This window comes from Eulemur rufifrons, chromosome 19, assembly GCF_041146395.1.
Source record: "Eulemur rufifrons isolate Redbay chromosome 19, OSU_ERuf_1, whole genome shotgun sequence".
Lineage (NCBI taxonomy): Eukaryota > Metazoa > Chordata > Mammalia > Primates > Lemuridae > Eulemur > Eulemur rufifrons.
The window spans coordinates 60,822,120-60,893,005 of record NC_091001.1 but is presented as its reverse complement, the minus strand read 5'-3'; the positions used below and the strand labels follow the sequence as shown (position 1 = coordinate 60,893,005).

Here is a 70,886-nt window from a genome sequence, read left to right as displayed (position 1 = left end):
CTCACCTGTGCATGCCTTTAGGCCAATGGGTCAGAATCTGTTTTTTGCCCTAGCGTGGATATCTAATAAGTATGCTACATAAACAGGCTACACTTTATTATTATGGAGGAGGGAGGGAGTTGGGGATCTTTGATGTGTCATGACATCAGCTGGTAATGTTGGTTTAAGAGTCATTTTCTGAACACTTGGTGAGTGCAGTGGCCTAGGATGTGGGAGTACATAGGTGAGTCTTAGATATATCCTAGGTTGAAAAAGCTTGCAGTCTCACAGGGGAAATTATATCATGATACACATCATGTTACTAGGATAGAAAATGGAGGGTACTGTGCACTTCTTGGCAGCTGAAGTGTTTGCATTGGGCCTTGAACGATGGATAAGAACCAGACAGTTAAAGATTGGATGGAGGCAGGGAAGGCAATTCAGGCATGAGGAGTAGCCCAGGGGCAAGTGGCGATGGTGAGTTGATTTGGCTGGATCAGAAGACCCATATAGGAATTAGTGAAAAAGAGGGTAGGTGCCACGTTCAGAAAGGCCAAAATGGAAGTAACACATAACAACCTAACATTAGTGTCTACTGTTCTCTGTTCTGATTCTTGATTTAAAGATCAGAGTAGCAAGGCTTGTGTAAGAAATGGGATTTAGGTGAATGGCTACTGTTCCAGCTGTGATTAGAGAATATCATGAGCTAAGGTTGTAAGTTAAATTTTGTGTGACTGTGAAATTTTCTGGAGATAGTATCCACAACTTTTATCTGGTGTCAAAGGATTCTTTGACCAAAAAATGTTAGGATCTGCTTCCTACTTCCTGGCATACCTTGTAGATAACATGTTAACATATACCATGAATATTTGTTGGTTTGACTATTGTGTTTTTTTGGGGTTTTTTTTTTTGTTGTTGTTGAGACAGACTCTCACTCTGTCACCCAGGCTAGAGTGCCATGGCGTCAGCCTAGCTCACAGCAACCTCAAACTCCTGGGCTCAAGTGACCCTTCTGCCTCAGCCTCCTGAGTAGCTGGGACTACAGGAATGTGCCACCATGCCCGGCTAATTTTTTCTATATATATTTTTAGCTGTCCATATAATTTCTTTCTATTTTTAGTAGAGACGGGGTCTCGCTCTTGCTCAGGCTGGTCTTGAACTCCTGAGCTCAAACAATCCGCCCGCCTCGGCCTCCCAAAGTGCTAGGATTACAGGCGTGAGCCACCGCGCCCGGCCGACTACTGTATTAATTGCTGATGTATGACTATAAAACTGTGAGCAGAGAGTTCTAATACTTGGGAGTTCGTGGATATCATCAGGATCTGAAAATTCCCCCTCCCTCATTGAGCTGTCTTTTTCTTAAATGGATCTTGCCATTTAAATGTGTCTGTGGGGTCCAACTCTGATCCAGGCATTTAATGTATCCTTTCTATTTTTTGTTTGTTGTTTTTCTTCAGGGAAAGAAGGTGGATGGCTCTGTAAATGCCTATGCCATAAATGTATCTCAGAAGAGAAAGTACAGGTATGTATAGCCCCCATTATTGTGTTTGAGCTAATGAAATCAGTGTCCTGCTAAGAAAAGAATTTTATTTTGGGATAATCATGTTTGTAGGAAATACAGCAGTTTTCCATACTGTTCCTTGTTTTAATGAAATATTATCTTCACTGCTTATATCCTGGTGTGTTAAAATCACTTTCCCATTTACATTTGAGCTAATAGCTATTAGAGGATAGTTGGCTTAAATGTTTTAGGGCTGTAGATAGTAATTTCCTCAAAACAGCATCATCTCTAGTGTGTGGACTTTGATTTTATTGTACTTATACATTTAAATAGATCCCTTCTGGACCATTTACCTAGATTGTGTAAAGATTTTAACTGTAAATGTATTTTTTTGTCACATAAAGTCATATTTTATTTGTACCTCAGATTTGGAACAAACCATTCCATGCTTGAAACTCATTGAATTCTTAATGAATGAAAAAGACAAGATGTTTTCAAACATTGCCTTTCTCTCTACCTTTATCACTGATAAAAGACTAAATTCCAATTAATTTAGATTGTGGATAATGTGATTTGAGACTGCTGTAAGCTAAGGTACTAGAATCTTCTTGAACAGTCTTTTGTAAAATTACCTTCAAATAGGGGCTTATGAGGACAATTATTATAATGTGCAACTGAATTTGCTCCATAGGTGCCTATTTTGTAACTCCTCTATTTCCAAACTACATGTTTAGTGTTGCCTAGAATAAATATGGGTTTTTCAATTGATTTTTTTTTTTTTAAGTCTGTAGCATTTTCTCAAATAATTTTGAAGGTATACTTCTATGCTGCTATTTGGAATTTAAAGAAATCTGAGAGGTTTTGGTTCATTTTGAAAGTGAAATAATTTCTTAATGTGTATTAAATAACCTTGAATAGTTTCTACCCTAGACTTTGCCATTTTAAAGATGGCTTATAGGTTTAATCTCTGAAGCATGTTATTTTTTTTATAAAAGGAGTCCAGGATTTTTTTTAATAAACAATGAATTTTCTCTTCTCATCATAGGCAGTACATGAATCGAAAAGGTGGTTTCAACAGACCTTTGGATTTCATTGCATGAGACTTGAAATGTTGAAGAATGATTTTTTTCCCCTCAGCTTGGTCAGAGAATGAATTTTATATTTTGTTAATTTGTATGCATCACAACCAGGATCCCAGTTCTTCTCCTTATAAAGTAAGAAAATCTTATTTATGATGTGTGCAGTTCACTTACCTTGCCTCAAAAGAAGAAAGGTTAAATATACATTTTTGTCTTTTAGGAAATATCATTTGTGGCAGTCATCAACCCCATTTTGTTTGTCCTTATTCCTGTGGAAGTTGTATATGTTTTCTTCTTGGATGCTCATTAGGACTTTTTGAAAAATATGAAAGTAATTTGGATGTAAGTTCTCCAATAAAGCAATATTTCTAACCTTTTATATTTGATAAATATTTTTGTTACTAGGTAAAAGAATTTCCCTAGACATTTTCTTTTTTTTAAACATAGACTTAGGTGTCTTGATTCTTAGTAGTTTAAAAATTTGAAGAATGAAAAAGTATAACTTCGGATTTTTGTATCTTCTGTGTTTTCCCCCAATACCATTTATTATTTTTGCCTCAATTATAAAAGCAACACATGCTTATTATAAAAAAAAAAAAAAACTTGGGAGAAACCAAAAAGTAAAAGAGAAGCCAAAAATCTACTGTAGTCTACTCCCAGAAATAATGAGTATTAATGTTTTGGTATATGTCTTTTCAGGCTCCTGTGGGTATATATTGCTCACCCCTAACCATAAGATCAGAATATATGTAATTGTATACATACACACAGTTCTTTCTCTGACCCTTTTTCTGCCATGTATTGTGAACATTTTTTTATACTTTTAAATATACTTTGTAAACTTAGCTTTTAGTAGCTCCTTGGTTATATCATAATTTTTCAACTGATTCCTTATTGGTAAACATTGGCTTGTCTCCCATGACTTGCCATTATAATTAAACTGTGACCACTGTCTATCCCCATTATGTATATATTTTTATACTTGTTCCATTATTTCCTCAGGCTCAGTTCTTAGATGTAGCATTGCAGGTGAGATAAAGAGAGGTGTGCATGTTTTAAGGCTTTTGATATATATGACTAGAACGTAACAACCACGTCTAGTGAAGTGTAAGCATTCGCATTTCATATACATGTGCAAGTATTAGGTGTAATAATTTTTTAAAGATTTCTTATACAGTGGGTAAAATACTGGTACTGTTTGGTTTTATTTCTGTTCAGTTTCTAGGGAGGATGAATTTTTTTTAAATGTATTAACCACAGGTATTTCTTTTGTGATGTGCCAGTTCCAAATCTTGGATCCATTTGTCTTTTGGCAAGCTTTTCTTTTTCTCATTTGAAGAAAAAGGTCCTTTTATATTAAAGATAGTAACCATCAACCCATTCTGTTTCATACCTTGTTGGTGTTTGAAGCTCTGTGTCTAGATTTTAAATTTTATTGTTCTGAGTAAGTACTATAAACACATGGAATGGGCCAGGTGAAGTGGCTCACGCCTGTAATCCTAGCACTCTGGGAGGCCAAGGCGGGAGGATCGCTTGAACTCAGGAGTTGGAGACAGCCTGAGCAAGAGTGAGACCCCGTCTCTGCTAAAAGTAGAAAAATTAGCCAGTGTCGTGGCACACGCCTGTAGTCCCAGCTACTAAGAAGGCTGAGGCAGGAGGATCACTTGAGCCCAGGAGTTTGAGGTTGCTGTGAGCTAGGCTGATGCCATGGTACTCTGCTCTGGGCAACACAGTGAGACTCTGTCAAAAAAGAAAACACACATGGAACAGGATTCAGGTAATACAAAGGGTAATGAGTTAATTATGTATCCTTTCAGAGACATTGCATACATACACAGTTATATTAACATATATTTACATATCTTATTCATATACAAGAAAACTCTACACTCTGTTCTGCACCTAGTCTTTGTTTACTTAGGAGTACATTTTAAGATTGTTTCTTATCAGAACTTGTAAAACTGTTTTTTTTTTTTTAAAGGGCTACTTTATAGTCCATTGTTCAACAGACTATGTATAATCCCCTGCTGATGGACATTTAAGTTATTTCTAATCTTTTGCTACTTTGAACAATTCTGTAGTGATTATATGTACATGATTTTACTAGTCTTTAGCTAGATTTTTAAATCCTTCTTGCATCTGAAATTTGACCATCTATTGTAGTTCTTTTTTTTTTTTTTTGAGACAGGGTCTCCCTCTATTGCCCAGGGTAGAGTGCAGTAGTGTCATCATAGCTCACTGTAACTTCAAACTCCTGGGCTCAAGTGATCCTGCTGCCTCAGCCTCCTGACTAGCTAGGGCTATCGACGCACACCACTCCCAGCTACTTTTTCTATTTTTTGTAGAGACAGAGTCTCGATATATTGCTCAGGCTGGTCTTGAACTCCTGGCTTCCCAAAGTGCTAGCATTACAGACGTGAGCCACCTTGCCCGGCGTTATTATAGTTCTTTAGCAGCTTTCCTGGGAAGTTAGTTCCCTGTAAAGAAAATAATAATATTATTGCATTGTACTGTGTACAGAGCACCCTGATTCACTTAATCCTTATGAGATAGATATAGTACGTACTGTTTTCTTTGTCTTTCTTTTTTTTTTTTCTACTGCTTCCTTGTCCCCAGATAGAGCAGGTACAATTATTTTCCATTTCCCAGATGAGAAAGTTGAAAGTTGGTGCTATTCAGACCATAAAGCCAGAAACTATTGACATTTATACTACCTACTCCCTTCAGTGCTTACATATTTGAATGTGTTACATCAGTTACACAATTCGAAGGCTCCTTTGCACAGTTGCCACCAGCCCAGGCAGTTGGGTTATTTTGCTAGGACTTTTTCTCAATGGAGCTAAATAGTCCCTCATGCCTCTACTCACCAAAATACTGTGTCTCTAAATTATCCAAGACAAAGACTGTTTCTGACCATTTTTGTGCATTCCTAAGGAAAGCAGGGCTAATTCTTGTTATTTTAATGGGGAAGCCAAATCTTCTAGGATTAAAATACTATATCCCAACCAGGGGTGGGGAGCCTGTGGGCATGGGGCCACATGTGGCCTTCTGGATCCTTGAGTGGGGCCTTTTGACTGAATCCAAATTTTATAGAAGAAAACCTTACAATAATAATAAGGGAGGAAGGGAGGGAGGGAAAAGAAAGAGAAAGAAAGAAAGAGAGAGAAAGAAAAGAAAGAAAGAAGAAGGAAGGAAAGAAAGAAAGAGACTATGAAGTTTGGATTCAGTTGAGGAGCTGCACTTGGGATCTGGAGGGCCACATGTGGCCTTCAGGCCGAAGGTTCCCCAGCCCTGCCGTAGCCCAAACCAAATTATGTGTTCTTAGATTGTTATTTTTGGTTTTTTTTATTGGGGGGCAGATCTTCTGGTAAAAATCAGAAAACCTGCTAGACAAATTCTAAAAGAGCTATAATGTGGATTGTCATTTTGTTGATATGGTATAGATCGAGATTTGATTTGAAATCCTTAAGACAGCATACTTGGTAAATAAATAATCTGGAGAAACTGGTAGGTCAATAAGTTTGTCCATGAGCTAACACCAAAGAAATGGAAAAAGAGGAAACCTTTGAAAATCCAGGGAGAACACACCTCTGATCCTAGGAGAAGTCTTGGTTTGAAGGAACTTTTATGCATTAGATCATCTAATTCTGGAAGAATAACAAAGGTGGAGCATCCTTGTCTTCTTTCTCTAACAGGCTGCTGCCTCACAGAGGACATAAGCTGTGCTGTATCTTCTCTTTGCAAGTACCTAATGTTAGAGTGCTCCAGGGTCAGTCCTTGGACCTTGAGAAGTCATCCATTCGCATGGCTTAAAACACCTTCTGTGGTGGCCAAGCAGCATGGGAAAGTGGTGATGGGAAAAAAAAAAAAAAACACCTTCTGCCCTGGCTCTCAAATTTATACTTCCAGCCTGACCATTTTACTGAATTATAGTCTGGTATATACAACTAGATTGTTACGCTTCTCAAATTTAAGATTAACTGAACTGAACTCTCATTTCCCTGCCCAGTCTTCTCTGAGGTTTCCCCATCTCAGTAAATGGCCCTTTCAATTCATTCCATTGTTCAGACCAAAATCTTTGGGGTCCTCCTTGACTCTTATCTTTCTTCCACACCTCACATCTGATTCATTAGCAAATCCTTTTGGCTGTAACCTCAGAGTGCTTTTTGAATCTTACCACTTTTTTTTTCTTTTTTCATTTCTTAAATTCAGTCTAATGAATCTGACCACTTTTTACCACCTATGCTAGTTTAAGCTCTCTTACTTGGCCTACTACAATAGCCTCCTAATAGGTCTCCCTCCTTCCATCCTCACTGCCTATTTATTCTCCACCCAGCAGCAGAGATGAACCTTTAAAATGTGCATCAGGTAACATTGCTCCTGGCTCCAGTGATTTTCTGTCATTTAGAATAAAGTCCAGTCCTTAGTGTGGTCTACGGGCTTCTCATGGCCTCACCTGCTTGCTTACTGCACTCTGCTGCACTAGCTGGCCTCTTGGCTATTCTTTGAGAACAGGCATGTGTCTACCCCCAGAGTCTTCTCATTTGCTCTTTCTTCTTTCTGGAATGTTCCCACTCCTACCCCACCTCCCAGATTTGCACGGTTCAGGTCTCTGATCAAACTACGGTCATTCCTGACTACCCTATCCAAAATAGCAAACTTTCTTCCCTCTCTATCCCTGTGCCTGCTTTACTCTTTTTTTTTTTTTAACATTTAAAAAGGTAACATTTACATACCGTAAAATGTACCCTTCTAAAGTTTACAGTTCCGTGGTTATTAGTATATTCACAGTTACGCATCCATCATCACTATCTAATTCCAGAATGTTTTCATCACTCCAAAAAGAAACCCCACACCCATTAATAATCACACCTCATCCCCCCAACCCCTGGAAACCACTTTGTATCTCTACATGTGTACCTGTTCTGGATATTTCATATAAATGGAATCATACAATATGTGCCCTTTCGTGTCTGGCTTCTTTTACTTAGCATAGTATTTTCAAGGTTCATTTGTTTTTGTAGCATGTGTTAGTACACCGTTCCTTTTTGTGGCCAAATAATGTTCTATAGATATACCATATTTCTGTTGATACAGATGTACCACATTCATCAGTTGATGAGCATTTAGGTTGTTTATACTTTTTGACTATTATGAATAATATTTCATGAACACTAGTGTAGAAGTTTTGCTATAAACATGTTTTCAGTTCTTGTGGTAATATATTTAGGAGTGGAATTACCGGGTCATATTGGTAACTCTATGTTTAACTTTTTGAGGTGCTGTCAAACTGTTTTACAAAGCAGCTGCACTATTTTATTATACATTCTAACAAGCAATACATGAGAATTCCAATTTCTCCACATGCTTTCCAAACCCTGCTTTACTTTGTCTCACAGCACTTGTCCCTCCCTGACATAGTGTATGTTAACTTACTATTGTCTGGCTCTTCCATTAGACAGCAAGCTCTGAGAAATGAAGCTTCTTCTGTCTTGTTTGCTGCTGTAGCCCCAGCACCACATAGTGCCTGGCACATAGTAAAACACTCAATAAATATCTGTTAAATTCATGAATTCTGTAATCTTTGTTCACTCACCCATTTCCTCTGATTTTCTTTTTGGCCTTTAGTCACCCAGCTAATAATTTTACTTGTAAAAATTTTAAAATACGACAAAGCTAAATTCCCTTTGAGCAGTACCCACAATCCTATTGTGCTTTCTTCACTGCTAATCCTTTGCAATGTATCCTTTGTCCATGCATGTATGTATGTAACAGAGTTGAAAGTGAGGAAAAGACATAGTTTGGGCCTTTTAAAAAAAATTATGATGTAGGGATCATTTTACAGCTTAATTATTTACTCAACACTGTTCCATGGAGATCTTTGCATGCCAGAATATGTAAATCTACGTTTTAAAAAACCTGCTACATAGTGTTTTGTGTAATGTATATACAACAGTTTGTTTAATGATAGCCTTATTTTTTAAAATCACAAAATATTTTGGAGTGACTAATTTTTGCAAAGCAGCATTCTTTAAATTTTTTTTAATGTTAAAAAAAATCATGATGTTGGATATCATGATATTGGAGTGTCCAAAAGAGCCACAAAGAAAGGGATTGGTACTCTTGACGCAGAAACTTTCAGTCCTGATTTTTGTACTTCAGGGAACAAAATCAGTTCTCAAAACTTTTTAAAACAAAATACATTTTAATGTCATAGTGGTTAGAAGGTGTCAAACTCAGTTATAAATAGGGGGTTTTAATTCCTGCAGTTTAGAACTTTTTAGACACGTAAGGATTATAATATGACAACCATTGTCCTTCCTACTATGAGATACTCACTGAACCATCATCTTTTCATCCGAACTCCCAGAGCATGTAATGAACTTGCTGCTCAGTTTTGGCATTTACCTTTTAACATAATATCCTATGCCCATCTGGAATATAAGCCTCTCAGAGGAGGAGACTGGGTCTTAACTTTCTAAGAAACAATAAATACAATCTGATAAGTCTTTGTACATCCCCATTTTCAAGTATGCCTCTCAATTCTATTTATCTTGATGTATGCTCAAAGATACAAACTGTTGTCATCCCACATTTATACTATTACACATAGCATTTTATTTAAAATTCTGGTCATAAAATTTAGGTTCAAACATTCTAGAATGCCCAACTTTTATTTTGGGGACTGTGCCTGTCAATTAATGCTTATGTAATGCCTTTGAGGCACTGGGTATTGGAGGTCACAACTTCTATATTGTCCTAGGATTTTCAGTTCTTTCTTCAAAAGTTGTACTTTCAGGTTTTCTTAATGAACTGGTCATCATATACATTTGTGTAAAATAATTCCTAGGGGAAAAACTCCCAAATCCCCAAACCTTTGTTTTATGCTTACTGCTTCATTTCCAGTAGGTGGCACCAAATATCCTTTCAAGTTCTTCATTATACTAATTCCTAGTTGGTGTTGCTGGCTAATTGATAATCTCTTCCACCGCCAGGGAACAAAAACGGTTCATTCTTTAGTCTAATTCTCTGAGTTTTATATAACTTAGTTTTTTTGTTTGTAGTGTAAGCTAGAATTGTTGATTTTGAAATTATTAATTTGCCATCTCTGACTCAGATTTCAACCTTTTTTTTTTTGTTTTTTAAAAATAGTGATTTTTAATCAGGGTGATTGCAGGGGTATCACAATGATACTGCAATAGGACTAGGTTAAAATAAAGAGTTTAGAGTAAGAGAGAAAGAGATATGCCAAATGTTAATAATAAAATCGAATAGAAAATATACAAAATTTAAAAGGTTAAGATAATGAAATCAAAGTATTTTTGTATCAGTTTTGGTACTTTAGTAGAATTGTATTCATTTCATGATTTTCAAGTTTTAACAAATAACATGCAGTTAAGAAATACTTTCTAAAACTATCATATCCCCATTCTCATTTCCAGTTATCTTTTTTTGTTGTTGAAAACCTTTACTTGCAGTGTGTGTATTTAATTAGTGTTTTCATACTCAGTTTTTAGATCCAATTAACCATTAAAACCAGAAAATGTGTTTCCTATATATATCAGGCATGGTTTACTACATGTTTATTCTACTTAATCTGTTGAGTTTATTTAATTTTAATTGGTTTGTGAATCATAAAAAATACACATTTAAAATTTCCCATTGTAATTACATTTATACATTTGTCTTTCTTTTTCCCCACTGTTTGAATGTGTTTTGTGACTCAGTCTGGAAATCTGTTTAAATGCCTTGCCTTTAGTACAGCTACCCTCAGGAGAATTGGTAGTTTGGGCTCCGCTGGGTGAGACATATCTAGGTTCAGTTCCATCTCTGCAGCTGAATGAATGACAAGGAAAGTCCTTTAGCCCCTCTGGGTCTGTTTCTTCATGTGCAAAATGTAGATAGCGAATACAACAGACATAATGTAGGTGTAAGTTACCCGACACATAGTAAGCTATTATTGTATATTAGCAACAATAATAAACTTAAAAAAAAAAGAAATATGTTCATGCTTTACTCATATTTTGGGGACTCTCAACTTATCAAGAGCTTTATTTGTTTTTAAAAATTGAAGATGTTAGTATATTAACAATGTAGCTTGGGTCTCAAGATAGCTTTCATTTCAAAAATCTTGATAGGTTTAGGGAACAATCGTTAAATAAACTTTAGTTCTGTATGCATAATATTCTATTAAGCATTCCTATTGGTGCCACCCCCACCATCCCCGCGCAAACACACCATCTTAAAAAGGGAGTATTCTTTTGAATATTTTTATCTAGAATTTAAAGGAAGGGAAAGACCCTAAAAGAGATTTAGGTCACAGAATCTTGGGATTCAACATCATTCCGTAGGCTCAGGAAGTTTCTAAGCTTTTAAAACCCACTCGCGTGAGAGTAATTAATTATGCCATCACTTCCCAAGGGGGCGGAAAAAAGTGTCTTTGGAGAGGAGTTCAGTGCTGTGTACTGGGCTTACAGAAGAGGGAAAAAACGCCGGGCGGCGAGCATTTGACACGGGCGGGGCTTTTCCTCTCAAGTCCCAGCCACGTGGCGCCCGCCGAGCTCTGGGCCCACCCCGCCACTCGCCGGGCTGCGGCGAGGCTCTCCCTTCAGGAGGATTCGCGGCGGGGCCCTGGGCCGCAGGAGTTCCGGGAAGTCCGGAACCTTGGAGCCCACGGCCGCCAGACCAAAGGCTACAGCCCCGAACCCGAGCGGGGCACAGCGCCCGGGCGACGCGAAGTGCCAGCCTTCCATTCGAGGGACGCTTGGCGAGTCCCCAGAAGTTTTCCCCGGGGACAGGTCTTGGCAACAGGTCCGAGGCGGGGCCGGGTGGAGCCGAGTTTGGCAGCGGCTGGTGAATCAGCACCGCCCAGCGCCCGCCGGCCCTCCCAACCAATGCCAGACCTGGGGAGGAGTAGCCAGGCCGCTGACCATTAGCCACTTAGGGCTCGCCGGGCCTGGAGAAAGGTGACATCATCGTAGCTGGGAGGCTTCCGAAGGATTCACCAATAGGAGACAGGAGAAGTGGCTTGCTTCTATAGCTCTTGGCCAATACTAACAAAGCAAAAGGGGGCCTGGTTGTCGGTATAGAACCAATGGAAAACAGGGAAGGAGCACGAGGCGGAGTTGCGAATCCTGTCACCAATTGGAAAGAGGGGGTGGAGCCCGGGCCTTGTCAAGCGTGACCAACCAGCGAGAGGAGCGGACTTTGGGGGGCGGAGCCGTAATTCCCTTCCCCAATGGCACAAGGTCAGGGGCGGGGCATTCTTTGGGGTGCCCAATGAGGAACGCAGCCGAAGCGAGCCTGTCAAAAGAAGGGGCTGGGGCGGGGGGATGGTGAGTCGGGGATAAACACTCCGCAGCGGTGGCGGCTGCTGCTCTGCTCCAGGTTCTGTCACGGTGTCAGCGGTGCCCAGCTCACTGGCCCCCTCCCCCTCCCAGCGAGCGTGGTCGCCAGAGAGGCTCCCTCAGCCCTGCTCTGCGAGGTCCACAGCGGGAAGCGGGTGTCCAGCGGCGGCAGCGAGCCCGTGGGCAGTGGGGGTTGGTCCCGTGGCTCCGGCCCCCGGTGCGGAATGGCGGCGGCGGTTCGGATGAACATCCAGATGCTGCTGGAGGCGGCCGACTATCTAGAGCGGCGGGAGAGAGGTGCACGGGGACGGGGAGGGGTCTGGCCCGCGTCGGGACCGGGGACCCTGCGGGGCCTGGCCTCAGGTCGGGGCGCCCAGCCGCTCCGGGGGTGGTTGGAGGCGCGGAGAGCGCGACCGCGAGCGTTCCTAACCCCTCCGGCTCTCCCCACACGCGGTCCGAAGGGAGGCCGCCGCTGCCCCAGAAAGCAATGAATGAGGGTGAAGAAGGGGCTGCAGTCCCCGAAGGTCCCGAGCGCCGGCCCTCCCCAACCCCTCGTGAGTGGGGTGCCCGGGGCCCCCTCAGCCAGTCTTCTCTGGTTTACCTCATCCGAGCTGGTCCCGGCTGGCCCTCAACTGGGCTCGGAGCCCCCGACCCTCTGGCGGAGGATCAGCGCCTCCCCTGCCCCCCAGCTCGCGTTGTTTGTCCCGCACCTTCGCCTGAGGCTGGTCCCACTTAACCCACACCAACCTGCTGGACGTTGCCAATGGGAAACCCTGGCTCCGTGAGCTTACCCACTACTGTGTCTTTCTCAACAATGAGCAGCTGGAATCCTCCTTACACTTGCTCCAAACTGAGGGTATTCACGCAATTTTTTAAAAAAAAATCATTGTTTTCAGAATGCCACCTTGCTCCATTTAATTATTTCCACAATATTCTTTTCAATATAAATAAATAAATGAAAAAGGAAACACTGTGGAGGGGAGAGAGTATTAAATATTCTGGGCTCATTCATTAACTGGATCCTCCCGTTTTCTAGAAGCTGAACATGGTTATGCCTCCATGTTACCATACAATAACAAGGACAGAGATGCCTTAAAACGGAGGAACAAATCCAAGAAGAATAACAGCAGTAGCAGGTAATTTGGTAAATATTTCTCTTTCTCTTTTAGGTCATATTGTAGGTGACACAAACTGCAGAATGTAAGTTGCCGGTTGTGATTATAACCCTGTAAATACATTAAGTGATGATCATGATTTAGTAATGCACACATGGTCTTAAGCCATTAGAGGAAGCAACCCTTCTGTTTGGGTTGAGGGGAATGAAAAGAAAAGAAAAATAGAAATGTTTTACATTTCTTTATGAACTCTTTAAAATTTAATTTTGCTTTCCTTCCCTTTTGGAGCAGAAATCTGTGGAAGCTTCAAGTGAGATTAGCAATAGTGACAGTATTTTGCCTTCAGAAGTTGCAGATTCAGGACAAGTTTTCTATAATTTGAAATGCTGGGCATTATCAATTACTTTTCATGGTGAAGATATTATAAACATATTAAGATATCTGACTTTGGCACATAGGTAGTAGAATTTTGTATTTGACATGTAAATTAAATACAGTGGTTTGTCTGATAATCTAATTTGTCATATTTATTTGTAATGGCAAAGAGTGATTGAAGTTAAAACCCTACCTCTTTGATATTAGAGGAACAGTTAATATGAAAATATTAATATGCTACAACCTTTTCATGTTAGCCTTACAGATTGCCTTATACTGTAGTTCTTAAAAAGCTGGAGATTTGGTTAATGGTCAGTGAAATCACATAATAAAGTCCTATGAATACTTCCTGGTACATGTAAATACTCCATCAATGTTACTACCTTTTCCCCCCTCTTTGCTCTTCAAATATTAGTAGACTAGGAAGTCTGTTTTATTAGATGCATTCAGTTATACCTTTCATGACAGTAGATTAAAATCATTGACATTTTCATCACTGATTTAGAATCCTTATCCCTCCCTCACCCTAATGAATACCCTGTGAGTAACTATTTGGGTAGCCTCTCTGGCTTAATACCAAAAAGCCAGGACGTTCCCACTTAAACCTAAAACTCACTTGTTCTTGCTGCCTCTTCTGTGCTTAGTTCACCCCATTGTCCTTAGTATAGTTGGTGGAACCACAGGATGTGAGCAGGACACTTGTGCCACGCTCTTATGCCACACTCTTTTTTTTTTTTTTTTTTTTGAGACAGAGTCTCACTCTGTTGCCCAGGCTAGAGTGAGTGCCGTGGCGTCAGCCTAGCTCACAGCAACCTCAAACTCCTGAACTCAAGCGATCCTCCTGTCTCAGCCTCCCGAGTAGCTGGGACTACAGGCATGCGCCACCATGCCCGGCTAATTTTTTCTATATATATTTTTAGCTGTCCATATAATTTCTTTCTATTTTTAGTAGAGATGGGGTCTCGCTCTTGCTCAGGCTGGTCTCAAACTCCTGAGCTCAAACGATCCGCCCACCTCGGCCTCCCAGAGTGCTAGGATTACAGGCGTGAGCCACCGCGCCCGGCCTATGCCACACTCTTGAATAAGAAGGCGCATAAAGATGAACCTGGTAATTACCTGGTGTATTTCCTTGTTCTCCCATCTTAGCATTACCTCAAAGTGGTGGCCAGTAGTGTTGTGCATGGGTACTAAGGCCCTTTAGGAAAGATGTTAATACTGACTTGCCTTATGCAATGGTATAAAACCAATTAAGCTGTATTGTATATTATTATAGTATTAATTTTTAAAATTTTGTCTGGAAGAACTTTGAGGCCTTTCAGTTTATTTTTCTAGAAAAGTGTAGTCCATTTTTGCTTTTATTATCATCCACTCATGATTTGAAACCAATTGTCCACATTACTAGTCAAGGCTTAATACCTTAACACTTAATATTTTCCTAAGTTTCACAGGAAGGTTGTGGGGGATGTTTAGTGGTGGGGACAAGAAAATGAGATGAGCGGCTTGGTCCCAAAAGATGATTAGGAAAGAAAAATAATGATAGTTGAGAATTTAAAGCCAAGACATAGATTCTTTCTCTTTAGTAACCAGCAGTATTCCTGAAAAATGGCTGCAAATCCTGATTTTTTTGGGGGGGTGGGGGGGGGAGGCTCTATTCTGTTAATGGGTTTGTTTTCCTTGGTTAGAGGGAGGAGTGTGGTATCACAGTTGTTTGTATTGTTGACTAATAATGAATTAGTTGGATAAATTCAGTGGTGGAAGGATTTCTGAGAGACCATGATTAAACCTGGAGATGGCACCAAACAAACATATGAAGCAAGAGCAAGTAGTTTCATTTAAGTGTGATCACTTCCTTCATGACCTGTTTGGAATGCCCCTTACCTGAGGAGTAAGTAGTCTTAACAGAGAAAGTAGCTTGACCCCTTGGTTTGAATCAGCCTGTATATCCACAGTCATGTATGGTCAGAAATTTGAACTGAGGTAAGGGGTAGGGAGAGATTACTTCTGGTTTACATAACCCCTTGGTAACAGTTTATTCTTGTTCATACAGGTTGAAATGCTGTGCTTTTTGCTTGTAGAGTCTGGGGGAGTACTTTTCCTTGGACAATACAAAATAAGATTTAGCCACATATCAAAGGTCTTGGGAACTGAAAATGCAGATCTTATTCAAGTTTCTCTAGTTGTTTGTTTAAAACAACCACAATAAAAACAAATGAAATTGTGAATATTGATTGCTTTGGAATCATCCAGAGAACTACTGGAATACAGGAAGATGAAATTTTTTTCATTCCTACTGATTTTTTGAAATTGGTTACCAGTTACTTAAAATTGAAATCTAGAGCTTTTAAAAGTGTTTTGTTAAGTTCGTAAAGCAGGCTTTGGCACTCATGTGAAAGAGGAAGTTCAGGACTTGCCACCCAGTTCTTTTATAGGACAGTAGCTATATAGCTAACCCATTTCTCAGGTACACTGTAGTTTGGCTTTAGTTATCTTTTTATTAGAGTATATTTTTAAATGGTGAAATATGATCTTTATCAGTGATTCCAGAGTTATCAAATCTTTTCGGTAATCACATGGAAAATAGTTTTGATGCAGGGTATCTGTGTTCTTATAATGCTTTAATTAAAAATATAAATGTTTACCCATCACTGGAGGTGGCAGGCAGTCTCTGAACTGATCATTTTTGAAAGGCCTGCTTTTTATTAATGACTAACTCAGTTTCAGTAAACGAAATATATTTCAGTAATGCCCCAGCCATTAAGTATAAGACCCCTTCAAAAAGCACCATGTGTTCAACAGCCTTAAGTAATCAAATAAAATCTGTAGTTTCTAAAATTCCATTCAAAGTTTGGAAGGAGTTGTGCTTCCTATGGAATTTGTTAAAAAGCTTGTTGTGGGGATTCAGAGCTTTATATAAAATATATAAATCTATCAGTTTCTCTTCAAAGAATCCAGAAATTGTTTAAGAGTACACCATATGCTGTTATTTTCTGCTGTCTTTTCAACCTGTTCACTTTCCTCTCTTCCACCTTCTGGGGATAGCTCTTGTCTACAGTTAAACAGGGAAATCTTGACCAGCTGTTGTCATATATTTTCATCCACTTAAAAAATCTGTCAGACTTTGAACTTATTGTTCCCAGTTGAAACTAAAATGCCACGTGCTTTAAAGCCAAAGGTTTACCGTACAGGCAAGATTCTTGTTAACTATAGTATCCTTCTGGCCACTGAAGGAAGTAAACCTTCAGAAGAATGCTGAGGAATAACCAAGTGAATCAATTTAAAGCTTTTAAGTTAACCAATTTTGAGGTCCTAGAAAACAAATATTCTTTAAAATGTAAAATGCTGTCATTTTCTCATTTTTCCCCCTCTCACAAATAAAAACTGATCTCCCGAGGGCCTTGTGGAAGAGAAGTTTTAGTGCTGGGTTGGAAATTTCTCATTTCAAGACAACCCCCTCCCAGCACTCAATACACTTACTTCCCCCCACCCCCCACCTCTGCTGTGACTGATCCTGGTGGTGGTGCCGCCGTCCCCGCCATGTAAATCAGTGGCTACACATTCTCTAGGTGGTGTTCCTCCATAATTGCTGTGAGAATTTATCTCCTAGGCCCAGTAAGGTGTTGATTATGGCCCCTCAGAATTCATGACCTAAGCCAGGGATTAAACTACTGAGCTGGTTAGATTCTAGTCTGGAGAATTTCATAAGAAAGGTCAAGATTCAGCTCCTTTATAATGCTGGGAGGTTCCTTTATAACTGTTAAGGAGGCTTTATGTGTGGAGGACACTTAAGGGACCACATTGACTGACTTTTGTAACTTTGTGGAAATCTGTCCATAAAGTCTTAGACCACACCTTGTCTTCAAGGTGAGCTATAAACATTCTAATAATATGATTTCACATCTACCACACCTGTCATCCAAGGCGCTCTAATCAGTTTTACAGTTGCTGCCTCACTGATCCACACTTGTCCTGTAGATAATTGGCAATTATTTTAATTCCCATTTTACAGAGGGGTTAACCAATGACAGGATGGCAAACAATTTTATTTCTTCCACAGTACTAGTCAGTGGCAAAGCTGGACTTCAGATGTCACCCTGACTTCTGCTTTGGCCACCCTATCATCTTTATGTTGAGCTGAGTTTTGCAAACCCCTTCCTGAAATCACTGGTAGCTATTCAACAGTAGCACTTTTCAGGAGGTTGTACATGATAAAATAATTACTTCAGGGAGTTGAAAGATTGGGGAGGGGTGTTATTTTGCCATTTAAAACGGTATCCTAGAGTCAAACAACTTAGCATAAAATCTTGGTGTATGCTACCCCTAGAAAAAATTGCAGGGGTGGGGAAGGGGTGCCACCTCCACTGTTCTACCCTTAGCCTAAAGAAAGCTTTGTAGTATTATATAACCCAGATGCACCATTGCACTGTGCAGCTGTTTTTCTCTTTGTATAAATAGATCCCTTTTGTATCCTTTCTTAAAATGGATTATTTTTCCACTAGGGAATGCATGCCTCTTGGTATGTCACTTTCTCTTGAACTCTATTTTAGATATTTACATTTATCTAACTCCCTAGATGGACTAATTTCTTTAGTAGAGCCTACTGAATTTTTCTCCCTTTCTCCATTTTCTCTCCTACTAACTTTGGAGAGAAAGAAGTTAAAATAATTGTGTTGGTGTTGAAGTTGTCCTTTAAAACAAGAATAATCTTGTTCTTTTCTTATTGTTTCCTCTTTCAGATCAACTCACAATGAAATGGAGAAGAATAGGTAAGTTGGGGATTTTGGAGGTAGAAGGTGGGGAGTTTTGATGTGATCTCTATTCATTATGTTGAGACTTGGTTGCTCTTTTTTTACTCCCCCAAGAGTGGTCTCGCTATGTTGCCCAAGCTGGTCTTGAACTCCTGGGCTCAAGTGATCCCCTGCCTCAGCCTCCCAAAGTGCTGGGATCATGCCCAGTTTGGTTGCTCTTTTTGACTCTTCCTGCTGGTAGCACCTGATTTAAGAGTTCGCCCAGGGCCCGCTAAGTAGCGTTGCCTGTAACTCATTGAGGTAGATGAAGAACTTTCCAGTTAAAGACTATACCATCATTTCTTACCCACTAGCCTACTCCTGAGGAAGGCCTTTGTGTAACTGTTCCACAGACCAAAGCATTTTAGCTCATAGGCAATGTTTCCACAACTAGTGTTCTTAAAAACTTACCTGCTACTGAATATAATTGGTAGTATTGTCTTAAATCATGTATATATACATACACACACACACATGTACGTATTTGTAGTTTACTTGTGAATGAGAATTCTCAAAATTGAGGCAAATGTATGCAAGGCAGACATTGGAGAGGGTGACCAGCTAGAGGAGGCCTGCCACCCTCACTGGGCTCCATCTTGCCACAAGCCTGAGTTGAATCTCTCTCACCTGGATTGCCTCTTGCTGCTTATTTAAATCTTTGTTTTTTTAAATCAAGTTGCCCCTCCTCCAGTAAGGTAGCCTAGTGGTTCTCAACTCTGGTTGCACATTAGAATCACTTGCAAAGCTTTTATTTTAATGTATTTTTAAAATATTTTTTATATTAACTATATTATACACATACATTTGTATTTTCTTTTTGGTGGGGAAAAGAACAAATGTTTATTTCTGCTGATTCTATGAAATAACTTTTTATTATAGAAAATTTCACATGTACAAAAGTAAATAATGTCATCAATTCCTGTGTATCCATCACCCAGCTTCAATAATTATCAACATTTTGCTAATCTTCTATAATCAAAACCACTCCTCTCCATGGAGTATTTTAAAGCAAATTTTCTTCTATCTCTAGCGGAGACTTAAAAAACAAAAACAAAACCACTTGCTTTTACTGTGCTGAAAAAAATTAAAGATAGTTCTTTGTAGAGCTTTAAACCACTCCCTCCCCCCCCCAAAAAAAAACCAAGAACAACAATGCTGAGCCCTCACCCTTAGCAAGTGTGATTTAATTGGTTTGGGTTGAGACGCTGCAGTAGTGTGTTTCAAAAGCTCCCCAGGTGATTCTCATGTGCCGCCAGGGCCTAGAACCATTGAACAAGTCTCCTTCTGGTCTCTGAGCACCCATCAGTTTGAAATGCGGGCTACCCATCCAAATTGAGTGCTTTCTCAGTGCCTTGCATGAACAAGAAAATGATGTGTAATGATGGCTCTGTAAATGCATGTGATTATTCCTGCAAACTCTCTTTGAAAAACGAGCCTGACTCTGAAAGTCAAGATCTAAACGATAATTTGTTTTGTCAGTGAAAGGGCAGACCAGACCCTTACCAGGCACGTAGAATCTTGGAAGAGGGTGAACATTTACCTTTACTCCACTATGGAATTGTGTGTGTGTGTGTGTGTGTGTGTGTGAGAGAGTGAGCGCTCGCATGTGTGCACGCCTCACTGCACATGTGCTTCTCATCCCTTTTTTTTTTTTTTTTTATTTTCAGAGAACAGATTCTTTTTTTTTTTTTTTTTGAGACAGAGTCTCACTCTGTTGCCCAGGCTAGAGTGAGTGCCGTGGCGTCAGCCTAACTCACAGCAACCTCAAACTCCTGGGCTCAAGGGATCCTCCTGTCTCAGCCTCCCGAGTAGCTGGGACTACAGGCATGTGCCACTATGCCCGGATAATTTTTTCTATATATATTTTTAACTGTCCATATAATATATTTCTATTTTTAGTAGAGATGGGGTCTCGCTCTTGCTCAGGCTGGTCTCTAACTCCTGAGCTCAAACGATCCACCCACCTCGGCCTCCCAGAGTGCTAGGATTACAGGCATGAGCCACCGCTCCCGGCCTCATCCCTTCTTTTTAATTGCTCTAGTATTGTGACTGACCATGTTTTAAATCAGAGCTTCCTTTATGCTTTAAGGGTTTACATATCATGAACTAGAAACTCAAAAGTATCTCCTCCTAAGTGGAAAGATCGTCAGCTGTGGCTTCTCTTTGTCATCTTTAGAGTCTCTCCCTTTCTCCTGCCTTTGCAGAGATCTGGGTAAATGGGGCTATTTCTGATGCAAAGTTTCCTATCGATAGTTCTCCTTCTCCCCTCTAACATTTTACTTAGGTATTTATTTTTGTTATTAAAATTTCATCCCTTCAGGTCAAGGCTCTTAGACTTATTACAGCTTTGTGCCTTTCAACCTCTGCAAGAGTGCCACAGAATGTCAATTGTATCATTTATTTTAGCAACTCAGGGATGTTTGTTTTCTGTTTACAGTGGCTGGAGAAATTGTGCTTGGTACTGGGTATTATTTTTTTTTTTTTTTTTTTTTTTTTTGAGACAGAGTCTCACTCTGTTGCCCGGGCTAGAGTGAGTGCCGTGGCGTCAGTCTAGCTCACAGCAACCTCAAACTCCTGGGCTTAAGCGATCCTACTGCCTCAGCCTCCCAAGTAGCTGGTACTACAGGCATGTGCCACCATGCCCGGCTAATTTTTTGTATATATATATTTTAGTTGTCCATATAATTTCTTTCTATTTTTAGTAGAGACGGGGTCTCGCTCTTGCTCTGGCTGGTCTCGAACTCCTGACCTCGAGCGATCCACCCGCCTCGGCCTCCCAGAGTGCTAGGATTACAGGCGTGAGCCACCGCGCCCGGCCGGTACTGGGTATTAAATGAGTTCATGCTGGGGTATTAAATCAGCGAGGCCCCCGTCCCAGAGAAATGTGCAGTTTGTCTAATGAGAAAGACACAGAGACAATTTCAGTTAATAAACTAAGTGCTAAGATTGAGGTATGCACAGGAGTCCAGAAAACTGGATTTGAAGTCACCACTAGGCAAGCTGCTTCTAATTCAGTTAGTTTCCATATGACCAGTCAACTTTAGCTTGTTGAGGGGTTAGTTATCTAATTTCCTTATTTTCCTTTTGTTTTTGGAATTTGGTCTTTTAAGGTCTTGATAATTCTTTCTCTAGTCTAGAGCATGTGAACAGAAGAAGACAGTAAGGGCTCAATTTATTTAGTTTAACCAAGCATTGGTTGCTGTAGTCCAGAGGAGAAAGTTAAAGTTGTTGGGCTCTTCTTGTAAGTGTGGATGCTTAAGAACTTTAGGGTTTTGAGGCAAGATGAACAATTGCTCTTGTAGTCTCCCTGGTTTTATTAGCTGAATCCTATAAAAGAATACTACTCTGGCAAACGCTAACACACTTTAGCCATTTTTTACTATAAAACATTACATAAAAAGATTGCCTTGGCCCTCAAAAAAAGGTGGAGGGCAACTTAGGAGAAGAACTTCTAACAATGGGATTTTTTATATATATATATATATATATTGCAGAGTTGATTATGCTTGGGGTAGTTTTCTTAAGTAGAAAACTTTTCTACGGCACTTTAGAGATTCTAAATAGTGTTACTCTATGTAATCAGTACTTCACTGTGAGGATATTATACTTAATAGTAACACTTTTAAGTATCTTGGCATTGGTGGGACAATGAAAGAAAAGACTTCTAGAATGGTGGTGGTAGTATTTTCCACTCAACAGGATAGGTGTTGGGCACATGAGGTGCCACGTAGTAGGTGCTGGGAGGACAGAGTCCAATAAAGACTAAGCCCCTGTTGTGGAAGAGCTCAGTTTAGTGTACTCTAGGAGAGGTTTGTCAGTTGGCATGTGGCCTGTGTTTCTCTGCATTTTAACTAATTTTCTGGGTCTAGCCTCCTAAGGAAACACTCTTAGTGTGTGTGTGTATGTGGTTTTTCTTTTCTTTTCTTTTTTTAAACTAATAGAAAATTTTGAGAAATATAGAAAATAATGCTAAAAAATTAAATCATCCATAATTCTAGCAGTCAGAGAAAAACCAATGGAAGTTTGAAATATATCTTTCCAATTGTTTTAGGAAATAACTTTAAAAATATAGTTTAGTGTATAAAATTAGAAAAGTAAGAAAAGCACAAAGAATATAAAAGTCACATGTAATAGGCCTCACAGAGGTAACAACTGCTGACATTTGTTCTATATCTATCTAGACTTTTGTGTATACTTTTTTTTTAACCAACATGAGATCATGTAGTAAATAATTTGTAGCTTGTTTCTTTTCAAGTTATATTATGAACATTTTCAAATGTCATTAAATCTCCCTTTCCAGCATTACTTTCAGTGAATGCCCAGTATTATGTCACATGAATGTATCATAACACATATAACCAATCTGCTATTTTAGGTTCTTCTCAGTATTTTGCTAATATTAAATAATGCTGCTTTAAACTGCTTTGTAGATAAATCTCTGTCCAGCATCATAATTATTTTCTTAGGATAAATTTATAGCTGTGGAATGAATGGTATACACGTTTTTATGGTTTTTTATATTGATGGCAGGATTGCCCACCAGGCAGGTTATAGGCAGTATTTTCCTTATCCCTTCACAAGTTTGTATTATAACTTAAGACCTTTATGAGTTTGATAAGCAAGAACAAACAAACAAACAAAAAAAAATAGCAACACGGGCAACTTTTTAAAATTAGCATTTCCTATATTAATTACTAGCGTAGTTGAATAATTTTCACATCTTTGACTCTGTGTGTGAATTACTTATTAAATAACCTTTGCCCAATTTTCTACTGAAGAGTTTATCTTTTTATTTTAAAAAGATTCCATAATAGGATATATATGAAAGATATTATCCCTTTTTCCATCACATAATTATCCAGTTTACGGCCGGGCGCGGTGGCTCACACCTGTAATCCTAGTACTCTGGGAGGCCGAGGTGGGTGGATTATTTGAGCTCAGGAGTTCAAGACCAGCCTGAGCAAGAGTGAGACCCGGTGTCTACTAAAAATAGAAATAAATTATATGGACAACTAAAAAAAACACACATATATAAAGTTAGCCGGGCATGGTGGCACGTGCCTGCAGTCCCAGCTACTCCGGAGGCTGAGGCAGTAGGATTGCTTGAGCCCAGAAGTTTGAGGTTGCTGTGAGCTAGGCTGACGCCACGGCACTCTAGCCCGGGCTACAAAGTGAGACTCTGTCTCAAAATATTTTAAAAAAATTTATTTATTTTAAAATATTAAAAAATAAATAAATAAATAAATAAATAAATATAATTATCCAGTTTACCATTTGCCTTTATGGAATCAGTCTTTTCTCACTGATTCAAGTTGCTGCCTCTGGTGTATACTTAATTCTTCTTCATGGCTAAGTCTGTTTCTAGACTTGTTCTTCTGGTCCATTGATCCATCTGTTTTTCCTATGTCCAGTATACAGTGTTTTAATCATTGAGGTTTTATCATGCATCTCAGGATCTGGAAAAGCAAATGCGTACTCCTCTTTGCATTCTCCTTCTTTTATTTTTCCATGCTCTTAGCTATTTTCACCAGTTTATTTTTCCTGACAAATTTTATAGTCAATCAATTCTCCATCCCCCAAATTCTTTTGGGATTTTTAAAATTGAAATTGCATAATTCTAATATATATTAACCTTAAAAAGTTCATGCTTATATATTCAATCTTTTCATCCAGGTTATTATGAAGGAAGGATATGTGTGTTTTAATTTATTCAGATCTCTTTTGTATCTCTAAGCAAAGTTTTATAGTGTTTTTAGGTAGGTCTTATACATTTCTTGTAAAACGTATTCCTGGTTTATGTATTTTTAGATTGCTGTTGGTTTCCCATTGTAGTCAACTAAATGATTATTGTTAGAATGTAGGAAATATCTTTTGTTGTTATGTGCCCTTCATTGGTAATTCTGTTTCTTTCTCTTAGCTGGAAATTGCTTTAAATGCCTTTCAATAAGCCCTTTAGCAAATGGAGACGGAGTGAATGCATGTAAGCCGCAGCCAGTAGGTCAGGAGTCAGGTGCTAGAATGGACTCTTTTTCAAAAGAAGGCTCTGGCATCTCCTTTAATAGTAAACACCCATTTTTCTGGAATGGTACATATGCAGGCCTTGCTGGAATTAGGCAGCTGGTCTAGAGAGACTACCTCTGCCAGAGTCTTCTGACCCTATAACAAAAGATCTTTGTGTGTGCTTTGTGGGGAAGACTTGACAGCCTGATCTAAGCTGTTATTTCCGTTTGGTCAAACAGTATTTCAGTGGCATCTAGTCTGGCATGAGAAACCATTTCAGTCAGGTCTTCTCTGGCAGAGTATTCTGATTGATTGCAGGTTCCCGTAGTTGTTTCTTTTGGGTTTTGGCTTTTCAAATGACCAAGCTCCTTGTATCGGAAGGGCTGGGGCCTGACGTTTGCACCAGGCCTGAGTTGTGGTATGCATTGCATCATTCTTACTCTGCTTCTGAACTCCCTTGACCACATTCAAATTTCACTCTAGGATATTGTAACAAATCCACATTTGTTGCCACATGGGAAAGGGTTATTATGAAGGAGGGACATAGGGATCAGTGTGCAAATCCAGTCTATGTTGATGATGTGGAGGAGCACTCAGATTTGTACCACTAGAATCTGTCTTTCATGCACTGTACCTCCTGGGTAGACAGCACCTGCCCTCAAAAGGACTTGGAGAAGAGACATATGCTGGTTATTCAACCAATTTCCAATCTCCTACCTGGAGCACTGGGTGTACTCTCTGACTTTTTTGTCATAGGCATTAATAGTCAAATAGTGGGATAGAGCCAGCAAGTACTAATTATAATACATATATTTTATATTTAAAAATTAGTTTCTGAAAAGGAAATATTAGTGAGGTAACTTTTGTATTTTATACTTTAATTAAAAAGTGATATTATATCTTCAAAATGTAGCCATTGTGAATTGCTATTTATGCATTATTCACTGAGTATATTACTATCTTTGTATTTTCTACAAAGATTTATCAGCATAATTGTGAGAAACCTTCAACACCTTTCAAGGTTCCAGTCAGATTGGTAATGATGATGCATTTGGGAATTGTTCATAAAGGGATCATTTTAGAAAAAGAAGAAAAGTTTTTTTCCCCCTCTCCTCAAAGCATGACTTTGTAGCCTTCACTTAGGGTTTTTCTTTAACGCAGGAAGGCTTTGTTTTCAACCCCAAATCTCTTGTGATCTTTAATCACTTTTAGGGAGTAATTTTGGTTGGGTTTTTTTTTTTTTTTGAGACAGAATCTCACCCTGTTGCCCGGGCTAGAGTGCTGTGGCATTAGCCTAGCTCACAGCAACCTCAAATTCCTGGGCTCAAGTGATCCTTCTGCCTCAGCCTCCTGAGTAGCTGGGACTACAGGCATGTGCCACCATGCCCGGCTAATTTTTTCTATATATTTTTAGTTGTCCACCTAATTTCTTTCTGTTTTTAGTAGAGACGGGGTCTGGCTCTTGCTCAGGTTGGTCTCGAACCCCTGAGCTCAAACCATCCGCCTGCCTCAGCCTCCCAGAGTGGTAGGATTATAGGCATGAGCCACCGTGCCCGGCCAGGGAGTAATTTTTTGACCCGTTAATAAGATGTGTTTCTTCTTACTCTATACTTAATACTCCTTTTTTCTTACTATACAGCCCATCCATACCTATATCTAAAATTACTTTTATTCAACTTGCAATTATCCTATAGGATTTATGATGCTATTTAATTGGCTAAGTCTGTGCCAAGACAGGAGATAAAATGGTGAAACCTCATAGTTAAATAGGCTACTCTTTCTTCTTTGGCTAATAATCTCAGTCCCAATTTTATGAAAAACTAGTACTCACTAAGGTCAAGTATATCATGTTCTTTAAGCAGGGCTTTACTCAAAAAGAAGGGACATGAATTAACAAAGATACTAGATTCTACTCTTAAGTCTGTGTCTTCAGATGAATTATTTCTAGGCTCCAATGGGTTAACAAGAAATAAAAGACTCGGTCTCTTCCGTTATTTGGTAATGAAAGAAACGCAAGGGTTACATACATAAGTCCTCAGTGCATGAATGAATGAATGAATGAATATGATCTATTTGGAAAGGAAAAGAAGGTTATGATAGGCTATAAAAGATGGAAAAGCTTTGTGGAGAACTTAAGTCAGACAAAATGTTAGTGGGTGAGGGAAAAGAAAGGACATGTTTGGTAGAGGGCAAAGAGGAGCCCATTCTAGAACTTTAAATGAGAGCTGATATTTGTCATGGTTTGAAGGTAGGGCAGATAAAGCATTTTGCATAATTCATTTACTCTGCCTTTGAAGTTCTTAAAATTTAGTCAGGGACTTGGTCTTACTTAATGTTATATCCCAAGACCTAGGAAAGTAGCAGCATGTAATAATCCTTTGACAGATGCTAGTGGAATAAATGAATGAATGAACCAAGTGTATGTTTCAAGATTTCCACCTGTGAGCCTAATTACTTATCTGCTCTCTTAACTGGCTGCTATGCTGTGTGCTCTACCCTGACCTTATAATTCTTTTTTGTGCTATATACTTTGCTGTGAAAATCTGAGAGAATAATTTCAGTTATACCTTCAATAAGGAAAAGTAATCACTGATAACAGTGCTTCCCTCAAACATACACACACCCCTCATTTGATACCACTTCTGGTCTTGACTATATCTAATTCAGGAAGAACTTTAGGGGTAGCACATTAAATTCAGGAGATACTGTCTACAGATAACACTGTCTACCTGTAATCTTCCTATTTTTATTGAATCTATTCCCCAATTCACAAATCTACCAGCCTGAGAGAGAGACATGGATAGAATCAAGGAAGCTTGATCTGGAGGCAGAAGTAAGAAGAACTGCATTCAGAATTGTCCGAGGGCACAGTGGTTAGCCCAGGTGCCTTCTGTCAGTGCCAAAGCTCTGGTAGGAGGTGGTGCCTCAAACAGCCCAGAGCCGTCTTCATTAATAACCTCCTTCACTTGGATATTTAGCTTTCCATAATTCACGGCTGGCAAGAGTTAAGGAAAGCTAACAACAGAACGATGTGGTATCTGAATATATTTTATATTTAAATCTTTAATCTGTTTGGAATTTATTTTGATGTTAGCCTCCTCACTCCCTTGCCATTTTCTGAATAATCCATTCTTTCCACAAGGATTTACAGTGTTATCTGCTTTATGTGCTAAATTCATAGCTATTCTTAGGTCTGTTTCTGGGGATTTTTATTCTGTTCACTTGATTTGTCTGTCTATTCCTGTATTAGTACTATACTGTTTTTAATTACTGAAGCTTTATAATACAATTTAGTATCTGGTACAGCACATTCCTCCTCATTATTCTTCTGTTTCAAAAATTTTGGCAGTGTCTCACACATTTATTCTTCTAGATGAAGTTTAGACTAATTTCCCAGCATTAAAAAGAATACAGTTGGGATTTTTTTTTTCCCTTGGAATTGTGTTAAATTTGTAAACAAACTTGGGAAACATTGACATTTTTTACTTTGAGGTTCTTATTCAGGAATGTGCTATTTTTTCCATTTACTCACATTTTCTTGTGTCTTTCAGCAAAGTTTTATATTAATAGTTTTCTTCCCATCGAGCCTAAGCAACCTGTTTTAAGTTTGCTCCTAAATATACAGTAGCAAGAAGAAAGCATAGCATATGAGATATTTTAAGTTCTCTGGATGTGCTTGAATTTCCCAGGCCAATACATATTTTCCTGTTTTTATTTTCCTTTGGCCACTGCAGTAGAGATGCAGGAGGGAGGCCCAGGCACTGCAGAACGCTTGCTCTTGGAGCAGGTGGAAGTGAAGCAGATGCCTCCCTCCCGACCTTGGAGTCTTCTCTACCCCTGCCTCTATGTTATGTGAGTGGCCATGAAGGAATCTTTTCTTTTGCATTCATTAGCTTTGTAAAATCCTTGCTGATTTTTTAAATGTAAAAAAAAAAATAGTACCTTTAGCATAAACAATATCAGTGTTTCCATTGAAAATGGATTTGATTTTCCATTAATTATTTTAATGACAAAAGATGTCTATTTTCTTTACAAAAGAGTTCAGAGAAGTGGATTTTATGAGATAGCCTCTGTCTGCCTAGTGGGACACTTTTGAGTTCCCTATTGATTGTGAAAGAAATATTACAGTGCTATAATTATCTGTGTTTGCTCACAATAATTATCCTTCTACAAAGGAAGCTAGGATTGAAAGAATAACTGCTGCTGTATACTCCGTGCCAGACCCTGACCATACCTCATCTCAGTTAATATGCACAAGGGCCCTCTCAGGTAGGCCTTGTCATCCTCACTCTCCTGATGAGGAAACTGATACTACAAGGAGATAAGGAATTTGCTCAAGGTCAGACAGGGAGTAAGTGGCAAAGCCAGGATCCCAAGCCTTTACTCTTAATCACTACACTAATATTTGGTTGTGTAGTGACTGACAGATTCAGAATATTAGAAAAAAATTAAAAATAAAATGTGGGGTACTTAAAACTTGCTAAAGAGAATCTATAGTTTGTATGTAAATTAGTTATTACTAGTTATAGGCCACGCTTAATTCTGAGCGTTACTGATTATAGTTTAGATCAAAGATTGGTTTCTTTATGCTACTGTAGACCAGAGGTATATCAGCCCATTCAGAATAATTAAAGTGATCTTTCTGAAGAGTCAGCAGGTGAAGTTTGTCAAAGTTCATGACAAAGCAGTGTAGATCAGCACGGAAGGAAGAGGGAGCTGGGGACAGGGAGCTGGGAGATAGCTCTTGGCAATACTGTCTGAAGGTGATGTGATGGGAGGAGAGCCAGGTGGAGGGGTCAGATTGAGGTGTTGGGTGGCTTCCTATTGAGGATATGTGGCAAAACCCCCGTTAGTTCCCCAAAGTTAGACCTGGTTCAAAATGGGAAACTAGGGCAGGGGAATAGCCAGGACTGAGAAGGGAGAGATGAGATGGGTGCTTGTTCTGCTTGTTTTGTGTCTGGGAGTTCCATAGGTGCTCAGGGCTGGCAGCAGGGTTCTAGATGCCAGGAGTACTGAGTGTGAGTGTATGCGTGTGTATGTCTCAGGGTTGCGGGTCCTCGGTAGGAGCTGTTACAGAGGAGTCTGTTTGCTTTCTTATGTGGTTCAGGGATTGAATTTCACTACTATATGATACAATTGAGTCTGCTTAATACACTTCATCCCTCTCCTGTGGTTGGTCCAGGCACCGGGTGGGCATGTGTCTGCAGGTAGTGGCATGTGGGCAAGGCAGCCATCAGGCTTAAGCAGTGAGGCACTGGAGAAGGCCAAGGCAGATACTGCCAAAGACAGAGTTGGCTTTGGATCTCTACAAAAATCCAGAAAAAACTCTGGTCCTATTTTCATAGCATTAGGCCAGAAAACACTGAATGAACAAGTATTACCCTCAGCTTGAATTAGTCAAATGGCTTATTTCTAGTTTCACAATTGGGAGTGTTCTTTGGAAACCCACATTTGGGTAGTGAAAATTGCACTTTCTGGACTAGACTCCTGTAAAACTAGAAATGATGATGCATCGAAAAATGACTTTATTATATTTTTATCAGTAGACAAACTTCCTAAAAACTTTACATACTCATATCTGTATATAAACCCGTATCATAAAAGGACTAATGTGACACTGTTCTGAATCATGCAGCCTTTGCAAATAATAAGCAGGCTGAAAAATGTCTCAATATAATTTTAATTTTTGAACTTTTTCTCCTAATTTGAAAATTAGTCTATAAACTTTACAGTGAGAAATAAGTTGGATAACTGTTTAAGTAACTGATTATACACTCTCATAATGTTACTAATAACATCTATTTTTATGGCTCCTTTTTTTTTAATCTACCCAAGATAGTACTTTGTTCGTGGCTTTTTTTTTTTTTTTTTTTTTTTTTGAGACAGAGTCTCACTCTGTTGCCCAGGCTAGAGTGAGTGCCGTGGCGTCAGCCTAGCTCACAGCAACCTCAAACTCCTGGGCTCAAGCAATCCTCCTGTCTCAGCCTCCCGAGTAGCTGGGACTACAGGCATGCACCACCATGCCCGGCTAATTTTTTTCTATATATATTTTTAGCTGTCCATATAATTTCTTTCTATTTTTAGTAGAGATGGGGTCTCGCTCTTGCTCAGGCTGGTCTCGAACTCCTGAGCTCAAACGATCCGCCCACCTCGGCCTCCCAGAGTGCTAGGATTACAGGCGTGAGCCACCGCGCCCGGCCTGTTCATGGCTTTTTTTGAAGAATATTATCAAAGGTGAACAAGTACATTTTATACATAGGTTCTACTCTTTATACATAGGCTCTACTCCCCCCCCGCCCCCCCCCCACATGCAGTAGTAGGAGGAGCAACTTCTAATGTGAGTCTTTGCTTGTGGCTCTTCCACATGGACAGGTTTCAGAGGAAGTAGAAGTCTTATAAAATAGTAACGTGCTTGTTCCATTACATCTTCCTAGCTCAGAAATGAATGCTATACTCCTCGAACTTGTCAAGGCTTAGAAGGCCCTTGGAGAATCTAGGACAGCTTCCTCATGATCCAGATGAGACAGGAGGTTCAGAAGCAGATGGGGCAGGGGGCTCAGAAGGTTGTCTAAAGTAACAATTATTAGATCTGCCTTGGTGGGGGGAACATCCTGAAGTCTTGGTGTAGAGTGTGAATTGACTTCCTACTTATGTCAATATCATGCATATTCACCTGTCCTACAATTTTCTGAAGCAGTTTTTGGTGTTTTGTTTTTTTGTTTTTTTTCTGGTCTGCATTCCCAACTTTTGCTATCACAGTAAAATTCTTTTTTTTTTTTTTTTTTTGAGACAGAGTCTCACTCTGTTGCCCAGGCTAGAGTGAGTGCCGTGGCGTCAGCCTAGCTCACAGCAACCTCAAACTCCTGAGCTCAAGCGATCCTCCTGTCTCAGCCTCCCGAGTAGCTGGGACTACAGGCATGCGCCACCATGCCCGGCTAATTTTTTCTATATATATTTTTAGCTGTCCATATAATTTCTTTCTATTTTTAGTAGAGGTGGGGTCTCGCTCTTGCTCAGGCTGGTCTCGAACTCCTGAGCTCAAACGATCCGCCCACCTCGGCCTCCCAGAGTGCTAGGATTACAGGCGTGAGCCACCGCGCCCGGCCTCACAGTAAAATTCTTAAGAGGATAAAAGGGCAAACGTATAAGGCATTGCATTGTTTCCCACTTCAGGTGGAGAGTAGCCTCCTAGGCTCCAGGGAGTGCTGCTCCAGGTAGTCATGTGTGGGCAATGAACATTTATCTAAAATCCCAAGACTCTGAGCACTACTGAAGGTGTAGAGATGTTGTAGAGATGGACTCTGTCCTCCAGAAGCTTAAAGTCTAGTTGAATAGATGACATAATCCACTCCACAGACATTATCATGCGTGCGTGTGTGTGTGGTGTATGTGGTAGTATGGCAACACAGCAGTGATTAAGCTGCAGCCCCAGCTTTCTGTGGAGTGTGTGATGAATGGTAAAGTAACAAATACCAAACAATGCAGGGAGTGCAGTGCACTTCCCAATGAGTAGTATAAGCAGATAAGTAGTGCTCAGAAAATGGAGAAATCACTGTGAGCTGGAATGGCTTGGGAAGGCTTTAAGGAGGTGGTAGGCTTAAGCAAAAACTCCAAATTTGGATGTTTCTTATGATCATGGAATCTGTTAGGTTCTAGAATAAAGCCCACAACAAGTTTCAATTAAGTATAAGTTTCCAAAATTATGGGGACTCTTGTGCTCTGTCTTCAGTGGGTCGCTGTGGCTTCCTCCTCATCCAGCTCTTCTCCCTCTCCCAACTGTATTCCATTGTGCCACTCAGACACACTCTAAGACCAAAAAGTATAAAAAATTATTCAGTGAAAAATCCCCTTGCTTCCTTCCTTATCTCTATCTGACTGTTCCCTGCCGTCTCTATGCCCAGCCACTGTCATTAGTTCTTATGTATCATTGCAGAGTTTTTGTGAATATATAAGAAAACATGAATATAGATTCTTGTTTTCCCTCCAATTTTACATGAAAATAGCATGTTGTGCTCAAGGTTTGATACCTCGCTTTTCTTCACTTGACAATATATCTGGGAGATCTTTCCTAACAGTACATAGAGCACATTCTCATTCTTTTTGATAAGCTACATAGTACTCCACTGTGTGGATGTACTGTGATTTATTTAACTAGTTCCTTACTGGTTGTTTCAATCTTTGATATTACAAATGAAGCTTCAATTAATAACTATCCACATGCAGATGTTCCTCAACTTATGATGGGTTACATACCAATAAGCCCAGTGTAAGGCAAAAATACCAGAAGTTGAAAGTACATTTAATACGGCAAGTGAAAATGGTAAGTCATACCTTCAGAAGTCAGGGACCATCTGTATGTCATTCACATGTGTAGATACCATATACAGCAATGATATAGTTACAGTGATTTAGTGGTTTTGAATGGGGTCTCTTACAAGGAGAAGTACAGATTAAAAAGATTCTAACCCTGGCATGTCATTATTTTCTGATTTGGATGTTCAGTGGGTCACATTGTAACCCAGAAACCTGGAGATAACCTGATAAATGTACCTAATAATAGCAGATATTATTTCCTATCCCAGCACTTGTATTATAAATAGACTTAACTTAGAAAACCCTGAATTTTGCTTCTCGTTGGTTTTCACCAGAGTTACCTGGTTTCAAAAGATGTTTATTTGGTAAGAGGTCATTGGTAGCATTTGCCATCACTGAGCCTGCGCAACTTCACACTCTTTTAGAATTCATTCTTTCTGGGGAGCCTTCCGACCTACTATGAAATTCTCAAATGCTACTGTGATCTTGTTTTTGTAGACGAGCTCATCTTCGCTTGTGCCTGGAGAAGTTGAAGGGGCTGGTGCCACTTGGGCCAGAGTCAAGTCGACACACTACGTTGAGTTTATTAACAAAAGCCAAATTGCACATAAAGGTAAGGGTATCCTTGGGATGCTTCTTTGTCTTTACGTGTCCAACAAGGGTTTGTCTGTTGTTACGAGAATCAGAAAATGTATATCTCCAGACAGTCCTCTCCTCTGAACTCCTCCAACATGGCTTTTGGATGAATCACAGGCACCTCAAATGCAACGTGTCCAGAACCCAGCTGAATATTTCTCACCCTCGTGTACTGGAAGTTAAATGGTCCATCCAGCTCTCCATCCAATTGTACAAGCCAGAAACTCAGGAGTCCTTGATATAATAGCTCCTGCTCTTACCCATACATATCTAAGCCGTCTCCAAGACCTAAATATTTCAAAACCTGGTCTACTTCCATTTTCACCCCACCATGATCTACTGCGTTAAAATCCTCAGAGGCCTCCCTACATCCCTCTGACCCCCTCTGATCTACTCTCCATGCTTCCTGAGCAGAGTCCTTCAGAAGCTCAAATCAACACATTACCCTGTTTAAAATTCTTCTGTGGCTCAGGACAAATTCTGTCACTGGGACTGTCCCAGTCTCTGCCTGAGCTAGCCATCACCTGCCTTTGCAGCCTCATCTTGTTCCGTACATCCCCTCTCTGCAACCCTTGCAGGCCCTTGTACTTGTCATGTTGCCTTACCACAGGGCCTCTGCACTTGCTGTTCCCTCTGCTTGGTACACCTTCCCCTCTTCACCTGGTTAACTTCTACTCATCCTTCAGATCTTGGCGCACGTCTCGCTAGCTCTGAGGAGACTTCACTGACCTTCCTGACTTAGTCACCTCCTTCCTGTAACAGGTCATCCTGTCACTGGTTATCTTTCTCTCTTAGCACTCATCACAGTTGATATTTGACAGTGGTTCGTGTGACTATTGGGTTATCTCCATCACTAGACTGTAGACTCCACCAGGGAGGGGCCTGGGTCATTGTGCTCACCTTGTATTCTCAGCACCTCAGAGTGTCTAGCACAGAGTCGACCCTCTGTGTGCAGCTGGAATAGCAAAGACTAAGGTGAGTGGTATTCAAACTCCTGAGAGCCACAGCCAAAATCACTGTTCAGTATGTTTTTATAGTCGTATCTTTGGACAAATATCACTTTAATTGTGGTTGGTAGCCTGCATACATGATAATTCTGGGAGAAAAAGAACCTCTATTTAAAGCAAAACAGCTACAATTAAATAATCTTCTTAATTATCTGGAGAATATGAGAAAGCTAGGGGGCAGATTTGTAAAAATGAATAGTCTATGGAAATGTGTTTTCTAAGCTCTTCTGTTGGACATATTGGAATCTGGACTTCAAAAGGGACTCTTATTTCCTGCTAGCAAACAGAAGTTAATTGATAATTGAAATTTGGCATGACATAAAAAAGTGCTTATGTAATTGGGACATGTACTTGGTTAAATGTAATTTTAAATGGAAGTGGGTTTTTAAGGCCCCCATCATGTACATTTTCTAGTTCAGAGGGATGAGGCGTTCAGGGCATCACTACACACGAGGTAGACCAGGTTGGAGGTTGCCGCCTGCAGTGGTTTCGATACCAAGGTTGAAGGGTGCCAGGATGCCAACGTGTCAGAGCTCCCGCCCAGAATCCTCGTGACAGGACAAGTACCACAGCTTTGGCAATGCTGAAGAAGTTAGACGAAGCCAGGAGTCACTGGCCAGTCAACTTCCTGTCTCGGAGAGAAGCTTGACAAGTGACACACCGAATGGCTTCTGAGGAAATCTGGCACATTTCGTTGCTAGGGGGAAGATGTGGGGTCATTGCCAATTTAGAAATCTCCCTGTGGGCTCCAACGACTGCCCCTTTGACTTGCAGAAACTTGAAGATTGTGACAGAAAAGCCGTTCACCAAATAGACCAGCTTCAGCGAGAGCAGCGACACCTGAAGAGGCAGCTAGAGAAGCTGGGCATCGAGAGAATCCGGATGGACAGCATCGGCTCCACCGTCTCCTCGGAGCGCTCCGACTCGGACAGGGGTGAGCCTCTGGCTGTGCTCTCAGCCCTCCTCCCCCTCCCTGCCTCCCTGTCCTCTTCCACCTGTGCTGCTCCCAGGAGGCAGGGCATAGAAGGAACTAGAACTTGCTTGTGATTTAGAGAAGTTGAGCAGTGTGACCTCCAGTGATAAGTTCCTCTTCCCTACTAGCAGTTAGATGACAGAGTCCACAGAAGGGTTTGGTCAGGGTCGGTTTGGTTTTTAGCCTGAGTTGTCTGCAGAGCGTCTCCATCAATGTCTCTCTCTCGTCCTCCCTGCAGAAGAAATCGACGTTGACGTGGAGAGCACAGACTATCTCACAGGTGACCTGGACTGGAGCAGCAGCAGTGTGAGTGATTCTGACGAGCGGGGCAGCATGCAGAGCCTCGGCAGTGACGAGGGCTACTCCAGCGCCACCATCAAGAGAATAAAGCTCCAGGACAGTCGCAAGACGTGTCTCGGTCTCTAAGAGAGTGGTCGCTGCAGCTGCCTCCTCGAAGGTTCTCCCTGTCGGAGCTGATTAGGTAGTGTATTGGACCTGCCCACAACGCCCTTGCACGTCAACTTCAGTGTACCACCTTTACCAAAATCAGCTGTGTAACCATTTCCAAGGAAGTGCTTAGGACTGTGGGTTTCTGATTGCATCCACTAGCTTCTCTCTCTCTCCATAAAAATTCGTCTCTGAGAGACCGTACATTCCAATCAATTTGAAGCACCCAAGAATTCTTAGACCGAATAAGCAATTTTCACATCTCAGCAGTTTCCCTCTTCTTTACTGTCCTCATGTACTCCACCAGACCTTTCATACGGTTTTCTGGCTTACCATGTTACTTGCCTAGGAGGATTGTCCAAGTGTGTCTTGTGCTTAGGAAACTGAAGGAAACAAACTTTTAAAGTTGAGATCCTGATCTCAGAACTCCAAAGTAAGCTTTGAAAACGGCATTTAAGAGCACTTAACTATGGACCTCACCCCCAGTGAGGAAGTCAGGAATACCTCTAGAAACACCCCCTTCCCACACAGCCCATGTGGATGGGAGCAGTATTTCTCACTTTAAAACGGACATCTTGATAGCGTGTCTTTGGGGGTTGCACAGCTTATAAAAGTTCCAAATTGTTTGTTCTCACAGACAAAACGGTACAATCTATTTTTGTGCGATGTTCTTGGGACCTTGCTGTGTACCACTATCTCAAGGCACATTTTCCCCTCAAAGTGTGTTAATGCTACTTGTCTCTGGAACATTTTTTTTTTCCTACCTCAGAGATAAATGAGATCTCCATTTCCCACTTAACACAAAGTGATTATGCCTCTTTTTTTTTCCCAAATAAGTGACATTTGGTCCAATTCTAATATATTTTCCTATTTAACTTTCAGCAATAACTGAGCTTTGGCACTAGCTGAGCTAGTGGCCATGATCAGTGAAAGAAAAAGTCCACATTTCTACTCTCTATGTTGCAGGTGAACAGGAGGGGACGGTACAGTGTTACTAGAATTCCTCTCCTTATTGATTATTTTTGGACACACCCAGAAACTTCTTTATGGAGGCTTTTGGGTTGATAGTTTAAAAGGCTGATTTTTCTTTTTGGTTTTGATTTTTCCCTTAAGTGGTCTCCCACTTTGTAGCATTTTTATTTAAGCTAAAACAGAGCACATGTATATGTACATAAGACACATTAAATCTATAAATACTATTTATTCATTTTATATAAACTAATGTAATGGAAAATAAATTCTTATGACTTTGTGCTTTTATAGATGTTCTAGAAACTTTGTATGTAGGTACCTACAAAATTGGTTCATTCCCCTTAATATTTTTGCATTCATATTTTTGAGGTCTTGATGTTTTCAGCCTCTGGCGAATCTTTTTCATTGAATTTGAACCATTTGTAAAATCTGTGATGCTGAAGCAGAGTGTGTCACAAAATGATGAGAACATTCCTAAAATCCACAGACGCACTGCGACCTAAGGGCTCAACGGCTGACTCGGCAGTGGGCAGCCACCCCGCTCCGCTGTTGGCCTGCTGTCACTAGCACACCACAGCCTCGCAGCTCACCCACGCCTGCACCTTGCACACAGCTAAAGTCAAAGTTCTAACGCACTCTACATGGAAGCTCATCCTACACACGAAGAGCAAGCTAAACAAAGCAAGAGTACTTTTGTGGGTTTTTTTTTTAAATGATTCTTTAATGTATTAAAAATGTTTTCATTGGAATTAGTGGATTCCTAAGTGATTCCAAAGTCATCTGTAATTTTTCTGTTTTTGTTTTGTTCTGTTTTCTTCATTTCAGCTTTGGGTGGGGGGAGGGGCAAGTGACACAAAGGATTTTTTTTTTTTAATTGTTGGAATCTTTTCTGATAACCAGCTGAAGATTTGCACTGAAATACAACTTGTATGCCTTTTGCATTTTTAAAGCCTGCTTCCTGAATTTAAGCAAAGTGATAGTGTTCAAAGAGCCAGCTCAGCCTGTAACATGTTTGAAAAAGATATATCTGCACTTTGAGGTCCCTTTTGAATGCCATTCGCTAGACCTCTTGAGTATTTTATTTCATGGCTACATCCAAGCGCCTCACAAGTCCACGATGCTGGATGCTGGATGGCATCAAAAACTCAAGACTTTGGAAAAAGCTTGTGGGCTTGCATTGGGGGTGGGAGGGGAACAAAATGTGTGTACTTCTTCGTTTAATTTAGAAATAAGGCATCTGAGAGATGCTATTATTTTCTGTGTTTTAATTGTTGTGCCTTTGAGTTAAACTGCATTTTTGTCTTTTGGTTGAAATATGAAATGTACTGTCCCAATATAAAACAGTAATTATTTGACCTTTGCACTGTTTGTCTGGTCCTTTTCAATTTGATAGCATATAAATGTGGAACTTGATAGATCTCTATATTTTTAATGCACTTGTGATAAACTGACACCAGAGTTAGACGTTACTTTCAGAGCTCAAGGTAGACCAAGTCAGCATGCTAGACAGGCTTCTCTCTAACCAAAACTGTAACCTTCAGGACCAGCAAACTCAGCCCAAGGCAGCTACTCCCCTTCCCCACGTGGCTGATCGGCAGCCCTGATTCGCCAATCTGTCCTCTCTCATTCACTGATCCACCAGCGTGACTGCTAAGAGCTATAGGGTCTTTTTGGTTGTTCTGTCTTTTTAAGCAAAATGAAAACCTTTCTATTAGGGTTGTTGGGGGGAGGGGATGGGCAAACATATAAACCCCAGCCTTTAAGACTTTGACAATTGTACGTAAATGTAGATGTGTATAAATATAGGCACATGAATATTTTTATGTGAAAGTTGATTTTAAAAGCTAAAAAGAAATCTAAACTGCTCTCTTATTGATACCATCATAATGCAAGTGGGAAAATAAGAGCACGTAGTCCAATTTAATTTCATGCAGTGAGAAAATATATATGTGTGCTTCTGTTAACATCCCTGAAAACATAGCTTTCCATCCTTTGTTGGCTTTGAACAGTGGGCCGAGCACCCGGGGTGTTTTATTTTGGTTTTTTTTTTTTTTTTGCTAAGCAGAGATCTTGAATTCTTCAAGGTGCTGATAGCAACTGCTGGCTCCTTTCTCTAGTCACAGAGCTAGGGCTAGTTTAGTGATTCAAAGAGCATCACATTTGTGAGCAGGACCTAGATTCTCCCTGTCAACCTAAGACTAAAATAATTTCAGTGTTGATTCAGAATTGAGCATTAAGTAGTCCCTGATCCTGCGATCAACACTTGAGTGTTTTTTGTTGTATTGTTTTTGTTTTTTGAGGTGGGCATTTTCATTTAACCTCTATTTTTTCTACAAAAAAAAAAAAAAGAAAAGGGTCCTCACCTGGGTTTCCTGTGGGTCTCTGTCCCCATCCCTAAAGTGGCCAAGAGCAAATACTGGGGTGTGAAAAAAAGTGTAAACTAGGTAGGATTGTGATGCTCAAAATAACTGGCAATATTTTGGGGCTTGATAATGGATTTTGTGGATGTTTTTCTTCTTGCCTCTTCCCTATCCTTTAAAGAGAGAACTTATTTTTGAAAAGTATATATATACACACACATTATTATTTAGGTTTTTATACCATACTATGTTGGCAAGAATACCACTTTCTTTGTGCTTTCTATTTAATCTATTTATTCCCCCCAAATCTTGGTTTTTTCTGTTCCTTCTTTGTTTCCCCAAGTTCCTTTGTCTGCCCCTCTTTCCCTTCCCTGTGTGTTGAACCCCAGATAGTAAAAGGCTAAAGGCAATTTCCCAAATGTCAATCTATTATTTTTCTATGTCTGACTCTGATGCAGCATGTTTAGGTAGCTGGCTACTCCTGATTTTAAAACCTTCTTGAGAGAAGACAACCCAAAGATACTTTTAGATGAGGTAGTTTTCCTCATTCTACATGATCAGATCTCTGTAAACTGTAGGATGTTTTGTTTTGAAAGATACTGGGTTAGGGGTTGGGGTACAAGATGTGATTTATCATGATTTTTTTCATTATCAATATTTATTACATGGATGATTTTCTTGTATTCTGAAAGAAATAATTGGCACTGCTAGATTCAGCTATTGAATGAAGAAATTGAGTATTTTTGTCTTCTCTCAAAATTATAAAATGAGACTTAGTAAGGCACCCAATTCTAAGATTTATCCAGATTTTAACTTTTGATTTCTTATTCTATCTTGGGGAGGTGGTGGGTCGAGGGGGCATTCTTCATTTTAGCTTTTACCTGAGAACCAAACTTGCCTTTACCCCTTGTCCCTAGAATTGGTGCTCTTGGAACATTGCTGTTAGCCGTCAGTTTTAGGGGGGTCATCTTCCTAATGGTAAACACAGCCTAAAGAGGGGAGCCGCAGATGAAAGAGTGTGAAATTCTGTTTCCAGATGTTTATTTCTTTATGTAAATATGACGCCAATGTAAATCCTGTGTCAAGACCATAGAGAATGGTGCTTTTTACTACGGTTAGCACATGCATTTTTAGAAACTACTACATGTTTTAGAGAATCTTTGCTGTGTATATGTAAACTTCTGTATTGTTCAACTGTTAACAAATAATAAATTATTTCATTATTAAAGAAATTTTGGTCTTCCTGATGTTTTATATCCTAGTTTACCCTTTCATAGTTTTTCTTATAGGACTGAGTTAATTAAAGTTCTTTTTCTTTCTTTTTTTCTTTTTTTTCTTTTTGAGACAGCGTCCTGCTCTCTCACCTGGGCTAGAGTGCAATGGCGTCATCAGAGCTCACTGCAACCTCAAATCCTGGGCTCAAGCCATCCTCCTGCCTCAGCCTCCCGAGTAGTTGGGACTACAGGCTTGCGCCACTACGCCTGGCTAATATTTGAATTTTTAGTAGAGATGGGGTCTTGCTCTTGCTCAGGCTGGTCTTGAACTCCTGGCTTCAAGCAGTCCTCCCGCCTCAGCCTCCCAGAGTGCTAGGATTACAGGCATGAAACACCACACCTGGCTTTTTTTCTTAATTTATGGAAAATACACTGGCCAAAAGTTTTCAGCCCTTAGCTTCTGTGATGAGGACTTAGATTGTGTGGCTCCAGTTGAGCCCGTTTGTTGATCAGAATTAGCCACAGTCCCATCCTCTCCACTGCTGCACGCTCCTGTCTGCACGTTCCGCCTGCTCATTCACGCACTCTCGCTGACTCACCCTTCGTCAGGGAGCCTCTGATGATGCAGGCTGCGTGCTTGGGTGGCAGGCACCACCAAGACTTTCCTGTCTTTTGAGCAATCCATAGTCTGGTGGGAAAGATATAAGCACAATTTAATACAAGGTAATTAGTTGTGGAATAAAGTTGTACAGGAAAGTGAGACATCACAGAGGTGGCGCATTCGAGCTGAGCCCTGGCAGAAGAGTGAGTGTTTTCTGGGAAGGAGTGTCACCGGAAAAGAAAACAGCCAGTGCAATGAGCCAGGTGTTCCAGACAGGGACCAGCTCTGGCGCTGGGGTGTGGCCCAGAGGCTGGGACACAAGGTGTGCCGGGCACACGTGGAGGGAAAGACCTTGTGAATTGCACGACTCACTGAGAGAGAGGCCCCCAGTTTAGGATGTTATATTAACCCCTATGGTTAATTTACATTTATCTATTCATTGAACAAATATGACTGAGCGCCTGCTTTGTGTCAGGCTCTGTCTCGGAGGTGAGGACACATCAATGAACAGAACGCACAGAAAGCCCTGCCCTCATGGCGCTGCCTCTAGCGTGAGTCTGAGCTCAAGTCCTTGCCTTGGTGTCTGCTGAGCGCAGCGCACCCTCCCGACCGTGTCCTCACTGCCCCAGGAGAGCACTTGTTTAGAGACGAGAGGAAGGAAAAAGGTGTCCTTCTCCTTCTTGACTAGTGACTTCTTATTCTAAAAGCCACCTACAATTTTTTGAAAGGTTTTTATGGTGCCCTAAAAGGTAACTGTACTGGCATTCAGCCTTCAGGTCTGATGAAAAAGGAACTTTCTGGTACTTCTACTTTGGAAAAGTGGCCTGGCCCATCTGCTTTCTCCAAAAAGTAGGGACGACTTGCTGGGCCCTTCTAGGATGTGTGAGTCGAGGATCCATCACTGCAGACAGGCTCCAAACTGAACCCACGAAACAGAATTGTGAGCAACACCAAAAGCTGTGTTCCGCCGGGGCATCGGGATGCCTTGTTTACTGTGGTCGAGGAGAGGAAGCTTTGAACTGTAGATAATTATACAGACAGCTTTCACATAAAGATAGCCTCCCCCACACGATGACACATCTTATTTCCAGAGTTTCCCCACTTCGTTCACAGTAGCCCGATGAGAAAGTATCTTTTGTTCTGCTGCATGGGTCCATGTCATGGTGACAGCTCACATTGACTGGGTGCCTACTAAGTGCTGGATGCTCTACTGCAGGGCCTTGGTGAATCCTCACGTTAACCCTGGGAGGTGACTACCATCACTATCCGCCTTTTACAGATGAGGAAACTGAGGGAGGGAGAGGTGGGACGTGTTGCCCCAAGTCCACAGAGCTGGTGAGGGGTGGGCCCGGAAACCTCGGCAGTCCGACTCAAGCCCCACACTCCCTTGCCTCAATGTTTGCAAGAGCTGCGTCACATTGTCATCAATGTGCCATATATAGCATCTTCTCCTTTTCAAGCGTTTGAATGAGGCTACCTATTTTCTATGACGGGGGCCTTAGATTCCACATAGTGAGCAGAAAACTGGGAACCCACAAAACTATTACTGAGTCATTGCCCTCCCCTCAATCTTAACTCCCCTCCATGCCTCTGTGAAGAAGAACCTCCCACCCCCACCCACTGCTGACCCTCAGTAAGCCCACATGCTCTTAGAGGAAGACATTCTTTCTATACCATGTCTTTTTGGTTTGGGGCCCGGAGACATCACTCATTTATCCAACCAGGGTTTACTGTACACATCTTCCACTTAGGCCTCGGGGTCCCCATTATCTAGTGCCACTCTGGTCCACCTCTTAGATGTTACTATGACCCAGATGAGGAGGGACACACCAGAGCTCTCTGCCAAAGACTATGGGAGGTGGCTCTGTTCCATTGCCCACGTGGGCCTTCCCATCACAAAAGACATTCAGCTTCCAATGGCCGAAGGTCCCACGGGCAGGGTCTCCACAGGAAGTATTCAGGGCTCATCCCAAATTGGGTGGCCATTCAGCTGTCTGCCCACTCTGTTTCATGCAGAAGTCTGGGGCCATTGCATCTTAGGGCATCCTTGTGGGGACTCGATGAGACAGAGGCGGCTGCTGACTGCTGGCCAGGGGTGAACATGTTGCCCCAGGGAAAAGCAGCTTTATTCTGGGCCAGAGTGATTAACCCCCTTTCAGGCAGACAGAAGGGCAGGCTCTAACTGGCTGGCACTTCCGGGAGCCTCCCCAGTGTGGGTGAAGGCAGCACGTCTGGTGACGACAGGCTCAGGATGTAGTGGGACGGCTGGGCCATCCAATCTAATGGGGTGGCCGAGGCAAGAGCCAGCACAGAAGCAAAGGGTATGTGTGCACCTGAGGCCAAGTCAGAGCTGGTGGACCGGGGGTACTGGAGCTAGAGAGGCCCACTGAGGCCCTGGAGGAAAGTGGGGGGCCTTTTATAGGATGCTCTTGGCCTCACCTGGGGGCAGAGGTGAGGATGACAGTCAAGGCAGGGAGTTCTATGTCAGAAACACGTCTGCCTTGAAGGAAACACGTGGGCCTGGGAGAGAAAGCACCTGGACAGGCCCAAGGGATGGGGGAAAGGGAGAAAGGCACTGGCCCAGCCAACCCTGTTGGCTGCCTCAATGGCCGGGCTGGGTGACTCCTGGAGGGCCCAGTGGGCATGGAAGACCCAGCATCTGCTGGGGAGTCCATTTAGTTAAAAATGGAACATCCAACAAGCTCTTGTCTTGCCTTGCTGGCATTCTGACCCCCCAGAAGGTAGAAAGCACTGTCATCGTGAAGCAGTGGAGCCAATTCTGACCAGCAGAGATGAGTGTGCCGGCCACGTGGCATGTGAGGAGCCCACGTCCCGTAGATACCCGGAAGGTGGTCCCGGGTGATGACCAGGTGCAGATGGATCTAAGGGGCAATGCCAGCTCCACCCTCTACACTCTGTGTAACCAGAGCAAGTGTCTTGAGCTCTACTTTCCTGATCTGTAGAATGAGGATAATTATAGCATTTACTTCCCAGGGCTGTTGGGGGGATTAAGTAAGATAAAGTGTGCAAAGGGCTTATCTCCGTGTCCGACATGCAGAAAGCATTCAGTACCTATGAGCAATTATGATCATTTTACTAGACAAGGAGAGAAACTTGGAGCACTGTCAGGCATGTGTCTTGGATCTTCAGAATCCAAAATTCCAACACTGGAGAGGGACTAAGCCTGGGAAGGAAAATTACATCCGAGGGTGGGGAAGTGTTCAAATATGTCATTCTGACTGTGCTATTTAGACAACAAATAGTGAGCAGGAAGTGGTTAAACTGAGAGGAGGAGCAGAGGAGAGGGTGACTCAGGGACAGAACGTGGACATTGGCAGTGGAGGAGGGGAGCATTTTCCAGGTGGTACCTCCAGTAGGCGCTGTTCAGAAAGTCAAAACAAATCCTAAGACCCCACCAGCCCTGCAGGGCAGCTCAGAAACTCCCCTCAAAGAGAACCCAGGTAATGCAGAAGTGGCTCAGAGAGAGAGAGAGAGAGAGAGAGATACCCTTGCTAAAATGCCTGCGTCTTGCATGTATCTCTCAGAAGAGTGTAAGATGCCTAAAGTTCCAGCATTCACGTGCATCTTTCCAACAGAAAGTTCAGAACAGTAGCTAGATAATCTAGCTACTATCTCTAGCCGGATAATCAATGATGACTCCATGCTTCGACATGAACTCTGAGTAACTGCAGAGGTTGTCACAATTCTTTGCTACTTTGCAGTTAAAAGCCTTGGTCAAGGAAGGTACCAGTCAAGTTCAGACTAGCACAAGGCATGGGACAGCATGGGACTCAGAAGAAGAATCAGTGGAAATAGATAATCAGGCTAGGACCTGGATGAGGCCAAACTTTCTCTTAGCCACTCTTAGATCCTTTAACGTGAGGCAATACTATTCTTTTGGAACTCATTGTCGGAATCCTATTGCTTCCCCTGGAAGAATGGGTAAGTGTTTACCTCAGGGAAACAGTGAATCATGAAATGGATCACCTTTCTCTTCTTGCTTTGCCTGCCAGGAAGCTCAGAGCCAAATTCACACCTCATCTTTAGTAATTATGTGAGACTGTGTTCTAATTTCCCCCTAGTCTTTTCTCTGACCTTTATTTTTGTTTAAAATTTTTCCTGTTTTAATATATGTAATTTTGGAAGTCACTTCAGATCCACCTTAGCAGAGAACAAGGAGGATATTGTCATGTAGGGTCGCTGCCTGTGTAAAATAGAAATGCCCTTGTCTTTTCTTTTGTAGGTAGAGGAAAGTGAGGTTGACTAAACAAGAGTGAGGTTATTGGGGTCAAGAGTGTGGAGAGGGAAGGTGAGTGTAGGGGTTTTTTATAGCAGTGGAAACAAATTTGCCAAGGAATAGAAGGGAGCTGCCTCAGGGCTGAAAATAATCCCTACTCCTCTGGAAGAATTTGGGCTCTACTGGGGGTTTCCGTGGAGGCAAGAGGCAGCGGTAGAGCTGACCTGGGTCTGAGTCACCTGTAGGAAACGGGAAGGAACGCCACCCTTTCTCCTCAACTTGAGAAAGTTCACTGGATTGCAAGTAAACGAGAATAATGTTTTTATAGGACTAACCTTGAACATGCTCTGTTATGGATTTTTAAAAAGTAAATCACTCATAAATTTCAGTATTTTATTAACACATTACTGGTGGCCCCACCGAAGTTGGATTAGTGGACACAAGTCAACCAGCAGGAAGGTGTCCAGAAGCGTCAATGGGACCCTGTCCTCAGCCCTGTCCCACTCCATGTCAGTATGATAACTTGGGGTCAGGTATGGACGGCACATTCTCTACATCCCAGGGGAGCGAGATGGCACTCAATGGCCTGACAGAATCAGGATCCAAAAAGGTCTTGACAGGCTGAAGTGAGGGGCAGCTTGGGCAAGGCGCCTTTTATGAGAGATAAATGGAGGCCCCTGGACTTTGCTGTGAATAACGCACTGGTAACGGAGGGACGTGCCGTTTACCAGCTGCTGGGCACTAGGGAAAAGGGGGCTGTCGCTGCTGCTGCAGAGAGAAGCCCCTCGGTCACAGGAACAGGCCTGGAGTATCAAACCAGAGCCAGGGAGGAGGCTGTCCTGCGCCCAGGGCCTCTGGGCCCCCGGAGTGGGGCTTGGTACTCAATGAAACTGGACCCCACAAAGCCTCCAAACTGGTCTCCTTGTGTCCCCTGGCTCTGCCCACCCCCGCCCCCCAAGGCTCTGCCCATGCTCCCCACGATCCTTGTAAACCAGGTGTCTGATCCCAGCCTTCCCTGCAATGCCGTCCTGCTGGGCAGAACGTCCACGCCTCTTCAGCAGCGGGTCCCCACCTGATCTGGCCCTGGCCACCCTCTGGGCCTCATCCCCCACTCTTTCTTCCCAGAACACCTGGGTGCTCTGCCTGGAATGCTCTCCCCATCGCCTCCGTGGTGTCCCTCACTTCATTCAGGCAAATGTCACTGAACCCAAACCCACGAGGGCTCCCCTGACTCTGCCCACATAAAATCACACGTCCCCATCACGTCCTATCCACTGTCCCCCTTACTCTGATTCATTTCACTTTCTTATCACCACAAGACATATTTTACCTGTTAGATGTTCAGATGGAGCAGAGGCCCAGCATTTAGCACAGTGCCTGGCGACAGTGGGTGCCTGGAGATAGCCCTTGTGGATGAAAGAAGGCAGGAAGGCAGGCAGGAAGGCAGGCAGGCTTTCTAAGAGAGGCAAAGGCAAACTTCAAGCTCAGAGCTTAGGCAGGACAATAGTCTCTGGTGTCACATGGCCCCACGTGCAGATGGCGAAATACAGCAAGTGATGTTTTTACTAAAGATTAAGAACTCTATTACCATCCGAGTTGTACAGTACAGTGAGGGCCATGGAAAATGGCTGGGCTTTAGAAGAATCCAAATGACTTGCTCAAAAACAAAAGCAATTTTGTAAAAAACAATTTGGTTGAGAACAAGATGAGGAGAAAACAATTCAGCCCAAAGGGCAATTTGGTCTAAAAGTATATTCCATATTACTTTCCAAAAATTAAAATTTTAATGTAGCATCCATTTATCTCTTTTCAAATAAGTTGCTTAAATTTCTGAATATTAAGTTTTACCCTCTGCTTTAAACTTCTAGTTAATTGTGTAGTCACCTATTTTAGTCTGTTCATTTAAAAAAAATTTATCATGAAATGTCACATACATGCATAAAAAATACATAAAACATACAAGTGCTGCTTAATGCATTATTGTAAAGTAAATGCCCACAAACACCACCAGTCAAGAACCAGGATGTGGGTGCCCTGGTGTCCTTCCCAGCACAGCACCTGTGTCAATCCTAAAGGACACGGTTACCCTGCTCCTGAGATAATCATGTTCTTTCTTTTTTTTTTTTTTTTTTCTTTTTTTGAGACAGAGTCTCACTCTGTTGCCCAGGCTAGAGTGAGTGCCGTGGCGTCAGCCTAGCTCACAGCAACCTCAAACTCCTGAGCTCAAGGGATCCTCCTGTCTCAGCCTCCCGAGTAGCTGGGACTACAGGCATGCACCACCATGCCCGGCTAATTTTTTCTATATATATTTTTAGCTGTCCATATAATTTCTTTCTATTTTTAGTAGAGATGGGGTCTCGCTCTTGCTCAGGCTGGTCTCGAACTCCTGAGCTCAAACGATCCGCCCACCTCGGCCTCCCAGAGTGCTAGGATTACAGGCGTGAGCCACCGCGCCTGGCCCAATCATGTTCTTTCTTCCTTTCAAATTTTGCATCCTGAGTATGCACCGCTGGACCTTGTGGTATAGTTTTGCCTATCTGTGCGAGAATCTTACATAAATGAAATCGTACTGTATAGGTTTGTGTCTGGCTCCTTTCACTCGCCATCGTGTTTGTGAGATTTGTCTACATTGCGTCGTTGCAGTACATTCCTTTTCATTACTGTATCGTGCGTTTGTAACAGCAAAATGTTGGAAAGGAGCCAAATGTTCAGAAATAAAGGATTGGTTAAATAGAGTATGGGAGTTTACAAAACAGAAAGTACCATATCATCGTATTTTGTTAAAAAGGAAAAAAAAAAGCAACAATGAGAGAGTGAAAGAGAAAGAATGTGGAAAATACATCCATAGTGTCTATAGAGAAAAGTCTGGAAAAATGCGCCATGTTTGACCTAAGGAGGGTGAGTGGGCGCAAGGTTCTTTGCCAAGATGCTTTATATATGTATATCTGTTGTTTGATTGACCTAAGTTTCTGGTTTTCCTGTAATGGGCACTTGTTACTTTTGTGATTGAAAAAAAGAAAACACTAAAAAGAATTTAAGCAATGAAAGAATTAACAAGGCAATAATAACTAATAATCAAAGAAGAGGATTTGGAATTTTAGGGAGGTTTTAGGGGGTTTTTTCTTCCTCGTTTATTTTCAGCCAATCATGTCTTCTTTACTTGTATGATGATTTTTTGGTGAATGATTTATTGTCATAAATTGATTTTAAAAATGAATGTTTCCAACCACAGTTAACATTTTTCTGAGTTATGCAAACACTTAATGTACTGTTTAGTTAACCAAGACCTATTTGTTGGCTACTTTAGCTTCTCAAATTCATTTTCATCCACTTTGTCTTGCCTTGCTCTATTTAGAATAGATGAAAGCAACCTAAATTCATTTTAATCAAATCCTTGTTTGTCCACACTGTTACAGCTGAGTAAATGAATATTCCCAAATCACGCAGGCTTACATTCTAATCTCAGTTCAGCCACTTACCATTTGAGTACCACCGGGCAAATGAGCCTCTCTCAATTCAATTCACTCTTCTGCTAAATGGGGATAAAACCTACTTTGTAGGTGGTTTGTGAGAATTAGAGAGAAATTGTCAAATCAGCAACCTGGGCGTTTACTTCGTCTGACGCAGGATAATTCTTTGTCGGTGGGGGTCGTTTGGTGCATTGTAGGATTTTTGCAGCGTGGGCCTTTACCCACTAGCTGCCAATAGCGCCTCCCTCAACGCTGAGACAACAAAAATATCCCCAGGCATTGCCATTGTTGCCTTAGACTCCTCCCTCTCTCACCTGCATAACAAATGCCCCCAAGTCCTGTTGGTTCCTCCTTGCTGTTACCCTGTGACACATGAAAACATTAGTGTGCACTTTGGCTCCTTGATTTTCCCCTGATTCTTCCAGCTCAGGCAAGGGGCCAGGCCTTTTAGGCCTCTTTTATGTTCCTGGGACAAAAGCCAGCATTGCCTGTGAGACTCGAGATATTTTTCTTCCCCATGTTTCATACCTGCCTAAACCCGCGGATGAGTATGTGTCCGAGGGCTCTGGCGGGGAGTGGTGGGTGGTCTCAGAATGAGTAAGACAAGATGAGGAGGGCAGATCTGGCTTGACAGAGGGTGGGCAGTGGTCAGCCCTGGGGAGAATGGTCACCCACACACCACTCAGTGGCTTTACCTAGAAGAGGCAGGACGTCACAAGGGGTGGCTGCCTGGCATCCCTAGGCAGGCAGGACCCGAGCCTGAGGCTCCGTGTGCCCCGCACATGGCACAGAAAGCAGTGCAGCCTCCTGGCCTGAAGGGCCCACGTGCACAGGGACACTGGGCATCTCATGGGAACAGTGTGACAGGGCAGCTGTGACTTGCAGCGGCCCCGCCCTCCAGTGCGCCATTGCTGCATACATTTCTAGGCCCTGTCCCTAATCCAGAGCAGAAAGAGCCCCTGAAATGACGGAGAAGGGCTTTCTCAGCAGCGTGGCTGAATGGGGACACAGAGTTGGACTTAATTAGCTTTAATTACGAAAAAGCATTTTTTTAATGGCATTTCTCACTTCAATACCTACGAGTTTGTGGACTGAGGCTCAGACCCATCAGAAACGCAGATGCCACCATGTCATGTCCCTGCCCACAACCCTGCCCTGGCACCGCATTACCTAAGGATGAAGGCCCCTAACTGCCCACAGCAGAGGAAGCAGGTGCCTGGTCTCTATTCCTGCTCCCAGGGCAGACATCACTAATCAATCATGGCATCTCCTGGCTGTGTCTGAACAGTCCCAGAATCTTTGGCACCACTGCCCACCAGGCAGCCACGTGGATCTGAGTTGGTCCTGGAGAAGTCAGGTGTGTTCTCCATTTTAAGACCCATGTCCCTCCTCCCCAACACATTTTACATCTTCTTAGATCAGGATATACCATTGACATGTACCTTTATATTGCAGGGGTTTTGTTTCCTCCAAATATAGTATTAAATTAATTTGATAAGTGAGTGCGTCTTAGAGCTTGAGAAATGAGGCATCTGCCTCACTGGTCTCCTGGCGATTCCACAAAGACCATGTGGGACCATCCATGCCTGGCCCTCCGTCCTCTCCTCCGGTCACCCAGCTACTGATACCAGCTGGTCCTTGCCTTCCCACTTTCTTCCCTTTCCTCCCTCTACCCCACGTCTTCCTGGGAAACACACACTCACTCATCTTTCAAGACTGAGCTTAGGCTGGGCGCTGTGGCTCAAGCCTGTAATCCTAGCACTCTGGGAGGCCGAAGCGGTAGATCGCTCCAGGTCAGGAGTTCGAGACCAGCCTGAGCAAGAGTGAGACCCCCCACCCCCCGTCTCTACTAAAAATAGAAAGAAATTATCTGGCCAACTAAAATATATATAGAAAAAATTAGCCGGACATGGTGGCACATGCCTGTAGTTCCAGCTACTTGGGAGGCTGAGGCAGAAGGATCGCTTAAGCCCAGGAGTTTGAGGTTGCTGTGAGCTAGGCTGACACCACGGCACTCACTCTAGCCCGGGCAATAGAGCGAGACTCTGTCTCAAAAAAAAAAAAAAAAAGACTGAGCTGAAAGGTCCCCTCTAGGGAGCCATACCTAACCCCCACCCAGGTAGATAACATAACCTGCCCCTGGTCCCCTGGTCCCCTGGTCCCCTGTCCCAGCACAAAAGTAGGGAGGGGAGCACAGCACAGGCCTGGCTGCCTCCTGCTCTGGGCTGTAAATGCCTAGAGGGCAGGGCTCGCTTCTCACCTCCCCAGTGCAGGGAGGGGCACCAACAGAAGCTCAGGGAAGCATCCCACGTGTGCCTCGGAGAATTCTCCACAGTCCGGGCTCAGAGAGTCGCAGGCTCACCAGGCTTGGGGGATGCTGAGCCGCAGTATCTGAGCAGTCAAGACTTGAGAGCCAATTTATCAACCGGAAATGGAAAACAACAGCTGGGTGGAGTGGACGGTCACAGTGGCCTGGCCAGTGTTTGCCCTCCTTGCGGCCCAACCAGGACGCTCCATTACCCAAAGTTTCTTGGCTACGGGGGACTTGGTACAGGATTAGTGACTGATGGGCCTGGAATGTGGAATGGCGCCAGCTCTGACAGCTGCCTCAGTGTCTCCTCACAGCGCCTGAGGACCAAGTGGGCTGGCCAGGTCACCTCTCTGGCACATGACCCTTCCCTCAGCATTGCCACAAGGGAAGGATTTATGGGCTTCAGTCTCTGACTCCAGTGGCCCTCCTGATGGACACATCCTGTCCTCAGATGATGTCACACCTTCAGACCAGTGCTCAAGGCAAGCGCTGCACACCTGGGAGGCCTTTGCTCTCCTTTAGATGACTGCATTCTATTTCATCACTTATCCTGCTCATTTGCTGCCAAGGACCACCTACACCTGGCACTGATCAGGGGATATGAATAACTGGTTGTTTCCAGGTTTGTTTTTCATAGGTGCATGGGTTAGCAATTCTGAAACTACTTTCTGGGTATTCTAGAAGTGAGCAAAGAGGTAACCTGGAGCCAGATTTCTCATTATTAGAGAAAGAAGTTGCAAATCTGGAAAGGGGGAGGTTAGAATAAGCCCTCTACGGTTGGGTTGGAATTGGAGCTAGCAATTAAGAACTCACACTTTTAATATATAGAGAAAGAGAGATATAGAAACATATAGAGAGGCACTATGGGTTTTTTCTTAGCTCTGACCACTGACAGGTCCTAGGAGTAATGACATCCCGGTAGCAAGGAGCACACCTGACACCCAAATGATGGTTTCTGAATATCAAGTGCCACTGAAAGGAACCAGAGCTCCTGGAAGAAATGGCTGGTTCCAGGGCTGGTGCAAAGAAATGACAAGATGAGCCTGCTGGAACATCTTGTTGTGCCAGAAAATAAAGGAGGGCTCTGATTATGATGGGGACATGTCCCAAGAAGACAGGAGCTAGTTTGAAGCAGCCCCCGTGGCCAAATCTAAAACAATTTTGGCATCAAAATAAATAATGACAATAACTGAGTAAAACTCATCGAATAAAATAAGAATCTCTGAGTCCACAATAATGTAAATCAACCAATAAATAAATAGGGAAAGCTTTTCTTCAGAGTTGAGTGCCAACTAGTAAGTGTAGAAGGCTAGAATTAGAAAATCCCCGTTTGGTAACCATCACAGTGATAATCAATTGAGGCAAAGATCATCAATGGATGCTAAATTTAGTGGGTGACAGTCTGATGAGAAGCTGATGAGGATATTTACATGGACTCAGCGTGTCTCTCCACAAGACTCATGACAGGGTGAAAATAGTCACTTTACAGTGGAGAAACCTGGCAGACAGCACTTTGACCAAGTGATTAAAGTGAACATCACCAGTCAAGGAACAAGTTGGCGTCTTGTGCCTCGTGGTGTGATGTGCTGAGGACACTCACCACTTCTGGGTACTCCTGCCCGAAATGCATAACCGGAGTCTAATCATGAGGAAACATCAGGTTCACCCCAAGCTTTGTAGAATAACCGGCCAAGTCTCTTCCCAAATGTCAAGGCCATGAAAACAAAGACAGACTGAGGAAATTCTTCAGGTTAAAGGAAACTAAAGAGACATGACAACTACCTGCAATGTATAGCTAGATTTTTGATCCTGGACTAGAAAATAATTTTTGAGGATGATAAAGGTTATTATTGGGATAATTGGAAAAAATTGGAATAAAGTCTGCAGATTAGATATTAGTAGTAGTATATCAATGTTAACTTCCTGATTTTGATAACTGTATCGTAGTTATAGGAATATAAGAGAATGTCCTGGCCTCATGCCGTCCTCCCGCCTAGGCCTCCCAAAGTGCTGGCATTACAAGCATGAGCCACCGCGCCCTGCTGGAAACTACACTTGTTGAAGTATTTAGAGATAAAAGTGCATCACATTTGCAATTTTCAAAGGTTCATATACATATAGGTACAGAGGAAGAGAGAATGGGAATGAGAGATGATAACATGAACTGGTAAAATGTTAGCATTTGAGGAAACTGGGTGAAACATAGGGAAATTTTTGTACTACTCTTGCAACTTTTCTGCAAGTCTGAAATTAAGGAGTAAATTAAAATAAAGGTTTGCTGTATGAAATCATGGGGAATTATCCAGCATAGTCTGCGGAATGAGTAGGCAGGCATTCGGCATGGGGTGGTCAGTATTAGAGAAGGGGGCATCTTGCAGGGGCCCTTAGTTGCTCCTTAACTAGTGTAGAGGCATTGTAATAGAATGTTCTGGGCCAGGGCTTTTCAAACTTTCACATGCCCAAGAATTGCCTGGAGATCTTGTCTACTGCAGCTCCTGGTGCCTGTCTGGGTGGGGTTTGAGATTCTGCATTTCTACCAAGCTCCCAGGCGACGCTGCCTTTCTGCCAGTCCTTTGGACAGCAAGGGGTAGAATCCACTGGAATTTAGACCAGGGGTTCCCAAGCTTGCCACACATTAGAACCACCAGAGGAGCTGCCGGCCACCGTCTTCACAGGAGATTCTAAGTGCTCCAGGATGAGACCTTCACTTTGATCCCTGCAGCCGCCTTTCCATCATCTCAGACTCAGACCCAAAGTGTAAATACTGCCTTAGCGTCCCAGCTGGAGTCTCTGCTGCAGCTTCACTGCATCCTACACCCAGAAGCCAGATGAATCTTCCTGCTCCTCCGCAGTTCAAACACCTGCCGGGTAAGTCAAGTGCGAACTCCACACCCAGGCGGCAAGCCCTCTGTGGTGTGGCCACAACCCGCTTTTCCTGGCTTCTCTCCCCGGCTCCCCCTTTGATACCTGGCTCCCAGGAGGGCAGCCCCGGTGCCTCCTTCACGCACCTGCGTTTGTGATCATCACTCTCACACCCACCGGCTCCTTCCTGTCTTAGTCTCGCTCTGCTTGCCAGGTAAGAAGCACGTGGTCCCCTCCTTCCGGAGGGCCTGGGCAATGGATGTCACAGACCCCTCCTCTCTCGCTGGGCCCACTCGGGGTGCTCGTGCCCTCTAGGAGAGGTAGCTGGTGGGCAGCCAGGAGCGCGGGGGCTCAGACGGGCTCCCCTCACTTAGACCATCGGAGGAGGCTGTCTGCTTCGGGGACACAGGCATCCCATTCACAACTGCCCGGGACAGGGCTCAGCTCCCTGCTGTGTGTGGGGATGGGCAGGGAGGGGATGGCTTGGGTTGCCCTGGAATTCTGGCTTGGCCACCCAATTCCTCCGTCTCCTCCCCACCTCCCCACCCACCCACTTACCCACTCTTCACCCTCCCTCCTTCCGCCCAGCACGTGGCTGAGATCTGAAGGACCTAGAGGAAAATAGGTCATGGGGAGGCGCCACCTGGGTTGTTCCCTCAGGAGAGGGCTTGGCCTGGGAGAGCAGCAGCATTTGTTAGGCCAGCAGAGAGGGGGGTTGAAAAACAAATTTGAGGAGGGGATGGGGGACCTGGGAAGCACCAGGGGACCACCCCCTTCTCCAGTTCTCCCACCCGTCTTCCTCCTGGTCCCACACCTGCCCTTCCCTCCACATGCCCTGTGGCTGCCGAGCTAACACCAGTTCAGTCGCTGGGCTATCCAGGGAGGGGGCTTCAGCACACCCTGGGGATTAGGGGCTGAGCCTGCCTCCCTTCCCAGGAGAATCACAGCTGGAATCAGGGGAAGAAGGGCCTGGGGAGGGCCAGCCATTCTTGGCTCAGATCAGCTCCAAGAAGTCCAGAGGTCTCACCCCTGCCTTCCGCTCCCACTCAGACTGTTTGTCTCTCCCTCAGGAGTTGTCAAGATGGAAACTTCCAGGAGAAGTTCATGTCACCCTGGCGAAGGGAAAATGGCCCTTCATGCCTCCCATGAAGAGACTCTCAAAGCTTTGTGCCTCCACCCCCATCTCCCTGCCTGTCCTGGGTCCCTGCGTATCCCTGTCTCTGGCCTTGTGCCAATCTTCCTGGGCCCAAGGTCAGCTTGGAGGGTGTGGCCATCCTCCCCTGAGAGCTGCTCCCCTGATGCGCTTGGTGGGGCGGCCTGAGACCCGGAGCACATCTGCTCCTCTGTGGAGGTTTCTGTCCGCTCAGTTTCTCCCTTTGGGTTGGGGGTTTTCAGAGCCCCGGCCCTGCTGAGTTCCAGAGCAAGAGGCGGGAACTTGGAAGCAAACATGAGGTGGGTCCTTAACAGAGATGAACACCCACGTCTGCATCTGGGAATGTCCTCTGCTTTATCGGAACTCGCTAGTTTCAGGCTCCATCCCAAGTCCCTGCAGGAAGAAACTGTCGTCCCACCACGGGAGCCCCCCACTGCCACCAGAAGGCCTTTGGCTGCCCTGTGCGGGTTGACACTTGTCTCCTGGCCTTGCTTCCTGCCTCCAAGTCCTGGCCGTCAGGGCAGCTGTGAGAACCGACGTGCCTGGCAGATACCTTCTCGTTTGTTTATGACAACCACGATTTTCCAATCCCCAATCACGACATTTCACATACAACTTTAGGGTCACTTTGGGGCATAAGGGGAAATTTGAATGCTAAAATATTATAGATTGAAATAATTAGAAGAACTATAACTAGATTGGAAATGATGAGAGGATTTATGAAGTCAAAATATTTTAAATTGAGGCTGTCTTAGAAAATCCCAGCTGTGCAGCCACTGGTTATATCCCCTTGTCTCTCCAGGCTAGGCACTCAGTAAATACTTGAATCTTCCTGACTTTGACATTGACTCCCTGCTTCCCCCACCCTCTCACATTCCATTCATCCCCAATCAACACATTACATGGTTTTCCTGTGAATCAATCTTTATTGGTTTTAGAAGCAATTAAATTATTGGCACAATGCTCAATGGGTTTCAAAGCAAATGACAGAAGGAAAATACCATTGCACAGGTGGGAAGATTCATCAGGGGAGTGTCCCAGAGCAACTGTGACCCTCGTGTGCCAGCTGGCCCTGGCTTCTGAGGACCCCACAGCCAGGACCCAGCCCAGCTGAGGTAGGCTTTGAGGACCTGAAGGTGACCAAGCCACACTGCAGGGGATCTGAAGGGGTCCAGTCCTCTCAAAGACAAACATTTCTAGCCTCCTTGGAAGCTCTTCCAGCCCTCCAGTCTTTGCCATCAACAGCAGCACGACAACCATGGGGACCCTGTCCCTCCAAGCCAGCCTGCTCTCCCTCACCTGTGCCGGTGGAAGCCTCCCCCCAGGGGCAGATGAAGGCTCCTGCAGAGGGAGGGGGAGGGAAGGGCAAGCATTGATTAGAGGGTTGGCCACGCCCAGGGACTCCCCTGGGGATGTGCACCCCCACAATGGGGGGTCTTCCCACCAATATCAGGGGGTGAAGAAAAGGGGGCTTCTCAGTGGGAGAGCTGCTCCCGCCCCTCCTCTGAGGAGGGGTCCTCCTCTATGAGCTCCAGGTCAAACTCATCTTCCAGGGACCCTCCCACAGGCAGAAGGCGGAACTTCTTCCCTTTCAGGGTGCACGTGCGGTGCTCGAAGTCCAGGACGGCGTTGTGGTCCTGGAGCACGTCCGTGCCAATGATGGCCTCCTCAGCACTTGCATTGGCCACTAGGAACTGCGCCTTCAGCTTCAGCTTGCCCAGCGACACCGATGTATCCCAGACACCCAGGATCTTCATTTCAGCACCGTTGGCCACCTTCACCACATTCTCAAAGGGCCGCAGGGTGTCCAGATCGCCGTCGGTGACCTCCTCCCACAGGCTTGGGTGCACCACGGAGACCTGGGCCCCGGAGTCCACCAGGAACCTCACAGGCACTTTGCCAATCTTCCCCTTGAGGTAGTAGCCCTTACCCATGCTGTTGGCAAAGACGATCTCTTTGGGCAGGGAGCTGGGGGTGGCCCCAGGAACCCCGAAGGCCTTCAGGAGGGTCTCCTTCACAGTCCCATAGTCTCCCTGGTCCTGGGAACTGAGCCCACTGTAGACCTCCAGGGCATCTCCCCTGAGGGACTCTTTCAGGAACCTTAGTTTGGTGACGTGGTCCCAATGGTTGAGGTCGTTGATGACCTCAAAGCGGTGCAGCCAGAGGCTTGGGGCCACGTTGGCTCCATCAAAAGGCTCCGGGATGAAAGCATGCTGCCGGCGGCCTTCCTGGCTCCTGGCTCCGCTCCCAGCCATCCCTCTGCTCTCCTCTGGGACTTCAGCAGCAACCCACACCAAGAAGAGAAGGCCACAGAGCAGTGTCGGCGCAATCACGCTGGAGAACGAGGTGTCTCGAAGCAGGGTGTTCCTTACTTGCCCGGCCTTGGGCAAGCAGCAGGGAGCCGGCCACGGGCGTCTGACTGACTGCTGGGGCCAGAGGCGGGTGCTGCTGTGGCCTGCTGGCTCTGCAGAGGCTTTTTGATGCCCAGTCTGGGCCCCCAGGGCTCCCCATTCTTCTTTGTTCTAGAAGCTCCGCCCCTTCTGGCCCCGCCCTCCTGCCAGCATCTGGCCCGACGAGCAGGATGGGTGCCTCGCCCTTGCATCCATCCACGGACTGACACAGGCCAGCCCACGTCCCAGCAAAGGGCAGCCTCTGTCAGAGGGGGCCTGCCCGGGTACCCTCCCCAGCCTGTGTCCCAGAATAGCAGATGAGGACACTGAGCATGTGAGGACATTCAGATGTTTGTCATCAGCTGGAGAAGGAAGGGGGAGGCAGAGAGCAGAGGCCCAGCAGCTTTTAGACCCAGGAAGCCCCTGTTGGCCTCACCCCCAAGTGACCACTTTGAGTGGTCAAAGGAAAGGAGCTGACATTTGTTGAGCTCCTACTATGTGCCAGGCACTAGGCAAATGTCTGTCATACATTCTAAATCAAGTGTGGGGTCCTATAAGGTTTCCTGGAGAGGGTGACAGAGGAGGGTCCCAGAATCAAGAATGCACAGAATGGCTATTTAAATGAGAGAGGAGACGCACACTCACAGACACACATGCACGATCATTTTGAAGGAACTCAATTGCTGTGGTAATTTTCCCTTTTTTTTTTTTTTTTTAGACAGAGTCTCACTCTGTTGCCTGGGCTAGAGTGCCCTGGTATCAGCCCAGCTCACAGCAACCTCAAACTCCTGGGCTCAAGGAATCCTCCTGCCTCAGCCTCCCGAGTAGCTGTGACTACAGGCACGCACCACTATGCCTGGCTAATTTTTCTATATATATTTTTAGTTGTCCATATAATTTCTATTTTTAGTAGAGATGGGGTCTCGCTCTTGCTCAAACTAGTCTCGAACTCCTGAGCTCAAACGATCCACCCGCCTCAGCCTCCCAGAGTGCTGGGATTACAGGCGTCAGCCACTGCGCCTGGCCAATTTTCCCTTATTGATCATCCCTTTTCGGGGCTTGGCCTTGGGCAGTGGGCTCTCATTAAGGCCCAGAAGTGGGCTGGCACAGATCTTGAACTTCTGGGAGTGGACCCCAGAACCCAGGACGTGGCTCCAACTGTGGGCGGCCCCTGCTCAACTCCACACTGTTGTCTCCTCCCTGCCTGCTCCTCTGGCTTTCCAAGAGCCCCTTCCCAGGCCGGCAGCCCTTCCTCTCCTGCCCCCCACCACCCCTGCCAACCTGGTCATTTATGGAAAAAGGAAGGGGGGAATTTCACTCCCTTTTCATCCTGAAAGGGGAAATATCTGCCATGTCCGTGATGCCAGTGCTGAGGGCCTGGAAGGCTCCTGCTGGCGGAGACCATCCTTGTGACCCTCCGCTGCCGCAGGTGGTCCTGCAGCTGCCTGCAGAGATCTGTGGGTCCCAGGGGGGGAGGCCTGAGCTGGGCCTGTGCAGGGGCTGCTGAAGGGATCCACTTTTATGATCCCATTCAAATGTCACCTCCTCCATGGAGCCTCCTAACTCGTCCCTAGCATAGGCACCCACTTCTGGTTGAAGGCGCATTGCAATGTGCTCTGCCAGGTGTTCACAAGTCTGTCTCCTGCTACGAAGCAGAGTCTGGGACTCCCAAACCTGGTATTTGTAATTGTCTCCAGCCCCCATAGAAACTTGCTCTGGGACCCCAGGGGTTGTCTCGGCTGGGCTCCAGGCCTGGCCGTGCACTGTCACCAACAGGAATGATTAAGGACGGGAGAGGAGGAAGACTCAGCGGCACACCTGTGGCTCTGGGGATGTTATTTCTGGCCTACAGCCCGTCCCTCTCTGGCTCCCCATGCCGTTCATCACCCAGGGGCTGGCTGAATCCCAGAGGTACCCTGGCCCCAGCCCTGCCTCTGGATGGCCCCAGGGTCCCTAACCACGCTGCAAGACCCAGTCCCTGCCACTGTCTCCAGCCCCTTCCTTCTGACACAGTGAGCCAGCAGAGAGGCAGTTGGGTCAACACCTCCCACCACAGCTGCCTGGCTAAGGTGGGGCCCTTGTGGCATTCCAGGAGCCCAGAGGAGGGGGAAATGGAGTCACTGGGAAGGTGTTGAGAGCAGGTGGCTCTCTGAGAAGGTTGCACAATGAAAAACCCGTATCCAGAGAGACGGCCCAGCCACACACAAGACCAGGAAGCCCCTTTTGCAGGTGGACTTTTGTGGATAGCTCCTGGGGTGGGTGTTCTGAGGCCCAAGGGACTGATGCAGGGGTTTCCAGGGCCAGGAGCACACATGGTCCCCTGGCAGTGGGAATGAGTGAGGAGGCTAGCATGCAACCAAGCGGGGAGAGGAAGAGTGGCTTGTCAGCTGACAGAGTAGGACTGACAGATGCTCCAAACTAGCTTTTCAAACCACAGTGGTAGATGTTGAAGTCACATCTCCCCACTACTCCTAGATTAGAAATAGGTGGTCCCTTGGGACTGGATTTGGTTGGGTTTGATGATCACTTTGGCAAAGTCTTTTCACCATGTCCATCACCTCCGGGAGCATCGTGACAATCTGTGAGGCAGACCAGCACCAGGACCCTACAACACAAGGAGCTTAAAATGGCCCTGCAGTGGCTGCATATGGCATTTAGCAGACAGGGAAGTGGAGTGCTGGGCTCAGGGAAGCTGAGGTGCTGGGGCCTTGTGCTGTCAACAGCCTCTCCTCTCACTGGCCTCAGCGGGCAGTGAAGCAAGAGCCAAGTGTTAAATATTCAGGAATTTTGTGAACCAGTGGTTAAGCCAATTGGTACTAGAAATTGGACTTGGTGGGAGTATTTACACCACTGAAATTGGCAAGTGCTATATCAGGACTTTTTTTCCCTCTGGAAAGAGCCAGTTTATCATCATCGCACCCCTGCATGAGGGCCTTGCTCCATCTCTCTCTCTCTCTCTCTCTGGAGCACGCAAAGCCCCATGGCCAGTGATTAACAAGTTTCTAGAAACACCACCTGGGCTCTTCAACCACCTGGGCTCAAATCACCTCTCAAACCATGGAGCCCAAGCCCACCTTGGCCCCCCAAGTCCCCAACCTTTATACTTCTAAGAGGCTGTGGCCTGAGGCAGATGGGCTCCACGCGGCAGCCCTCCAGCTGTGGGACCTCCATGACAGAAGCACACAGTGGTTTCACGGTTACCACGAGGGCTGGAGGGGGTTGGGGTCAGCCTCTGGCTGAGTTTAGGGGCCCATGTCTGGCTAGGGGCAGAAACATGGGTGAAGGCAAGTTCTCAAGTCCCCTTAACCCTTGCAAGTTGCCCATACCTGTAACACCCCGGAAGCACTCAGGGACCTTGGAATGGCTGTGCTAAAGGTGCACAGATGAGCTAAGCCAGCTGGGGCAGGCCAGGTGCCACTGCCTCCTCCCAGAACCTAGGAAATTGCAGCTAATTATTGACGAGTATAGGTATTGGGGTGGAACACCCTCATTACCTGTTGCCCATTAGCCTCTCGTGAGTGTGCAGGCTCACCGTGCTCAGCCCTCAAGGAGCAAAGCAGGACAATAAACAGGAAGGACTGAGGGATCCCCACCCTCCACACCCCCTCACTGACATTTCTGGGCTGTGAGCTCTGCCAGCCCAATTCTGCTTCTGCTGCCTGGCTTCCCTTTGCCGTTGCTTCTCCCCCGGAGAGTTGGGCAAATCAGCACCAGCCCAGGGCAGGGCCCATCAGGCCCCCTGAGAATTGAAGGCCCTGGTGGGCAGTGGGAACCCTCCATACTCTTTGGACTTCCTGGTGCCTGACGACTTCTGGGGAACACAGCAGACCCAGAAGAGGAGCCTGAGCCTTCGAAGTCCTGAGGGTGGAGGGCAGGGCCCCACAATGCAGGGTGGGTGTGGGGGGCCGGAAGCAGACCTGCTCTTCTAAGGAGATTTTTTTTTTTAGCAGGGAACCCAGGGCAAGAGGCACCTTAGGGATCATGGTGCCCCCAGAGAGGCCCACGCTGGAGAAGAAGGAGGTTGGGAGAGAGTGGAACAAGCCCCCCATAGGACAAACCCCAGGCCACCTTGGCCACCCTGCGGGGCCAGTGGGGAGAGAGCAAAGGGGGTTGGAAAACTTTCAATTCGAGGCCGGGCGCGGTGGCTCACGCCTGTAATCCTAGCACTCTGGGAGGCCGAGGCAGGTGGATCGCTCGAGGTCAGGAGTTCGAGACTAGCCTGAGCAAGAGTGAGACCCCGTCTCTACTAAAAATAGAAAGAAATTATACGGACAACTAAAATATATATATATACAAAAAATTAGCCGGGCATGGTGGCGCATGCCTGTAGTCCCAGCTACTCGGGAGGCTGAGGCAGGAGGATCGCTTAAGTCCAGGAGTTTGAGGTTGCTGTGAGCTAGACTGACGCCACGGCACTCTAGCCCGGGCAACAAAGTGAGACTCTGTCTCAAAAAAAAAAAATAAATAAAAAAAACTTTCAATTCAGCACAGGATGGTTGAAGGGAGACAAGGAGGTGCCCCTTCTCCAGCTGTGGCCAGCTTCGTGGGCGCGCAACTTGCCCTGCGCTCAGAAAGGCCCAGGCTTGGTTTGAGGCTCTGCTGTTGCTGTCTTGAAATTCCTGATAATCCTGAACAAAGGGCCCCACGCTTTTATTTTGCACTGGGCCCTGCAAATTATGTACCTGGTTTTGTCCCCAACCAATCTGGTGGTGAAGCCTTCTCTTCACACACACACACACACACAGGGACACACACAGAGACACACTCAGACTCACACATGTCTTACCAAATGCCACACATATATACACTGTCCACAAAACACTCTCCCCACTCACTGTACACACATTCTGTATGTGTAAAACACACACCGTACACATGGTCACACTACAGTTAGTGCAAAATCGCTAAGAAATTGCATAACTTGCATGTAGAATCCAGCTCCACCTTTTGTTTCACATATTTATTTGCACCCACATTTACACTGAGTATTAACATCTTATTTATTGGAGGCACCTGCTGTTTATTAGCCTCTGGGCACACTTACTGCTTCAGAAGACTAGGCAGGTCCCCATGGCCATGGCTTACAAGCTAATGAAAACAGGATGTAGATGTTTAACAGCCAAGTTTTGAAGAGTTTAAGGTCGACGTGTATATGCAGGCTGACCCACTTAAAGTAGCCCCCAATCACAACCACGCTGCTTTGAAAGGAGCTGGTTTTTAAGTGGGTCATCCTGCCTTCTGCTCCCTGCCACCTTGTGAGGCCACCTCTGGGCACTCGCCACCGAGAGCAAGGCCCCTGTTTTCCCGCCCCTCCCCTGCACAACATGGCACCCTGGCCCATCCTGAGGCCCCTGTCCTGGGGTTGGTGTGAGCGTGTAGCGGTGGCACGGCTGCCGGGAGGCCCACGCACAGCTGCACTCTGCTTCCAGCGCTCTGCTTCTACACCCTTATGGCACCAGGTCTTCAAGCTGAAAAGAGAGATAAAGAGGTGAATTTGGCACAAGATTCTAGTTAGGAATTCAGATGAGAGCCCAAGGGGGTCTGGGTGGGCTTTGACCAAAGCAAGGTGTGTTGGGACATGCAAGGTACCAGCAGGTCCCTCATTTCCAAACCATAAACCCCCAGATTGCAAGGCCCGCACTTACCGCCCGGGCACTACCCAACATGGGTACTACGCTCGGGCATGGGCAAAGACGTCCTCGACTGGCCCCCTCCTTGGTCCTCACCAGACCTCCTCGAGATGAGAATTCCTGCCACAGCCCTCACTGAACAGGCCAGCGTTGCTGCAGAGGGACAGAGCCCTCCTGTTTGCGGGGCCCCTCCCCAGTTCTCCACTGTGACAGAGCCCCTTCTTCCCATTTGGGTCACCCTCCTACCCTCCTTACCACCTAGCTTAGGAGTCTTTCCACCGGAAGTGCCCAGCTCAGCCCACCCACTGAATCCAGCAGGGAGGCAGCAAGATGCTTGGTGTGAGTCATGACCCTGGCGGGTCCAGGAGGTGTTTGGGGAACAGTGATCCCCGGGCCCCAGTGCCATCGAGAGCCCTCCAGGCCCAGGGTCAGAGCCAGGGCCAATCAACGTTGGTCGGAACAAGCTGCTGACTATCTCCTAGAAGTCCAATTTGCCCAAACCGGTTCTCTCCCTGTTTTTATCTTTCAATCAAATATGAAGATAACTAACAAGTCCCCTCCTCATGGCCTAGCCCTCCGAACCGGGTTCCTGCCTTTTCCCCAATTCCTGGTGACCCCACCCAAGAGCAGACTCTCATCCGTGCCACCCTCCCTCTGGGCCACAGGGGCCCGGGGCTCTGCCTGGCAAGAGGGGCTGGCCCTAAGGAAAGATCTATGCAGATCCCCTTCCTTCCCGCCTACCTTCAGGGTCCCGCCACTTAGTTGAGATTGGAAGTGGGACTTGTAAAACAGGTCCAGACAGCTTTGGGGACATTAAACCACTTTTAACAAACACTCCTGCAATTTGTGAAGTATTCAGGTAATCAAAACATACAGATTGGGTAATCTCCAAATGTAAGTGGGCTTCTAATTACACCAGGAAACTTGGCTTAGACCTAGACAGATAGAGAACTTTTGTCCAACTTAAAATACCTCAGAGGCAGCTTTGAACTGATCCTGAAATAGTTTTAATTGCTGCTAATGATAACTAGTATTGTGAGCAATGAAAACTAGTATTGTGAGCAGTGAAAACATAAAATATACTCAGCACAAGGAACTGCTTTTTTTTTTTTTTTTTTTGAGACAGAGTTTTGCTCTGTCACCCTGGGTAGAGTGCAGTGGCATCATTCTAGCTCATTACAGCCTCAAACTCCTGGCCTAAAGCAACCCACTTTCCTCAGCCTCCCAAGTAGCTGGGACTACAGGCGCGTGCCACCACGCCCGGCTAATCTCTGGAACTGCTTCTTTTGAATCAATTGCCAACTTTTCTTTGCTCCTAACAGACAAAAGATTGGGGGCAGGGGGCAGAAACTGGGGAGGGGAGGCCGAGAGGAGGGTACCTTCCCTCTGGCATGTCAAAGTCATCTCTCTTCTTTATCATCCAAAAGACGTGGGAGAGGAAGGAAAGGGAAGAGGGCAAGAACAGCAGAGCCCTGACGTGCATGGAGATCTCCAGGTTATTGGTAGCAGCAGTAACAAACATTTATTGAGTACTTACTATGTGCTAGTCACCATGATGGTGGCTGCAAATTGGCATGAGGCACTCAGAGAGTCTGTAGTATAGACTAGGATGGGCAATGCCAAATAAGTGGGTTGATTCAATTCCACACATATTTACTGAGGCCAACTCTGTCTCACTCTGAGAGATGAATCAGACCTGAGTCCTACCCTCAGAGCTCCAGATGAGTGGGGGAGACGCAAACCCAGATACTCCAAATCCAGAGCGACGCGTGTGGGAGGAGCCCAGCACACACCTGGAGACTTCTGGGCAAGAAGGCGGCCCAAGGAGCACTGGGCAACTGCTCCCACCAGACATCAACTGATAGTACCAATTATTTCTGTTTAGAAATAAAAGGAATATTAAAGACGAAAGCTGCATTGGCACCGAAACCAGGGAATGAGGGCATCCACAGACCAAAATCTTAGATTAATTTTTGTTGCTCACAGCAAACTCTCTGAGGAGCTTTTGGGCAGTGACGACTGCCCAGACGTGCTCTCACGTGCCCAGACGGGGAGGCTGGGGGCATGGGGTTAGTGTCTGGATAAAATGGGAAGTATGTATATAAACACAGAAAAAAGACGGGAAACAAATACTCCTGGCCGGGCGCCATGGCTCATGCCTGTAATCCTAGCACTCTGGGAGGCCGAGGCGGGAGGATCGCTCAAGGTCAAGAGTTCGAGACCAGCCTGAGCAAAAGCAAGACCCCTCATCTCTACTAAAAATAGAAAGAAATGATCTGGACGACTAAAATTATATAGAAAAAATTAGCCAGGCATGGTGGCACATGCCTGTAGTCCCAGCTACTCGGGAGGCTGAGGCAGGAGGATTGCTTGAGCCCAGGAGTTTGAGGTTGCTGTGAGCTAGGTAGATGCCACAGCACTCTAGCCCGGGCAACAGAGTGAGACTCTGTCTCAAAAAAAAAAAAAAAAAAAAGAAAGAAATACTCCAGAACAATGACAGTAGTTATTTGGGGGTGGTGGAATCATGAATGATCTTAATTTTCTTCTACAGACATTTTACAAATATATTCTCCAATAAGAAAAAGTTATTTAAAATTAAAGAAACTTGTTCTTGCAGTTTCCTATAAGCTTAAAACTATTTCCAAATAAAAAAGTTTTAACAGGGAATATATAGAAAATCTCTGTACCTTTTGCTCAATTTTTCTATAAACCTAAAACTGCTCTAAAAACTAAAGTTTATTTAAAACTTTTTTAAGTTTTTAAAAAGGTTCTTAAAAGGACTGGTACATAAAGTAAGATTGACAATATTAATAATTGTTAAAGCTAAATGATAGATGCAACAGGGTTTGAGTTTTCCACTACTTTTAGGTGTCTTTGGAAATTTTCCATGGTAAAAAGTAAATAATAAGTAAAAAGCTCTGTGCCAAGACCTTCCCCCGGCTGGCCTGCCTAGTTCTGGGCCTGCTCCCGGGGCAGCCTGCATGTCCCCTAGCCTTGGGCACTAGAACCCCTGGTCACTGGGGACAGGTGGTCCCTGCTCCGCATGGCAGAGATTCTGAGCTAACTCGTCCCTGACGCGCAGGCCGCTGCCCACCCCACTCTGTCATGGCAGCCGCCCCAGCCTCGTGCCCTCCTGCCTGGGCTCTCACCCAACTTCTTGTCGCCATCTCTCCGCCCTGCACCCGCTTTTCCTGAGTCTCCAAATTCTCACTCTCCCTGGGTTCTCCTCCCTCATGCAAATCAGCATGCATGAGTCTCTCACATCTTAAAAAGGAAAATCCTTGCATGATCCTGCTTCTCCTTGGTCAAGGACCACTTCTCTCCTTCCTTCCCAGGCAGTTTCTAGAAGGGCTGGTCCACACTCAAAGGGCCGTGGTGCATGGACGCCCCACTGTGGGGCAGGTAGGGGCTGAAGTGTAGCCTGCGCCCCTCCTGCCAAGCCAAAGTGCCAGGATGAGGGGCTGGGTCTGCCTGCGGAGAGGGGGTGCCCCTTTCGAATTTGCACAAAGATGTCACAAGGTCAGGGGCAGCCCCGCTTACTCTCTGCCTCACTGCATCACCTCCACTCCCCACCACACTCCGCCATCACCCTTGCCAAGAGCCCCAATGGCTCCCAGTGGCCACATCCTGGGGCCCCTCTCGGCCTTCAGGGAATCTGACCTTCTGAAGCATTTGCGTCTTTGTTTTTCCTTCTAGGTCTTCTCTGCTACTTTGGTTTCTGTGACCCAAGTTTCTGGATCTTCTGTGTCTAAAGCCACTCCTCTCCGCCTTTCGTGGGACCCCTCTCCCTGGACACTCCCAGACGTGGCTCCCTGAGGCTCATCAGCAGCCCATTCCCTCCATCCCACATGGTCCCCCAGGCCAGAGACGCCCGCCCGCCCAGGCTGCTTTGCTCGCCTGGCCTCCCCCTCTCCCCCTGCTGGCCTGGCCTCCCCCTCTGCCCCTGCTGCTGCCCGACTGGTCCCCCTAGAACTGCCACTTTCGACACTGAACGTGCTCCTTTCTCACCAGGCCCCTCTTCCGCCTGCACTCTTTTTAATTTCAAAATATGAAGGGGTACAAGTGTTTTTGTCACATGGACACCTTGTAGAATGCTCGAGTCAGGGCTTTTGGTGTGCCCGTCCTGCGTTCTTTACCTGGGCAAATGGCAGCACCATCCAGCGTCTAGCCAGTTCTCGGAGTCAGACACGCAGGGGTCTTCCTCACTCCCTCCCTCCTCCCACGGCGAATCTGGCTCCTCCTCCTGAGTCTCCCCCTCCCATCCTCCGCCCCTCCCCCTCCTCCCCCTGTTCGGGCTGCCTTAGCCAGGTAGTCATCCTATAGGTCCCCTGCCTCCGCCTCCTCCCCGTTAATCTGCCCTCCTCAGGCCACCGGAGTCATCTTCCAGAGATGTAAGTCTGCTCATGTCATTCTTCTGCTCAAAATTCCTCTAGGGCTCCTCATCCTAAGATAAAATCTCATCTCTCAACACGAGGGCAAAGGCTCCATCCCCAGTTCATGCTCCACCTACACTCAATGGCTTGTAGTTCCCCAAACAGGACCGGCTTTATGCCTTTTCACAAGCCACTCACCTGGCCGGGCGAGCCCTCTCCACACCCCTGTTCTCCTAGCAAATCCCAGCACTTCCCTCAGAGGTCAGCTAAAGTGTTGCCACCTCCAGGAAGGCTCCCTTGATTTCCTCAGCAAACTTAGGGGCTCCCTCCTCTAAGCTCTGTCACAGGGGACTGCGATCTTCAGGCCACCTGCAAGCTCTCGGAGGCCAGGTCCAGCCCATCTCAGCTGGAGCACTGGCATAATCTAGGCATGAAAGTTGTGGTGTTTCCGGGCATTTGCTCACATCCTTCCTTCTGCTCGTCCACAACCTGGACGTCCTCCGACCCAGCACATCCTCACCCTTCTCCCGACGCATTGCCCGATCCTCTTCCTCAATCGCTCCTGACTCGATGGTGTTGAATGTCAGGCCTGGAGGTGCTGTCTTTATCCGTAGAGCAGTGGCACCCAAAGTTTTTCCTTTCTTTGTTTTTTTTTTACGGGGATCATAGTAAAAAAGACATTTTTTCATCATAATCCAGCAGACATATGACTAAATATGTGAAATATATATGTAACTAAAATAAAGATTTATTAATATTAATACTACATGTAATAGACTCTGATATTTTCTATTTGACTCCACCTCTTTTTCTTTTCTTTCTTTAATGCTGGTAATGACACACTGAATTAATCTGTCAACCCACTAATTGGTCCCCACCCACTATTCAAAGAAACTGCCGTAGCCGGTGGGGATCACCAAAGGTTGCCAGCAGGGGAGGGACGTGATCAGAACAGCAGGTTAGGACAGTGCTTCTCAAATGTTCTAAGAGGCAGGATCAGTTTTGTAAATTTCCAATCTGTCAAATACTCTGCTATTTAAATATAATAAGAATGAACTATTAGAAAATAAAATGGAATAACAAAGGTATTAAAAATGCAAGCCCAGATTCATTATGATCAGATTCAACAGTGCAGAGCACCAACAGCATCGGGTGGCAGGAAGGCGCTGGAGGCCCGTGGGATGCCCCGCCCTGCCCTGGACATGCGGCCACACCTGCCCTGCCAATCTCCGTCCTGGAGCCATTTGAACTTGCGACGTCTGGGGGGCTTCGCTGAGGAGAAAGGCGCTTCTGTGAAGTCTCCTATCTTGTCAACAGAGCCAGGCTGCCTGAGTTCAAACCCACTGCCCTCCAGGGGCTGGGATTCTGTTGTCGTTGTCCTCTGGGTTCTCTCGTGTGCTCGGCCATCTTCCTTAGTCATCCTCATCCTCCCAGCTCCTTCTCTTGGCCCCACGTTGCCCACTTAGGCTAAGCCTTCACCCTTCCTCAGCCCCTCGCTGCTTCTCTGCCTCATGCTCTCAGAAGATATTTGCATCCTGTTTGGCAGAGAAAATGGGGAGCCCCTACATTCTTCACTCCTACATCCTTACGCGGGGTCTCTTTGCCTGTCCAGGCCAATCCTAACACCTGACCACCCCCCACCTGCCCCACTCCAGCCTCAGGACCCTCTTTCCATCAGACTCCCTCCTCTCTTGGGAACCTTCCAGTCAAATCTCTAGTCACTTCGCAGCCCTAGCAGTCTACCCGGTGGTGCGCAGGTAATGTTTAACAGTGGGCTTTCTAGGGAAAATGTATGCATGTGTACACATACATACACGTATTATAAATTGTATTGACCTAAAGGATGGCTAACAATTTACAAATAATAATAAAATATACACTAGTCTTTACTGTAAGTTGCGTACAGCCAGTTGAGTCTCACAGAATGCTTTCACTGATTTTCGCCAACCTCCTGAATCCGTCCAGCCTACAGTCGTAATTGACAGATGCATGTAGTTCCAACATGAATGTTGATTGAGATTTTTGTTTTTGCCACCTAGTAAGAAAAAAGTGAAACAATGAAGACATATGTTGGAACTTAACTTGTTTGTCAGTGATGTGAGCAACTTCTTTACTGAAGCAGATAATAGTTTTTGAATACTGGAAGAACATTTGCTTGATTTTTCTGTCCCATTCACCATGTAATGGTTATAGGCAAACCGTACATTTAAGTTTAATGTGCGTTAACATTGTCTCTATAACTTTCTTAAATCTAGACAGTCAACCAAACAATAACTCAAGCCCTGATTTGTGGTGTTTGCCAGTTTCCGTGGTGTAAATATTCCCACCATGGCCGATTGCAAACTACTGATACAATGTCACTGAATGAATGCAGATATGAAAAGAAAACTACAATAACACAACATTACATAGTATTTCCACAGACATAAAAGACGTAAATAATCATAAAAGAATAAACAATAATAAAATATAAAATTATTAGGAAGTGATAGGTTTTGAATATTTATTATTTTTGTTTTAATATAATTTGCTTAATTGTAAGTTTAGATAATTTAATTTTCAATAATAGCTGGGTTTAACCACTGAGTCACAAAAATTCCTGACAATTTAACAATGAGCTCTTAGGAGCTGGCATGATCTAAGTACACCTGGATCTGACTCCCCAAGCCCAGCTCTGCCTCAAGTGGGGCCCTAAAAAAATCTCTCCAAACACCTGATGGTCCCTTCCAATGTATACTTTTCAGGTCTCATAAGCAAAACTGAACTCATGTTCTTTCTCTCAAATATGCTCCTCTCTGGGCAGTTTTGTGGGGTGACTCTGAGTTCTTTGGAACACACCTGGTTTGAGGTGCACGTGGCACAGCCAAGTGGAAAAGTCTCTTCACCAGTTGGATATTGGAATCTGGACTTCAGGGGAAAATCTGATTGAAAGATGGGATTTGGAGTTGGGCATGGTGGCACTTGACTGAAGTCCCAGCTACTTGGGAGGCCAAGGCAAGAGGATCACTTGAGCCCCGGAGTTCGAGACCAGCCTGAGCAACATAGCAAGACCCTGTCTCGGTTATAAAATAACTACAAATTTAAAAGAAGAGTGAATGAGGTACGATAAAATATTTTTTAGAAAATGGGAGCCCTCAGCAAGTCAGCATTTGGGAATCAGCTCCCTCGTGGAGGGAGGGAGTTGACTGAGGAGAGAAGGAGGCTAAGACAAGTCCCCACGGGACACCAGCATTCAGGGGTGGCCCAGAGAAGGAGAGGGAAGAAGCAGTGGGGGAAGCAAACGGGCCCCTGGATGAGAGAGGAGAGTGGTGATCAGTGCAGGGCAAATGCAGCAAAGATCAGAAAGTACCCGAGGAATTTAGGAACTCGGGGTCACAGGTGGCCCTAGTGTCACTGGGTGAAGGAAGAATAGCTGCAAAGGAAAAGTGTGGGGCAGCAAAGGGAAGGAGAAAGTTTGGGAGATAGGCCAGGGCCGTGGGGCCAGGAGAGGGACCAACAGGTGTGGACACATGGCCCAGCTAGGGACGTTGGCCATGGGCAGGCAGAAGTCTCTTTCACAGGGGTGTGCATGGACGCAAGTGTGGAAGCCAAGCAGGAAAATACACAGATGCCAAGCCGGGAAGGCCTGCAAGCGTGTAGCTTGGGTTCTCTGGGAGGCAGACCCCGAACTGGGAGACTTTTGGGGGTGACGCCTGTCCAAGGTAGCGGGAGGAGCAGAGTGGCCAGAGAAGGACCTCAGCTGAGAAGCAGGTGGCAG

The 70,886-nt window shown here is 44.6% G+C and overlaps 3 protein-coding genes and 1 non-coding gene across 6 annotated transcripts in view; 2 read left to right on the top strand and 2 right to left on the bottom strand.

The window, feature by feature from the left end:
* SNRNP27 (small nuclear ribonucleoprotein U4/U6.U5 subunit 27) overlaps window positions 1–3,524 on the top strand; it is a 10,238-nt gene extending 6,714 nt beyond the window's left edge. The window contains exons 5-6 of the mRNA XM_069494774.1: window positions 1,437–1,501; window positions 2,526–3,524. Of these exons, the coding sequence (XP_069350875.1) occupies window positions 1,437–1,501; window positions 2,526–2,580 (120 nt within the window). The 3' untranslated portion in view covers window positions 2,581–3,524. The remainder of the gene's footprint in view (window positions 1–1,436; window positions 1,502–2,525) is intronic.
* A 2,386-nt stretch (window positions 3,525–5,910) lies between these two features.
* Window positions 5,911–5,975, bottom strand: LOC138400425 (U7 small nuclear RNA). Its single transcript, XR_011236310.1, has one exon. It is a non-coding gene; the product is annotated as a U7 small nuclear RNA (small nuclear RNA).
* Window positions 5,976–11,934: 5,959 nt separating this feature from the next.
* On the top strand, window positions 11,935–40,120 carry MXD1 (MAX dimerization protein 1). 3 transcript variants are annotated; one of them, XM_069494167.1, is made up of 6 exons: window positions 11,935–12,203; window positions 12,943–13,042; window positions 18,130–18,159; window positions 32,992–33,106; window positions 34,911–35,070; window positions 35,351–40,120. In XM_069494167.1, the coding sequence occupies exons 1-6, from the start codon at window positions 12,131–12,133 to the stop codon at window positions 35,533–35,535; spliced, it is 663 nt and encodes a 220-aa protein (XP_069350268.1). In that variant the 5' UTR covers window positions 11,935–12,130; the 3' UTR covers window positions 35,536–40,120. The 3 variants fall into 3 exon arrangements, with proteins under 3 accessions (XP_069350268.1, XP_069350267.1, XP_069350269.1); XM_069494166.1 differs by having other exon boundaries at window positions 35,348–40,120; XM_069494168.1 differs by lacking the exon at window positions 18,130–18,159 and having other exon boundaries at window positions 35,348–40,120.
* A 15,530-nt stretch (window positions 40,121–55,650) lies between these two features.
* On the bottom strand, window positions 55,651–57,188 carry ASPRV1 (aspartic peptidase retroviral like 1). The gene has a single exon (XM_069495103.1). It carries the CDS (start codon window positions 56,989–56,991, stop codon window positions 56,212–56,214), a length of 780 nt encoding a protein of 259 aa, XP_069351204.1. The 5' UTR covers window positions 56,992–57,188; the 3' UTR covers window positions 55,651–56,211.
* Window positions 57,189–70,886: the final 13,698 nt, after the last annotated feature.

Coding starts and splice junctions, on each gene's coding strand:
- ASPRV1 (XM_069495103.1), bottom strand. CDS start 56,991: ATGGCTGGGAGCGGAGCCAGGAGCCAGGAAGGCCGCCGGCAGCATGCT.
- MXD1 (XM_069494166.1), top strand. CDS start 12,131: ATGGCGGCGGCGGTTCGGATGAACATCCAGATGCTGCTGGAGGCGGCC. Junction 12,204..12,942: donor TCTAGAGCGGCGGGAGAGAG/GTGCACGGGGAC, acceptor CCCGTTTTCTAG/AAGCTGAACATGGTTATGCC. Junction 13,043..18,129: donor AAGAATAACAGCAGTAGCAG/GTAATTTGGTAA, acceptor TTCCTCTTTCAG/ATCAACTCACAATGAAATGG.